Source organism: Bufo gargarizans, chromosome 1, assembly GCF_014858855.1.
Source record: "Bufo gargarizans isolate SCDJY-AF-19 chromosome 1, ASM1485885v1, whole genome shotgun sequence".
In the NCBI taxonomy this organism is placed as follows: Eukaryota; Metazoa; Chordata; class Amphibia; order Anura; family Bufonidae; genus Bufo; species Bufo gargarizans.
The window spans coordinates 521,523,091-521,595,179 of record NC_058080.1 but is presented as its reverse complement, the minus strand read 5'-3'; the positions used below and the strand labels follow the sequence as shown (position 1 = coordinate 521,595,179).

The 72,089-nt window shown below is 42.4% G+C and overlaps 1 protein-coding gene across 1 annotated transcript; it reads right to left on the bottom strand.

Annotated features, from left to right (window-relative positions):
- Positions 1-37,890: 37,890 nt before the first annotated feature.
- CRYBA4 (crystallin beta A4) lies at positions 37,891-56,496 on the bottom strand. Its single transcript, XM_044288930.1, has 5 exons — positions 56,453-56,496; positions 52,310-52,428; positions 47,747-47,888; positions 42,249-42,391; positions 37,891-38,077 (listed from the first exon to the last, which is right to left on the bottom strand). Exons 1-5 carry the CDS (start codon positions 56,489-56,491, stop codon positions 37,930-37,932), a joined length of 591 nt encoding a protein of 196 aa, XP_044144865.1. The 5' UTR covers positions 56,492-56,496; the 3' UTR covers positions 37,891-37,929.
- Positions 56,497-72,089: the final 15,593 nt, after the last annotated feature.

Here is a 72,089-nt window from a genome sequence, read left to right as displayed (position 1 = left end):
TTTCACCTCGTGAAAACTCATATCCGACAGTATATTCTAACACAGAGGCGTTCCCATGGTGATGGGGACGCTTCTAGTTAGAATATACAACGAACTGTGTACATGACTGCCCCCTGCTGCCTGGCAGCACCCGATCTCTTACAGGGGGCCCTGATCCGTACAATTAACCCCTCAGGTGCTGCACCTGAAGGGGTTAATTGTGCGTATCATAGCCCCCTGTAAGAGATCCGGGGCTGCCAGGCAGCAGGGGGCAGACCCCCCTCCCTCCCCAGTTTAAATTTCATTGGTGGCCCAGTGCAACCCCCCCAGCCCCCCCTCCCTCCCTCTATTGCATTAACATTGGTGGCAGTGTGTGCCCCCCCGCCCCCCCTTCCTCCCTCTATTGTTTTAATACATTGGTGGCAGTGTGCCCCCCCCACCCCCCCTTCCTCCCTCTATTGTTTTAATACATTGGTGGCAGTGTGCGCCCCCGCCCCCCCTTCCTCCCTCTGTTGTTTTAATACATTGGTGGCAGTGTGCGCCCCCCCCCTTCCTCCCTCTATTCTTTTAATACATTGGTTGCAGTGTGCTCCGATCGGTAACCATGGCAACGAGGACGCTACTGCAGTCCTGGTTGGCATGGTTACTTAGCAATAGTAGAAGCATCATACTTACCTGCTGGCTGCTGCGATGTCTGTGTCCGGCCGGGAGCTCCTCCTACTGGTAAGTGACAGCAATGCGCCGCACAGACCTGTCACTTACCAGTAGGAGGAGCTCCCGGCCGGATCGGGGGGGAGAGGGGAGGCCACACACTGCCACCGATGTATTAAAACAATAGAGGGAGGAAGCGGGGGGGCGCACACTGCCACCAATGTTAATGCAATAGAGGGAGGGGGGGGCGCACACTGTGCCACCAATGCTATTATTACAATAGAGGGGGGGCGCAAACTGGCCACCAATGCTATTATTACAATAGAGGGAGGGAGGGCGGGGGGGGGGGGCCGCACTGGCCACCAATAATATTCAAACTGGAGGGAGGGAGGGGGGGGGTCTGCCCCCTGCTGCCTGGCCGTCCCTGATCTCTTACAGGGGGCTATGATACGCACAATTAACCCCTTCAGGAGCGGCACCTGAGGGGTTAATTGTGCTGATCACGGCCCCCTGAAAGAGATCGGGTGGTGCCAGGCAGCAGGGGGCAGTCATGTACACAGTTTGTAGTATATTCTAACTAGAAGCGTTCCCATCACCATGGGAACGCCTCTGTGTTAGAATATTCTGTCGGATATGAGTTTTCACGATGTAACTCATATATGGTGATGGGGACGCTTCAAGTTAAAATATACCATCGGATTGGAGGAAACTCCGATCAGATGTTATAAAGGGACTCCAGACTTTACATTGAAAGTCAATGGGGGACGGATCCGTTTGCAATTGCACCATATTGTGTCAACGTCAAACGGATCCGTCCCCATTGACTTGCATTGTAATTCAGGACGGATCCGTTTGGCTCCGCACGGCCAGGCGGACACCAAAACGACTTTTTTTTTCATGTCCGTGGATCCTCCAAAAATCAAGGAAGACCCACGGACGAAAAAACGGTCACGGATCACCGTTTTGTGGACAGTGAAAAAATACTGTCGTGTGCATGAGGCCTAAGAATCAGTATTCAACTGCGAGGTCACAAAACTAGCAGATGGTCAGTAATCCAGGAATTCTAGGAGCCAGTATAAGGGCTCATTCAGACGGTCATCTGTTTAGTTCTGCACCTGTTCTGCATTTTTGCAGAACGGATGCAGACCAATTCATTTCAATTGGGCCGCAAAAGATGTGGGCAGCACACCATGTGCTGTCCGCATCCGTTGTTCTGTTCTGCGGCACCGCAAAAAATATAGAGCATGTCCTATTCTTGTCCGCAATTGCGGACAAGAATAGGCATTTTCTATGAGAGTGACGGCCATGTGCCGTCCGCAAATTGCCGAATGCACACAGGCTGGTATCCATGTTTTGCGGATACGCAATTTGCGGACCGCAAAACTCATATGGCCGTCTGAATGAGCCCTTAAACAGCTTGTGAGGCAGGAAGACCAATCACAGGCACCTGTTGCCAGCAGCTGCCACTGACCAGAGGAAGGCATCCGCCGAAACGCGCGTCGGGGTTACGTGGCTCTCCTGAGGTGTATATCCCCATATTATGGGTATGTAGATATGTAATGCTCTTGTGGATTTTGGGGGATGTGTTTACTGGCTCTGGTGCTTAGCTATACCCACTTGGGTTATCCATAGGTGGATATTGCCGTGCACCTGAGCCATATCTTTATGTATATGGAGTTTTAAGTTGTCACCACAGTTTCCATTGTGATATTGGACCATTGATGCGGTGACTACTTATGCACTTGCACTTTAATTTTCTCTTGGCTGTTGTATGTTCCCATACATCTTTTGGAACTATTACACATCTATATGTTGCGGTGTAGTCTGTAACCATGTATTGATGTGGTGCTTTATCATTTGCACTTGCACTTTAGTATTTTCAAGTTGTTTTTTTTGCCCCCATATACTGAGTAATTGTGGTTACAGAAGTATATATTTAGTGAGGTATTGTACTCTCTTTCTCTGCCTCCGTTCTTGTACTCCATCCCTCCCCTTTATGTCTCACTTGTGCTGATATGCCTCCTCAGATGTAGCCATTTTTTTATCTGTTGTCTCACGTTCCCATCTATATGTTATTTATTCAATAAAGGGTTTATTTTTGATGATATACCCGTTTAATCTCAGTTCATTCTCGTTGTTTGGTGTATCTATGTACACTGAGTGGGTTTTTATTTACTTTTTCCGGGTCTATTTAACATAGTACATCTAATTTCCATTGTGTATGTCTATGTTTTGTGTAACCTACTTGTATAATCATGCTGCCTCTGAGCCTGATTGGTCCGGCGACCCTGCTTCCTGATATGACGACAAGCCCAATTGTCAGCGTGGCTGGTTTCCACGGCAATGGAACAACCCCCTACTACACAGCAACAGAAAGGCTGGGCTCACCACTGGAACACAGACAGGTAAGTAGGTGACATCTACAATATGTGCCACATAACAGTGCATATGCATGATTCCCAACATTTTCAAATTTGCAGGGACTGCCCCTAATTTCCCAAATTCTCCACAGCAGCCTATCCCCTTAACTTTGACCTTCACAGCAGCCCGCTCCTTTAACAGTGAGTTTCACAGCACCCGACTCCCTTGACAGTGACCTCCTCAGGGGTCCGCTCCCTTAATAGTGATCTATACAGCACCCCGCTCCTTAACACTGACCTCCATAGGGGACTGTCCCCTTATCTGTGACCTCCACTGTTCCCTGCCCCCTTAACAGAGACCTCCACAGCACCCGTCCCTTTAACAGTGACTGCCACAGTACCCCTCTCCCTTAACAGTGACCTCACAGTACCCTGTCCCCTTAACAGTGACCTCCACAGTACCCGCCCCTTTAACAGTGACTGCCACAGTACCCCTCTCCCTTAACAGTGACCCCACAGTACCCTGTCCCCTTAACAGTGACCTCCACAGTACCCGCCCCTTTAACAGTGACCTCCACAGCAGCCTACCCCCTTAACAGTAACATCCACAGTGAATGTGTGACCCCCACAAGATTTCTTTCCAGGTAGCAAGGGATGTGTATACCAAGTTTCGTTGAGATCGATGGTTGCGTTTTTGAGTGATCGCGGAACATACTTACATACATATATATACAGTACGTCCTTCTTTATATATATATATATATATATATATATATATATATAATAGTATAATAATATGGATCCTTTTTTATTGATTGGAGACTATCCATTTATCTAATGACAGATCCTCTTGTCCTCCTCTAGGCTTCCTGCCCACACGGACGGTGAATACTGAGTTTAGGCTTGGACGCTTCTCCTTTGTCTTTACTGAACAGAACATTTTTTATTACAGTGAACAATACTTTCCCCATGTTTATGACCAGAGTCCGGTGGGTAATAATGGTTCCTGGAACTGCTAGACAACTGTACTATATCAACTTTATTAATCACATCAAATCGCTCCTAGACACAGCGGTGAGACACTGGGAGAATTTCATTACCCTAATTATTCTACACAACTATTGCCAGTACTTTTATGTTTGAACTGCTCCCTGTAATGGTGATATATTGCAGGGCGGCCATGATAAAAAAAAATGTTGCTGTTCTAGATACACACACTTGTTGAATGCTTGCTTTGGATCAATCTGAGGCAAAAAAAAGAAATGCACTAAAATGACATGGAAACTAAATTGCACCAAATTTATCACATGCCTACATTAGTATTTAAACCAAGAAGAAGAATAAACACCAAAATAGAAATCTGACGAGTAAAGTGACACGGTTAATAAAATGGCGTTAGGACCGTTATATTTATGGATGTGTTATCAGAGAAAAGGCGCCAATATGGGCAATGTAGTAAACTAAAAAATTGCGACTGCAGAGCCGGTGTTATGTCAGAAAACCTTACCTCGTCAGATTCCCTTACCCCACGTGACTTCCCGGGGTGTGCGCCTCCGCGCAAGTGCAGTACCACAGCACGGCGCCTCCACGCAAGCGCAGTACCAGGGCATGGGTGAGGTAAAATTACAGTGAGCGTTGACTCATGGACGCGAGCATGGACACCGCGCGTGCGCTGTCAGGGGTAAGGATTTTACAATCCGTGCGTGCGCAGTCTGAACGTAAGGAGATTTAGCAAGACAAAAGACCGTCAGATCTCTTTACCCCTGAGAGCGCACGCACATGTGCGCGCGTATATGAGTCAACGCTCACTGTCATTTTACCTTACCCATGCCATGGTACTGCGCTTGCGCGGAGGCGCTGTGGCACTGTGCCATGGTACTGCGCTTGCGCGGAGGCGCACACCCCCGGAAATCACGTAGAGTAAGGGAATCTGACAAGGTAAGGTTTTCTGACAGAACACCAGCCACATTCTCGACTTCCTGCTCTTTTTCTAAAAACTGGAATAAAAATGTCACAATTGCTGTCAAAATTTAGCAAATCTGCATTATGTCTTTTTTTATGGTCTGTACGGTATGTGATAAATTTGGTCTCAACTTCCACTACTTTCAGCTCCAGCTCTAAAAGTTAGTTATGGTGCAAATTGCGCTCTAATTGTGCAGTGGAAGCTGCGCAGTGTTTGACAATGGATTGTATTAATGTAAGATTGGATTCTTACTGATACACAGGAAATACATGTACATGACCGTGTGTATTTTGCGGTCCGCGAAAAACGGAAAGAAATACGAATGACGTCCATGTGTATTCCGTATTTTGAGGAACGGAACAGCTTGCCCCTAATAGAACAGTCCTATCCTTGTCCGTAACGCAGACAATAATAGGGCATGTTCTATTTTTTGCGGAAACAGAATGCACATGGAGTGACTTATGTTTTTTGGGTGGACCCATTGAAATAAAAAAACGGACACATAAAGAAAATACGTTTGTGTGCATGAGCCATTAGACAGTGGACGGAGCTGCCTAGTCTGGTGCCGGACCTACCCCCGAACATCTAGTTGGTAGAGATGTGGGGTGTCAGACCCCCGATGATCAGTTAGTAATGGCCTATTATAAAGATAAAGGTAAAGGCTGGACACCCCCTTTAAATGTATGTTAGTGTCAAACAGTTTTTGGCAGAACACATCCCAGGGCCGATTCTGCAACATTATGACCAGGCTGTGATGAGGGGTAGGCAAATAAGGGGGGCTGCTTAACCTTTTCACTACCGAAGGTTTTTTTCGTTTTTGTGTTTTCATTTTTCTTCCCTATCTTGCTTGACCCATAACTTTTTTATATTTCCGTTCACATAGCTGTATGAGGGCTTATTTTTTTGCGGGACAAATTTTACTTTCTAATGTCACGATTAATTATGGCATACAATGTAGTGGGAAGTGGTAAAAAAATTACAAATTGGGTGGAATTGGAAAAAAAATGCAATTCCTCCACCGTTTTATGGGTTTTGTTCCCACAGCGTTTTGTTTGCAGCAAAACTGAACCATATCCTTCACTCTCTGGATACCCCATATGTTTAGGTTTATTTTATGTCTAAATAGTGTAAAAATAAATGTAAAAATGTGTTTACATCCCTATATTCTGACCCCCTTAACGTTTTTATAGTTACGTCTACCGAGTTGTGTGGGGGCTAATGTTTGGGCGGGATAATCCGTACTTTTTATTGATAACATTTTGGAGTGTGTGTGACTTTTTGATCGCAAGTTATAAAAAAAAGAGAAGCAATGAAAAAATGGCAAATTGGCCATTTTGACCCTTTTATCCGTTACACCATTTGCTGTATTGGACAAATATTTTTATATTTGAATAGTATGGGCGTTTTCGTCACGGTGATACCCATGTTTATATTTCTTGTTATTTAGGTATTTAATTTTTTATTATACGGAAAGGTGGGTGATTTTAAACTTTTATGTTTTAAAAAAATTTTATATATTTTTTTACTTAAAAAAATCTTTGTAATGATTTTGAAGTTCATATATGAGCCTATAAGATCTGCTTTTTATTTTTCATTTTGAACCATCATGTATTTTAAAAATGAGTTTATTACTGTGAATTGCTCATTTCTTGTGTTGTCCTGTCATCTGGTGGCCAATATGATAATGGCAGCATGAATGCTGTGAGTCATGTCAGCGAGACTCACAGCATTAAAAGCAACTCCCAACATCCCTGTTGGCCGCAGGGGGTGTCGGTACATGTACGGCGCTGGTAGCAAACGGGTTAAGTCTATGCTCTGTCTTTAACCCCTTAAGGGGCCATTTGCATGGCTTTTTTTGCATGCTGAACTTGGTGTGAATTCCTTGCCAAAGATAGTTGTTAATGGGAGGCCATGCTGCTGTTCATGTGGCCATGGTTTATTGCATGTCCTTGGTTATGATCATCACCAGTGTTGAGCAAATCGAAGTTTAACAAATTGACTTTGATGTGAATTTCAGGGAAAATTCAATTCGCCACAAGTCTGAATTTCCTGGCAATTCTTGGTAACAAATACATTTTCCATCATGTCAGCACGCTCAAGATTTTGGGCGATTTTGGGCGTCTGCTCCAACCTCAGCTTTCAAAAAACACTGTGTAAATGGCCCCCTTAAAAAGCAGCAATTGTTTTTTATCACTGCTTTCTGTAACTTTTAAATTTTACTGTCGCTGTAACCCCATGAGCCCTTGTTTTTGTGGGACAAGTTTTATTTGTTAATATCTTCATGTTAGGCCTCATGCACATGACTGCAGTTTCCATCCGCATCTAATCTGCATTTTGTGCACATCACATATGGACCCATTCATTACTAACGGTCCGCAAAAAATATCCTCATCCGTGTCGCCATTCTGCAAAGAACTTCTCTGTTTTGAGGACAAGAATAGGCAGTTCCAGTGAAGGGAGTAAGAATATTGTGGCTGTCATGGCGGTGTCACGATCTTGTTGCTGTTTGCCGTGACACGTTTGCCGTGCATGCGGTTGCCTGGGGCAAGGTGTCGTTTACTCTGCATGTGTGTGCACTTCCCCTTATATCTTAGTTCCTTCCCTGTCTGGTTCTGAAGGGGTTAACTCCCGGGCTGGGTGTGGCCATCAGGGTCTCAGCAATGTCTCACCTACAGTTGCAAGAAAAAGTATGTGAACCCTTTGGAATGATATGGATTTCTGCACAATTGGTCATAAAATGTGATCTGATCTTCATCTAAGTCACAACAATAGACAATCACAGTCTGCTTAAACTAATAACATACAAAGAATTAAATGTTACCATGTTTTTATTGAACACACCATGTAAACATTCACAGTGCAAGTGGAAAAAGTATGTGAACCCTTGGATTTAATAACTGGTTGAACCTCCTTTGGCAGCAATAACTTCCACCAAACGTTTCCTGTAGTTGCAGATCAGACGTGCACAACGGTCAGGAGTAATTCTTGACCATTCCTCTTTATAGAACTGTTTCAGTTCTGCAATATTCTTGGGATGTCTGGTGTGAATCGCTTTCTTGAGTTCATGGTCACAGTATCTCAATCGGGTTGAGGTCAGGACTCTGACTGGGCCACTCCAGAAGGCGTATTTTCTTCTGTTTAAGCCATTCTGTTGTTGATTTACTTCTATGCTTTGGTTCATTGTCCTGTTGCAACACCCATCTGTTGTTGAGCTTCAGCTGGTGGACAGATGGCCTTAAGTTCTCATGCAAAATGTCTTGATAAACTTGGGAATTCATTTTTCATCCGTCCAGGCCCTGACGCAGCAAAGCAGCCCCAAACCAGCCCCAACGCATGATGCCTCCACCACCATACTTCACAGTTGGGATGAGGTTTTGATGTTGGTGTGCTGTGCCTCTTTTTCTTCACACATGGGTGTTGTGTGTTTCTTTCAAACAACTCTACTTTGGTTTCATCTGTCCACAGAATATTTTTCCAGTACTGCTGTGGAACATCCAGGTGCTCTTGTGCAAACTGTAAACGTGCAGCAATGTTTTTCTTGGACAGCAGTGGCTTCCTCTGTGGTGTCCTACCATGAAATCCATTCTTGTTTAGTGTTTTACGTATCGTATATTTACTAACAGGGATGTTAGCATATGCCAGAGACTTTTATAAGTCTTTAGCTGACACTCTAGGATTCTTCTTCACCTCATTGAGCAGTCTGCGCTGTGCTCTTGCAGTCATCTTTACAGGATGGCCACTCCTTGGGAGAGTAGCAGCAGTGCTGAACTTTCTCCATTTACAGACAATTTGTCTTACCGTGGACTGATGAACATCAAGGCTTTTGGAGATACTTTTATAACCCTTTCCAGCTTTATGCAAGTCAACAATTCTCAATCGTAGGTCTTCTGAGAGCTCTTTTGTGCGAGGCATCATTTACATCAGGCAATGCTTCTTGTGAAAAGCAAACCCAGAACTGGTATGTGTATTTTATAGGGCAGGGCAGCTGTAACCAACACCTCCAATATCATCTCATTGATTGGACTCCAGTTGGCTGACACCTCACTCCAATTAGCTCTTGGAGATGTCATTAGTCTATGGGTTCACATACTTTTTCCACCTGCACTGTGAATGTTTACATGGTTTGTTCAATAAAAACATGGTAACATTTTATTATTTGTGTGTTGTCTATTGTTGTGACTTAGATGAAGATCAGATCACATTTTATGACCAAGTTGTGCAGAAATCCATATCATTCCAAAGGGTTCACATACTTTTTCTTGCAACTGTATGTCTTCCCGGAGTTTCCTTCTCTTCTCTACCCTACTTTATGTGTGGTATCGTTTTTAGGGGTAGGTGTTATGTCTGGTTGTTGTTACATGTCTGGTGGTGTTTGGTGTCCAGCATGTTTGCTAGACATCGTCCTGTCTATCGGTGATTCCTCCGGAAGGGGGTAACAGAGTTCCCCGGAGGGGGAACTACAAGTCTGTATGCAGCTCTACCTGGGGCCGCCATGTATGAAGGTCCAGGACGTTTGCATGAAGGTCCAAGCAGTAACTGGTGTGCTGGATATCTGGGTGTGGTTGTTTGTACTGTGTCCTGTATGGTGTGTGGGCACCTGTACTCATGCTCGGGTTCCAGTCGTTGTGGCTGTGGCAGGTAAGTGTGTTGTTCTGTGTGCTTACCTGCCAATCCAGTAGCTGTATATGGTCTCTACTTTTTCCTGGCATCTAGGCCCGTTGAGACTCCTGTGCTTCCGTGTAATGGAAGAACAGGTTGTCTCAGCCCTTTCCCTATTTTTAAGGGATTATCAGGACGACTCAGGGTCCTAGGTTCCTGGGTATGAGACGTCCTACAATCCAGGTCTGCTCCTATGGATATGAGTTAGGGCGAGGGTTAGGGAAGCAATAGGAGGTGACCTTCTCCCTTATTCCAGCCTCTGGCCTAGTTGCTTGTCAGTCAGCCACACATTGTACGGTGGGGGGTTTCCCCCACTCCCCATCGTGACAGTGGCATGCACAATTCCTGGATCCGTATTTTGCAGATTATAGACCTCTATGATGGTGTTGGTTTGGATGACTAGACCCACAGTCAGGTCAAGATCTACAGGACTGTAATACTGTCGCCAAAGTGTACCCACATTACCAGGACTGCAGGACTGATTACAGTCACTGTACAGAGCTGTGGCCATGACCATGGCAGACACTGATCAAGGCAGTGAAGACTTCCATTCAGTGACAGGCAAAAATCTTGAGGAGTTGACACTGAAGGGGAGATTTATCAAGACTGATGCAAAGGAAAACTGACTTAGTTGCCCATAGCAACCAATCAGATTCCACCTTTCCTGCAAAAGGAGCTCTGCAAGATGAAAGGTGGAATCCGATTGGTTGTTATGGGCAACTAAGTCAGTTTCCTTTTGCATCAGTCTTGATAAATCTCCCCTAAAGTAAATTATAAAAATCGCCTTGCATTTCAATACACAATTAATCAACTTTATTTCCATGAAACAGTAATGTCCCTTTAATTTTCCTATTATAAATCAGTTCTCTAAGATTCTGACAGGGCAGATTGAGGGAAACCTCATTTTTCAAGAGCAGAATACAAAATGAATGCTCAGCTTTAGGAAACCGGCAGACAGTTTTTCTTTTTGTTACTTTCATAAATCTCCCCAATTTATTATGTTTGTCAAGAACGGCTGCACACACATATTCGGCAGAGGGAGATCAGTCATTGATAGCACAGCATCTAACTCAACTCTGCTACATCAGCAACTGTCACTTGTAATTTACACAATATGTGGTCATTCTATTTAAACTGTTACCAAATAAATGCTCTTTCCGTAATGCTGAATGGGCTAATACCTGAAGCCCGTAATTATGGCAGCCATGCCCTCAGTGTCATGTCACTTCACAGACAGCCTCCATGCCGACAGATGTTCCTCACCAGTTGTCTACTGTAACAAAGGTTTACCACAATATATAATTATGCCAGTGTAAAGCCATTTTATGCTGGCCACAGCTTCTTTAAATAGATAATAACTCATCCGTTGGCTTTGGTATTTTTTGTTTTGTTTTTGTTTTTTTGTATTTTTTTTATTGAGCAAAATATTCTTCCGAACCTAAAAAGAAAACCTGTTAGCTCCTATATGGTAGAGTGACAAAGCAGTGACAGACCCACTTTTTTTGGTGATCTATCACTTCTGCGATGCATTCAGTAGTTTTAGAGTACTGACCAGCCAAAGACTGCGCTAAAGCTACAAGAGAAAGGAGTCCAATGCAGCACTCTGTCCCCGCCTCAGGGCAATAATTTCACAGTTTTCTTTGCTATGCACAACAGGAAAGAAAACTGTCAATCGTGGTCTGAAGGGAGGGGAGGGCATGGGCAGCTGGCTGCATTCGACTCATCTCTCTCACAGCGCTAGTGTGCTCTGCAGGCTTCTAAATATAATCACTCTAAAACTACTGGATACCATCACAGGAGTGACAGACCGCTAAAATCTGTGAGTCTGCCAGTATGCTCAGTGAGGGCAGCTTACGGGAGCTATCAGGTTCCCTTTAAAGCATATACTTAAAGGGGCTGTCCACGTTAAGATCAAGTCTTCTCAAATGCCTCAAAGCTGCAACGTGTGGCTGGTTCAGAATGATGTGGGTCTATACTAACAGGGCTCCACTGAGCCCTCCGATGTCTCCAGTTCTATAGCATATGTTTCTATAAGGACTGTTCAGTATAAAAAAAACTCATGTTCAAATACTAATCAGGGAATTCTGAATTAATAGTGGTTCAAGAAAGGGGGGGAGGGTCTGTCTTCCAGGACGAAGAGTAGCTATAAAGACCTGCTTGATTGTCTTACTTGCTATTGGGCTATGTAACAGATTACAGCTGTACACCAGGGGCCCAGCAGCAGCACACTTTCTGATTAGATTATTGTTGAGGACCCTTCTGCCTTAGCAGACATTACCTTTAAACAGTTAACTGCACTATTTAGAAACTTTTGTTGATGTCTTAGATCAAAGGCTGTTATTAATAGGATTCCGAGTGCTGAGATGGCCGTATAGACATCCTATTGAGCCCATCTTCACTTTCAAGGAGAAGCAGCATTCAGCTGAGTGTCATCCTCGTTCTGTCGATCGGTGGGCTCTTAGGACTTGGACCCCCACTGGTCAAAACCTTTGATATGTTGCTGAGATATTAAAAATGTTTAAAAAAAAGTACAGATACTCTAAGTGGTAAATATTGCTACATAATTTAATTTCCAGCAGCCAAAGTTTGGTAATGATGTTTTATTTTGGTGGAAAATTGGTGGAAAATTTGGTATAAAAACATAAAAAGTTCACGCTACAGTGATATTATATCATTAAAGTAGGGAAATTTCAGTAGAAGCATGCAATCGTGATTTCCTCATCTCAAACAATTTATTGAAACAAAAGCCAACACCAGTGGTGGGTATACCCCAGGTCAGTGTGAACCTTTCGCTTAGGCCTCTTTCACACTTGCGTTGTCCGGATCCGGCGTGTACTCCACTTGCAGGAATTACACGCCGGATCCGGAAAAACGCAAGTGTACTGAAAGCATTTGAAGATGGAGCCGTCTTCAAAATGCTTTCAGTGTTACTATGGCAGCCAGGACGCTATTAAAGTCCTGGTTGCCATAGTAGGAGCGGGGAGTGGGGGAGCGGTATACTTACAGTCCGCGCGGCTCCCGTGGCGCTCCAGAATGACGTCAGAGCGCCCCATGCCATGCGATCACGTCATCCATGTGCGTGGGGCGCCCTGACATCACTCTGGAGCGCCCCGGGAGCCGCACGGACGGTAAGTATGCTGCTCCCCGCTACACTTTACCATGGCTGCCAGGACTTTAGCGTCCTGGCAGCCATGGTAACCATTCAGAAAAAGCTAAACGTCGGATCCAGCAATGCGCCGAAACAACGTTTAGCTTAAGGCCGGATCCGGATCAATGCCTTTCAATGGCCATTAATTCCGGATCCGGCCTTGCGGAAAGTCTTCAGGATTTTTGGCCGGAGCAAAAAGCGCAGCATGCTGCAGTATTTTCTCCGGCCAAAAAACGTTCCGTTCCGGAACTGAAGACACCCTGATGCATCCTGAACGGATTTCTCTCCATTCAGAATGCATTAGGATAAAACTGATCAGGATTCTTCCGGCATAGAGCCCCGACGACGGAACTCTATGCCGGAAGAAAAGAACGCAGGTGTGAAAGAGCCCTTACTGAGGCAAGGTGCAAGCATTTTGTGAAAACTACTTATTCCTGGACAACCCTTTTAATTATATACCTAATATGTAAAGCTGAGTGTATGTATGTGTGTATGTCCACTAAAGGAATCCGCACCATCGCATTTACAATAACTAAATTTTGCACAGCCGCCTCCTGTGACTTGGGGAACGTCATAGACACCCTGTGCTTTCCAATTATTTGCCAAAAAATGCACTTAGTAACCTAACCGCCAAACTACAGTAGCCATTGTCTGTTGGCTGTTGTGGTAGTTAGCCTGGATATTCATCAGGTTGCATATAGCAACCAATCACAGCTCAGCTTCTATTTTGCTAGAGGTTATTGAAGGGGGTTGTCCCACGAAAAATATTCTACAGTTTTCAAACCAGCACCTGGATCTGAATACTTTTGTAATTGCATGTAATGAAACATTTTGTATCACTACTGAGTTATTCAGTAAAATGTATCTTTATAGTGCCACTTAATTTTTCCCTGCTCACTAAGTAGTCCTCACATGCTCAGTTTCATCTTTCAACTGCCTCCTGAGCTGTGATAGGGAGAGCTGAGACACGCCCCCTTAGCTGCAGTGGAAAAGACACTCCCCTTAAGCTGTCAGCTTGATAAAAATCTAGCAGAGCAATGAATGGGGAAATCTCTGGATCCATGTGAAGTACAGGGCTGGTTCTAGCTTTGTTAGAAAGAGACTATCATGTACTATATGATGTCCAATTTTTATTTTACATTACATGATTCATGGGATAACCCCTTTAATATGAGCTCTGATTGGATGCTACAGACAACGAAGGACATTCTTAGTATAAGAGAGCTTATGTGTGAGTTAAAATTATTTTGATTGCGACGTTTAGCCAGCGTTGTTGTAGAGGCCGATGTAACTCACATGACCGTAAGTGTATACTAATTCTGTGGGGTTTTATATACTGTAAATTAAAGACAGTAATGTCCCTTAAGAAAAGGAATTTGATTGGATGATTGATGTCAGATGCTAAGGGTTATTATGGAAATCACTGTTAGGGCTTGTTCACACGACCGTATGTCTCTTTCAGTGTTTTGCGGGCTGTATTTCCCAGATCCGTTTTCATTTTTTTTTTTCAGTAGTGTTTCCGGTTCCATTCCGTTTTTCCATATGGCGTATACAGTAATTACATAGAAAAAATTGGGCTGGGCATAACATTTTCAATAGATGGTTCCGCAAAAACGGAACGGATACGGAAGACATACGGAGTACATTCTGTATGTGTTCAGTTTTTTTTTTGCGGACCCATTGACTTAAATGGAGCCACGAAACGTGATTTGCGGGCAATAATAGGACCTGTTCTTTCTATTAAATGAACGGAAATATGGAAATGGAATGCATACTGAGTATATTCAGTTTTTTGTTGCAGAACCATTGAAATGAATGGTTCCGTATATGGAACGCAAAAAACGGCCCGTATACGGAACGCAAAAAACGTTCGTGTGAACGAGCCCTTAAGGAGTCGGAGGAGGTCACTGTCAAAGTGGTGGGGTGCTGTGAAACTCACTGTTAAAGGGGCAGGCTGCTGTGAAGGTCAAAGTTAAGGGGGTGGGCGGCTGTGGAAGTCCCATTTTAAGGTGGCAGGGAACTTTGGGGAGGTTAGTGTTAAGGAGTGGGGGGCTGTAGAGTTCACTGTTAAGGGGGCGGGATGCTGTAGAGGTCACTGTTATGGGAGATACTGTCAATATCTTTTAATGACACACACAAACATTAAATATATATAAATATACCTGTGCGAAGCCGAGTCCTTCTGCTAGTCAATATATAAAAGTGAAAATTTGTTTGACGGTTTGCTGGATGGCACAATGGGGCAATGATGTCACAAGGGGCACTGGATGGCACAATGGGGCAATGGATGTCACAAGGGGGCAATCAATGGCACAAAGGGGCACTGGATGGCAAACAGGGGGCACTGGATGACACAAGAGGGAAACTGGATGGGACAAGGGGGCAATGGTATGGCAGAATGGAGGCACTTTGGATGGCAAATAGGGGGCACTGGATGGCACAAGAGGGCACTGGATGGCACAAGGGGGAAAAAGATGGCAAACAGGGGCACTGGATGGCACAAGGGGGCAATGGATGGCAGAATGGGGGCATTGTGGATGTCACTGTTATGGGGCATTGTGGATGTCACTGTAATGGGGGCATTGTGGATGTCACTGTTATGGGGGCACTGTGGATGTCACTGTTATGGGCGCACTGTGGATGGCACTGTTATGGGGGCGCTGTGGACGTCACAGTTATGGTGGCGCTGTGGACGTCACAGTTATGGTGGCGCTGTGGACGTCACAGTTATGGTGGCGCTGTGGACGTCACAGTTATGGTGGCGCTGTGGACGTCACTGTTATGGGGGCGCTGTGAATGTCACTGTTATGGGGGCTCTGGATGGCACTGTTATGGACGCATTGTGGATGGCGCTGTTATGGACGCATTGTGGATGGCCCTGTTATGGACGCATTATGGATGGCACTGTTATGGATGCGCTGTGGATGGCACTGTTATGGGGGCTGAGTATAAGTGATAGGGCTTGTGCACAGAACCGTTTGCGGATCCACTAAATAAGATAAACAAAAATGACCCAGGGTATCCCCAGGGCGGGTAAGGAACAGTGCCCACCCTTGGTAGCCACAGGGGATACACCTAAAGTATAACTCGGTAAAAGCTCCCGAGTGGAATAGCAGAAACCAATGAAGAGAGAGCTCATATTACCAAAAATATATAAATTTTATTTCAATATGTTAAAATAACAAAAAAGAAAAAGAAAGAAAGTGAATAAATGCATAAGATGCCGTAAAGCAAGATAATGAGAGCGGAGACCAAACAGAGCGCCACCCTGGGAGGAAAAACACACGGATATGAACATAAAGAAATCTAATGTACAATCATGTCTAACATGGGAAAGAAAAATCTTGGGTACAGTGCCCAACCCATGAAATGAGTAGATAGATGGTGAAATAAAATGTCAGGTAGAGCAGGGTCAGCTCCTGCATCCCCACTGGGAACAATTGCGAACGCATAAGGTAGAAATATGTGGCATAAAGGGCAAAGTGCAGGTGGACACAAATGACCACACAACCAGCGGGGGGCAGGGGGGACCAGAGCTCACCTGAATGAACCGTGTGCAAAAAGACCCAGGGTGGCGCTACCCCAACGCGCGTTTCGGCGTGCCTTCGTCAGGGGGTAGCGCCATCACTGTGAACCGGGTTTAAATAGGCTCTCTTAGCCAATGAAAATGAATACTTACTCGTCCCCCAGGTGTACATGTTACGAGGGCGCGCAGTAATCCTGGTGTTCCGCATCCGGCCGCCCCACAGCCGGCGTCCCGCCGGCACGCCTACACCATGTGACAAAGTCACATGATCAGGCGGCTATGACGTAAGGATGCACGGGTGAGAGGCGCCGGAGGCAGTACCCAGGATGACGCGCGCACACATGACAAAGGGGGGAGGAGCATGGAAAGACCAGCGGGTAACACAAAGAATAACCCTTTAGTTTTAGAATCAGTAACCAGGCCATATCAATAGATGTTACTATAAATGTGCCGCATCAGAACATCAGTGCGGCATATGTGACTCTGACCACTAAATAAGGTTACTGTCCGTGTGCGATTCACATTTAATTTTTTTTGCAGACTGCCAGGACCAGAATAGGACATGTTCTATCTTTCGCAGAACTGACATACGGATGTGGAAAGCACATGGACGTGATCAGTGTGTTTTTTACATCCTTAGGTCAGTTCCAGTAAAGACACAACATGTCCTATTCTGGTCTTCAAAATGAGGACCTTAAATCCATAGAACTCAATGAGACTGCAAAAAATGTCGATCGCAAAATGGAAACGGTTGTGTGGATAAAGGTTTAGATACACAGCTCAGGGCTCTTTCACACTTGCGTTCTTGTCTTCCGGCATAGAGTTCCGTCGTCGGGGCTCTATGCTGGAAGAATCCTGATCAGTTTTATCCTAATACATTCTGAATGGAGTGAAATCCGTTCAGGATGCATCAGGATGTCTTCAATTCCGGAACGGAACGTTTTTTGGCCGGAGAAAATACCGCAGCATGCTGCGCTTTTTGCTCTGGCCAAAAATCCTGAAGACTTGCCGCAAGGCCGGATCCGGAATTAATGCCCATTGAAAGGCATTGATCCGGATCCGGCCTTAAGCTAAACGTCGTTTCGGCGCATTGCCGGATGCGACGTTTAGCTTTTTCTCAATGGTTACCATGGCTGCCGGGACGCTAAAGTCCTGGCAGCCATGGTAAAGGGTAGCGGGGAGCGGGGGAGCAGCATACTTACCAGTGGCGTAACTACCAGGGAAGCAGGGGAAGCGACTGCTTCGGGGCCCCGGCTGCCAAGGGGCCCGGCGCCCAGCTTGTGTGACAGTTTATTTTCAACTTAAATAGTTAATTAAAATGATCGATTCTCATCAGGGCCCCTGGATTCACAGCAGGCGCGGCGGCGGGCCCCCCCCCCCCTCCTCCGTAAATATGTTGATCGGATCATGCTCTTTCTTTGTCTTTATTCTTTAATCTTATCTTACTGTCTCCTGTCCTGAAGTCTGCGCAGCGCGCAGGCTGTAGCCCCGCCCACATACATACACTGATGAATGATTCTTCAGAGTGACGCAGGGAGGAGCGGCAGGCCGGCGGCAGCAGTAAGTGACAGTCACAGCCTGACAGGTCAGCGGTCAGGTCACAGAAGGCGGGAGAAAACAGCCAGGAGCAGGAGGACAGGAGCTGCAGGCAGCAGTAGAGAAGAAGATGGCAGAGCGCAGAGGCAGACGAGCACTGAGTGGGTCTGAGAGCAGGTCCAGCAGACCAGCACCAGCGGTCCAGGGCCCAGCCCAGAGCCAGAGTGTGAGTGTGGTAGTGGTAGTAGTACTACTACTACTAGTTAGTAAGTTGTAACTACTTTGTGACTGAGCCGAGGTAATGGAATATGGCTACTGTGGGGGCTGGGCCTGGGGCAATAAAGGGGCATTGCTTGGCATAACTAGTGTGTGGAGTTGTGGACACTAATGGAATGGGCCTTGGGGAATAATAATAACAACATTTTACTGTGTGGGGGCAATAAGGGAGGCTGGGAGCACAACTACTGTGAAGGGGAAATAATAGAGCATAATAACTACTGTTTAGGAAGGGAATACCTACTGAGTGAGTGGGACGTCCGACGTTGTGTGGTGAGTGTAGGCGTCTTACAAGCCGCTGCTGAGGGAGGAGGGAGGGGTTGTGGGGAAGTTGCTCTGGGCATTCATAAATTTGCTCTGGCTGGGGCCCATACATTTCTAGCAACTGTCTGCGCCTCCCTGGCCACTGTCTGAACCCCTGGGCCCTTATCTGTGCCCCCCTGCCTTTGTCTGCGCCCCTGGCCCCTGTGTGCACCTCCCTGGCCCTTATCTGCGCCTCCCTGGCCTGTGGGCTGTACCCCCGGCCCTTGCCTGTGCCCCCCTCCCCCCGGCCCTTGTCTGTGCCGCCCTGACCTGTGCCCCCCTGCTTGCTGTTCTGCCATCTACTACTGCTTATGTTATTGCTCTTATATATGCAGAGGGTGTGCGCTTATATGTGCCATAATAACCACTAGTACATGGCAGAACTGCGGGCAGAAAGGGGAGGCTGCCATGTACTGCAAGCTATAGACATTTTATATAAAGATAAATAAACACAAAAAAAAGTCTTCACTATTAAAATATTAAAAATACTAAAAACATGGTTTTGGTGACCATAACCCCCCCTCCTCCCCAACACTCACACGCACACACCAAGCAAAATAAATTGAATAAGGGCCCATGCACACGACCATACGCCCTCTGAAACATTCGGTCCTTGAGATGCATTGATCGTGTGTACGGGAGCGCACAGCTTCGTAGATTACTAAAACGTATGATTATGGGACAGTAGTCTCGCGCGCAGCCCAACGCGCAATTAACCTATGATGCTGTGCGCTCCTGTGCACACAATCATTGCTGCTCTGGGACATATGGCTCGCAGCTCGCTCATGGACTGTATGTCTCGGAGGGCATACTGTTGTGTGCATGGGCCCTAACAATGATCAAAAAATTGCACACACCCCAAAAATGGTACCAATAAAAACTACAGTTCACCCACAAAAATGCCCTCATAAAGCTCTGTAGACAGAAATATGAAAAACTTATGGATATCAGATAATGGTGATGCAAAGAAAAAAGTATTTTTCTGAAAGGTTTTATTTTAACCCCTTCTACCGCTGAGGCTTTTTTTCCTTTTGCATTTTCGTTTTGAGCTCTCTGCCTTCCCAGAGCCTTAACTTTTTTTTCCCCATTAACATAGTTGTATGAGGGCTTGTTTTTAGCAGGACAAGTTGTACTTTCCAACGCAACCATTTAATATTGCATAAAATGTAGCGGGAAGTGGAAAAAATAAAATTTTACCACAGTTCTATAGTTTTTGTTTTTTCACTTGTGATCTTGATTCTCCAGGTCAGTATGAATCTGGCGGATACCACATATGTATAGTATATTACAAAATATTTTTTTCTACCTTCTAGATTTCATTGCTTGGAGCAGTGCGTCGCCAGAATTTGAAGAAGAGAAGAGCACGTCAGTGAAGACTGCAGTCCAATGAGAAAGATCCCAACAAGGGTGAGTAAGGCTGGCTTTAGAGCTGTGGACCCGAGTGTCTCCTTCTCAGCCTCTACATCTTAGTAAAATTAGAGGAGGAGAAGGATGGACTTCTGTGGCATCCGGCACTGGCCGCCAAGCTATATGGGATTTGGACTTGGAATGTGCAGGGTGTTGGATGAGGGCAGCTCAGACTACTAAGAGAATCTCATTAAAGGCTTTGTCTGTTTTTTTTTCTATTCATGACCTATCCATACAAGCGCTGCCTTCTCCTCATTGCTAACCTGCTTACCAACTGCAGTGAAGAGCAGTGTAATTGCTACTATGGCATCCACATTCACTTCTATGGGACATTACCCTACTACTCACTTGGACAGGAAGGAGCTGTCCCATTGAAGTAAATGCAGTTACGAGGGCAAGCAGGCAAACAATGAGGAGAAGGCAGTGCTTGTATGCGCTGCTTTCTCTTCAAACTGTTGATCAGCGGGGGGGGGGGGCAGTGTTATACAAATTATATAGGAAAAGGATGGCGTGGCAGCCTGGTCTGGTCTAGAATGTGACTTGCCAAAGGAGTGGGGTTTACACAGGAGGGGGGAGGTGCGAAGCGCGCTGGGGGGGCCCTTACAAAAATTTGCTGTGGGGCCCAGTCACTTCTAGTTACGCCCCTGATACTTACCGTCCGTGCGGCTCCCGGGGCGCTCCAGAGTGACGTCACGGCGCCCCAAGTGCATGGATCACGTGATCGCATGGCACGTCATCCATGCGCATGGGGCGCTCTGACGTCACTCTGGAGCGCCCCGGGAGCCGCACGGACTGTAAGTATACCGCTCCCCTGCTCCCCACTACTACTATGGCAACCAGGACTTTAATAGTGTCCTGGCTGCCATAGTAAAACTGAAAGCATTTTGAAGACGGATCCGTCTTCAAATGCTTTCAGTACACTTGCGTTTTTCCGGATCCGGCGTGTAATTCCGGCAAGTGGAGTACACGCCGGATCCGGACAACGCAAGTGTGAAAGAGGCCTCAGCAGGTTTTATGATACAAAATGGAATTAGATACACAGCTCAGCAGGCTGCATCATAGAAGATGGGATTAGATACACATTTCAGCAGACAGTATCACACACAACAGACTGTGTATCAGGCACGCATACATGTTAGGATTAGATACAGTTGTGTTTGGACGTGCTTGCCGATTCCAGCTTTTTATCACACTCTGGAGATGGTGAGGGAAGAGCCCGTGGACAGTCAGTGATGAGTTTAGATACACAGCTCAGCAGGCTGTATCACACGGGATAGAATTAGATACAGATATATTTGGATGTGCTTGCTGCTTCCAGCTGTTTATTACACTCTGGAGATGGTGAGGGAAGAGCAGGTGGACAGTCAGTAATGGGATTTAGACACTGAGTGAGATGTAGAATCATGTCTGTGTGCAGAAAGATGGACACAGAAGATATAATAATAGCTGCAGCCTGTGACTCATCTCTGTGCAGTGCAGCCAGGCTTGGGACGGGTATGCTGACGCCACTTATGCAGTGGGCCAGGATACGGGTGGATAATAGTCTGGATTTGTGATGGCGCCAATTGCAGCGTGCGCAGGGTACTACCCCAGGGCCCTTCCAAGGTTTTATAACGCACGTCCCAGATTAGGAATGCCAAAGTGGTGTAATGGCCTATAATGTCGCTGTAGGGTGGTGATAATTGTGTCAACGGTGTCTCCTCCCTGGGTACGGCTGGACTCCTGGCTCACTTGCAATAAATTTGAGTGTAGTGATAGTAGGAGTAATAGAGGCATTTTGCAGCAGAAATGATGTCCAGAGGTGAAGTTCAAACGTTTCTTTACTGAAGATAACTTGTATCCAAGCAGTATACAGCTTTGGTCTCTGGTCCCAGCAGGTTTTGGCAATCATTGGCAGGAATAAATGCTTCTGCTTGATATGTGGGGAGCTTGCAGGATAAGTTGTCTGCTTAGTAGCTCTGTAACTGTGGCAGGAATTAATCTTCTGCACTTTTCTGTACCTTCTGCTTTGTGAGGACAGACTAGCTGAGGAGGAATGGCTTCTCCTAGGTCTCTGGACTTTACTCACAGATTGTTTTTCAGGGCATGCTTTCTTCCTGGAACTATGGAGTTTCTTTTCTGCTTCTTTTCATCCAGCTGTGGCTGCGGGTGGTCAGTCTGGGGGTTTGATCAATGTCTCAGTGGAGACAAGATCCTTGCTGTCTTCACTATGCAGGGGATCTCCTACACACACCCTACCGCTAGCAGGGGGTGGGCTATACTGACTCTAACTTCCTTCTCCACCCATGCTGCAGGATGTGGGAACAGTCTGCACCTCCACAGAGGGGGAGCTAAGCTGGAATAATCCTTTGCAGCCTAGATACACTAAACTATGACTAGTTCCTTGCCAATGGAGTTGCTGCCACCTGCTGGTAAACCTGGAAAATTACAGGAAACATTGTATTTAACATAGGTTTTACATGCACATTAGTGAAGACATGAGCAAAATCGTACCAGATGACAATATACAGGCTCTTATAAGATAGTAGCAGGGTAGAGGCGTGTAGTAACAGAACTCTGGGTTTAAATAAGTTTTTCAGAAACAGCACACCGATGTAGTTTGTAATTCAACCTTTATTTACCAGTGGTACATTCTCAAGTTATTTTATGACATTTATTGCTATCTGCAACGTTTCGGGCCCATTTGGTGCCCTTTGTCAAGCTGGATGGCCATCCATAGTGAGTAACTTACTGTCCACTGTCGGTACCAGAACCAAAACCCGTTCTCCCTGGTTAAAGATCCAAACCCGAGCCTGCAGATTATACACCTGACTTTGAGCTTGCTGAGCTGCCTCCATATGTTCCTTTACCAGCAGCAACACGGTTTCCATATGTTCCTGCATCTGGGTAACGTATTCAATAACGCTTTTATATGGTGTGGGTTGTTGTTCCCATGCCTCCTTGGCTATATCCAATAGACCACGTGGATGTCTGCCATATAGAATTCAAAAGGGCGAGAACCCAGTAGAGGCCTTAGGCACTTCTCGCACTGCAAACATAAGATAGGGCAGAAGGAGGTCACAGTCCTTCCCATCCTTAGACACTACTCATTTTAACATGGTTTTTAACGTTTTATTAAACCTTTCTACTAGGCCGTCAGTTTGCGGGTGATAGACGGATGTCCGTATCTGCTTGATGTTCAGCAACTTATAGAGTTCTGCATGACCCTGGAGATAAAAGGGGTCCCCTGGTCAGTCAGAGCCTCTTTAGGTAGCCCCACTCTGGAGAACATCTCCATTAACTCCTTTGCTATGAGTTTGGCTGATGTATGTTGCAGTGGCACCGCCTCCGGGTACTGAGTGTCATAGTCTAGAACTACCAAGATATGTTGGTGCCCTCTAGCAGACTTCGGTACTGGGCCTACAAGATCCACAGTGATTCTTTCAAATGGAGTCTCAATAATCGGGAGACGCACTAAGGGACTATGGAACAGGTGCTGGGGGATAGTTGTTTGGCAGGTCGGGCAAGACTTACAAAAGTCATCCACCTCTCTAAACACACTGGGCCAGTAAAACCGTTGTAGTATCCGGTCCTGTGTCTTCTGCAGTCCCAGATGACCCCCCAGAACATGTTGGTGGGCTAACTCTAACACAAGTTTTCGATAAGCCCGGGGTACCACCAACTGTCCAATGGGTTCACCCCGCAGCTGGTTTACCCGATATAGCATATTCTTGTTGACCACAAAACGGGGAAACATCGACTCGGCCCCAGGTTGCTGGGGTACCCCATCAACTATTGCCACATTCTCCCAAGCCTGGGATAGGGTTGGGTCTCGGCTTTGGGCTGTACCGAAATTCTCCCCGGAGACGTTGAGGTCTGCCAACTCAGGTCCCGGTGGCAATTTTCCCTGTCTCCCACCATTACCCTACGCAGGGTTGTCTCCCCCTCTTCCACCGAGGTGGCAGTCACCCCTACTGCTGGCCATTTGGCCTCAGGTTCCCAGGGTTCTGGCCGTCCTCCTGAACAAGGCCAATCTCCTGTGCTCACTCCTGACTCAGGGGTACCAGTCACTCTCACAACCGGCCATAGGGCAGGAAACCCGGAAAGTCTCTCCCTATTATGAGTTCGTAGTGCAAGTTTGCGTCTCTCAGGCAAGAGGGGACAGTTAGGGGGGCGTGGTTACCTTAGCTTAAATCAAGGAGGCCGCTGCCCCCTTGACTTCAAGTTGGCTGGCACTATAGCGCTGATGGAGAATAAATCTGCGTTTTTTTAACTTATGCAGCATCGGACAACAGGATGAAGCATATGATTATTAACAGGCTATTTCCCTTTAACCGCCTCCGGACCGCCTAACGCAGGATTGCGGTCCGAAGGCGTACGGTTTATTCCTCCGGTTTACTCCTCCTTCATGCGCCGGCGCGTCATCTCGCACACAGGAGCGCACATTCACAGGAACGGCAGGTAAACGAGTGCATCTACAGCCTGCCAGCGGCGATCATTCGCTGGCAGGCTGTAGATGCGATTTTTTTAACCCTTGAAAGGCATATCAGAGGCTGTTTTGTTAACAGCGTCTGATATACCTGCTACCTGGTCCTCTGGTAGTCCCTTTTGCTTGGATCGACCACAGGCAGCTCTGTAAAGTAGCACCAAACACCACTACACTACACCCCCGTCACTTATTAACCCCTTATTAACCCCTGATCACCCCCCTGTCATTGATCACCCCCCTGTAAGGCTCCATTCAGACGTCCTTATGTGTTTTGCGGATCCGCAAAACACGGACACCGCGGATCTGCAAAACACGGACACCGGCAATGTGCTTTCCGCATTTTGCGGATCCCCACATTGCCAGAACTATATAGAAAATGCCTTTTCTTGTCCGCAATTGCGAACAAGAATAGCACATGTTCTATAGGCTCTACAAAAAACGCAGTGTTCGCCCGATCAGGCTTGATCTTGTGTGCACACTTGCGTTCAGTCCGCCCCACCGCAGTGACAGAAAAACACAGTAAAATCGCTGCGGCACTATAAAAAGATCACTTTTGAGGGGCATGGCGAGTTCATAGAAGAATTTATTTATTTTTTGGCACAAATTAGCAGAATTTTTTTCTTTTTTTTTCTTAGGCTACTTTCACACTAGCGTTCGGAGCGGGTCCGTCTGATGTTTCATCAGACGGATCCGCTCCTATAATGCAGACGTTTGCATCCGTTCAGAACGTATCCGTCTGCATTATAACTTAGAAAAATTTCTAAGTGTGAAAGTAGCCTGAGCGGATCCGTTCAGACTTTACATTGAAAGTCAATGGGGGACGGATCCGCTTGAAGATTGAGCCATATGGTGTCATCTTCAAGCGGATCCGTCCCCATTGACTTCCATTATAAGTCAGGACGGATCCGCTCGCCTCCGCACGGCCAGGCGGACACCCGAACGCTGCTTGCAGCGTTCAGGTGTCCGCTCACTGAGCGGAGCGGAGGCTGAGCGCTGGCAGACGGATGCATTCTCAGTGGATCCGCCTCCACTGAGAATGCATTAGGGCCAGACGGCTGCGTTCAGGGGCGCTTGTGAGCCCCTTCAAACGAAGCTCACGAGCGGACACCTGAACGCAGGTGTGAAAGGAGCCTTACAAAGTCTTATATTCCACTAACTTTTGACAAAAAATAAAATCTCACATGAACTCACCATACCCCTCACGGAATCCAAATGCGTAAAAATTTTTAGACATTTATATTCCAGACTTCTCACGCTTTAGGGCCCCTAAAATGCCAGGGCAGTATAAATAACCCCCATGTGACCTCATTTTGGAAAGAAGACCCCAAAAAATATATTCTAGGAACTCGCCATGCCCCTCACAGAATACCTTGGGGTGTCTTCTTTCCAAAATGGGGTCACCTGTGGGGTATTTATACTGCCCTGGCATTTTAGGGGCCCTAAAGCGTGAGAATCCAAATGCCTAAAAATGCCCTCCTAAAAGATACCCTTTGGAATTTTTGGAATTTGGGCCCCTTTGCGCACCTAAGCTGCAAAAAAGTGTCACACATGTGGTATCGCCGTACTCAGGAGAAGTAGGGCAATGTGTTTTGGGGTGTATTTTTACATATACCCAAACTTTGTGTGAGAAATATCTCTGTCAAATGACAACTTTGTATAAAAAAAATGGGAAAAGTTGTCTTTTAGAGAGATATTTCTCTCACCCAGCATGGGTATATGTATAAAGACACCCCAAAACACATTGCCCTACTTCTTCTGATTACGGCGATACCACATGTGTGACACTTTTTTGCAGCCAAGATGCCCAATTTCCAATGAGTACTTACGGGATTTCACAGGGCATTTTTACGAATTTGGATTCAAAACTACTTCTCACGCTTTAGGGCCCCTAAAATGCCAGGGCAGTATAAATACCCCACATGTGACCCCATTTTGGAAAGAAGACACCCCAAGGTATTCCGTGAGGGGTATGGTTAGTTCATGTAAAATTTTATTTTTTGTCACAAGTTAGTGGAATATGAGTCTTTGTAAAAAAAAAAAATAATAATAATAATTTTCCGCTAACTTGTGACAAAAAATAAAAACTTCTATGAACTCACTATGCCCATCAGCGAATACCTTAGGGTGTCTACTTTCCGAAATTGGGTCATTCGTGGGGTGTTTCTACTGTGTGGGCATTGTAGAATCTCAGGAAACATGACAGGTGCTCAGAAAGTCAGAGCTGCTTCAAAATGCGGAAATTCACATTTTTGCACCATAGTTTGTAAACGCTATAACTTTTACCCAAACCAATAAATATACACTTATTGCTTTTTTTTTATCAAAGACATGTAGAACAATACATTTAGAGAAAAATTTATATAGAAATGTAGTTTTAATTGAAAAATGTTACAACCGAAAGTGAAAAATTTTGTTTTTTTGCAAAAATTTCGGTAAATTTCGATTAATATAAAAAAAAGTAAAAATGTCAGCAGCAATGAAATACCACCAAATGAAAGCTCTATAAGTGAGAAGAAAAGGAGGTAAAATTCATTTGGGTGGTAAGTTGTATGACCGAGCAATAAACCGTGAAAGGTATGCATGATATACACTAATTGAAAAAAAATATTAATGTAATCATGAGATATGCAAGTGATTACAATACTACAATGAAGGGATACATTTATTGAGGGAAAACTACAGTTGAAACTCGAAAAATTACAATATCGTGCAAAGTTCATTTATTTCAGTAATGCAACTTAAAATGTGAAACTAACATATGAGACTCATTACATGCAAAGCGAGATATTCCAAGCCTTTATTTGTTATAATTTGGATGATTATGGCTTACAGCTTATGAAACCCCAAAGTCACAATTTTGAGGTCCCCTTTGCTCAGGGGGTATGGATAAATTAGCTGACTAGAGTGTGACACTTTGAGCCTAGAATATTGATCCTTTTCACAAAATTCAAATTTTAAGCTGCATTAATGCAATTCCTTTTAATTTGCATTACTGAAATAAATGAACTTATGCACGATATTCTAATTTTTCGAGTTTCACCTGTATAAGATGGTAAGAAGGCTCTAATGCCCTGTTGAGCCGCCTCTAACCTGGATACCAAATGAGATACGGTGGGCATGAGACATACAGGTTTCGTATCATTTACCCACAGATGTTGGGCTGGGTCTGTACGACCTCCAAACATGTAGGTTGCCAAAGCTGACGTCCCAGCTGAAACCATCAGAGATGAGTGAATTTTCACCAAATTTTTCTGGGGAAAAATTTGGTTCAATACGAATATATTTGCGGCAAATTACGTTAAAAAACTGCTATTTCCTGGCTTCTGAGAGCCTTTATAGTGGTGTAGAACACTGTGCCTTGCAGTAACACGCATAGGGAGTCTGCTTTGGTAGTGAAATAATACTGTGAGTCCGTATGACATGCAGATGACAGGCCTCGCTCTTAGAATCACTGCATACTTCACTTATTTGGGCAGTCACAGGGCCAAAACTGACCAAATAACTCAAGTATGAACTCAGCTTTACAGGTCGATGTTAGCGTCATGAAGAAGCATCCACCTTTTACACCGTCATCTGCTGATTCCACATATTCATACCCTAGGCACATTTTGACTTAAAGTTACTTTTATTCAACCAGCAAGTATTTTTTTGATGGGAAATTACATGGGTGTCTCCCAAAAGATAATAAGACGATGTACAAGCGGCATTACTGTGCAAAAAAACATTTCTCAGCTTTTATTTACATTTAAGCAAAAAGTGTCCAGTCCAAAATTATTCATACCCTTCTCAATAATCAATAGAAAAGCCTTTATTGGCTATTACAGCAATCAAACGCTTCCTATAATTGCAGACCAGCTTTTTGCATGTCTCCACAGGTACAGTTGCAATAAAAAGTATGTGAACCCTTTGGAATGATATGGATTTCTGCATAAATTGGTCATAAAATGTGATCTGATCTTCATCTAAGTCACAACAATAGACAATCACAGTCTGCTTAAACTAATAACACACAAATAGTTAAATGTTACCATGTTTTTATTGAACACACCATGTAAACATTCATAGGGCAGGTGGAAGAAATATGTGAACCCTTGGATTTAATAACTGGTGGAACCTCCTTTGGCAGCAATAACTTCCACCAAACGTTTCCTGTAGTTGCAGATCAGACTTGCACAACGGTCAGGAGTAATTCTTGACCATTCCCCTTTACAGAACTGTTTCAGTTCAGCAATATTCTTGGGATGTCTGGTGTGAATCGCTTTCTTTAGGTCATGCCACAGCATCTCAATCGGGTTGAGGTCAGGACTCTGACTGGGCCACTCCAGAAGTCGTATTTTCTTCTGTTTAAGCCATTTTGTTGTTGATTTATGTTGAGGAAGGGTTGAGACGTATGCATATATATCCATGCATGCCTGCAAACACGTGCGGGCATGTATGGTATATATGTGCATACATTAACCACAGCATCATGGGACGATGTGCGCAGATGTGCCCAGCATCTGCGCACGTCTGCCCATGGTGATGCCCAGGGGCTCATGGTGGCCCCTGTGGGAAATATGTGCCTCCTTTAGACCGTGCCCCTTATAATATATATGGCTGTGGCCCCCTATAACATATATATATATATATATATCTATCTATAATATATGTGTATATATGTTGTCAGGAGGACATATATGTGTATCTGCCATGGCTCTCCCCCAGGTGTGTGTGTGTATATATATATAACTGCCCATTTATGTCCCCAGGTTTATGATGAGTATATATATGTATATAGATGCGCCCCAAGTATCTATATACATATATATATATATATACTTAAGTTTCCCAGGCGTCTGCAGGGGGGTGGATATGTCTCCAGGTGGCTGGTGACTTTTCAAAGGCTAAGGGTTATCAGCCTATTTACTATGCGGCCCCAACCTTGTGTTTGTGACATGGCTGGGCGTGTGGTGCTGTGAGCCTCAGGGGGCCAGCCAGTTGTCTGCTGCAATCTGAGTGCATGCATTCCGTCACACGCACACGATGATGTCACACCCCTGGAAAGGGGGGGGGGGTGAGAGGGACTTATATATCAGTCCAAGACAAAGGAACAGGCCTCTCCTTGCAACCAGACTGGATTGAGAGACACATGAGGACTGCTGCCTGAAGGAAGAGAGGCCCATTTGGCCCTGGAGATGGCTGAGTATACGCTGGCATGGCATTGTACCTCCCTTGCAGTGCCAACCATATTCACCCCCTTATTTCCCTACCACTATCCCACCAACGATTTAACCCTTTGTATCCCAGACCCCATGCTGCCCCTTGTTACCCCTGATTAACCCTACTGTTTAACCTCTTCCCTGCCATCCCAGCTCTCCTGCTGGTCTCATACCCCTGAGTGTTTAACCCCTTCCCTGCCAGGACCCTGGAGGCCCTGATTCTGTGCCCCTGATGTCCCTAATCCATTAACCCCTTCCCTGCCAGAACCCCAACTCTCCTGCTGGTATTAACCTCAGCACTCACTGGCAAATAACCCTTGCAGTGCTGAATCTATACCCTCTTGTAACCCCATAGGGACAGTGAGTAGATAGACGGGTGGGATAATATTACTTGTATGTGTGAATTGTCTAGTTAGTTTATGGGTGGAATTGGGAACGTGTAGATATGTGTAGTGCTGTGTATTGGTAGTGTATTGCGTGCTTAGTGTGTTAAATAAATACCGTTATATTTGTACCCTTTGTGTAGCGTGTACTTGTTAGCGGTAGCGAGTTAGTAAGGCGCATGCAGCTAGCATTAGTGATTAGTGTAAAGCATAGCGAAAGTATTGTGTTGTTATTATATAAAGGTATAAATAGGCGGAGTCATCACTAGACGGCTCCTCCTATTTAGGAATATTAATTATCGATATTCGCATAATATTGGTGATTAATATTCCCCCTTTACAATTTACTTCTATGCTTTGGGTCGTTGTTCTGTTCCAACACCCATCTTCTGTTGACCTTCAGCTGGTGGACAGATGGCCTTAAGTTCTCCTGCAAAATATCTTGATAAACTTGGGAATTCATTTTTTCCTTTGATGATAGCAATCCGTCCAAGCCCTGACGCAGCAAAGCAGCCCCAAATCATGATGCCCCCACCACCATACTTCACAGTTGGGATGAGATTTTGATGTTGGTGTGCTGTGCCTCTTTTTCTCTACACATAGTGTTGTGTGTTTCTTCCAAACAACTCAACTTTGGTTTCATTTGTCCACAGAATAGTTTGCCAGTACTGCTGTGGAACATCCAGGTGCTCTTGTGCAAACTGTAAACATGCAGCAATGTTTTTATTTTTTGGACAGCAGTGGCTTCCTCTGTGGTATCCTCCCATGAAAGCCATTCTTGTTCAGTGTTTTACGTATCGTAGATTCGCTAACAGGGATGTTAGCACATGCCAGAGACTTCTGTAAGTCTTTAGCTGACACTCTAGGATTCTTCTTCACCTCATAGAGCAGTCTGCACTGTGCTCTTGCAGTCATATTTACAGGATGGCCACTCCTAGGGAGAGTAGCAGCAGTGCTGAACTTTCTCCAATTATAGACAATTTGTCTTACCGTGGACTGATGAACAGCAAGGCTTTTGGACATAGTTTTATAACCCTTTCCAGCTTTATGCAAGTCAACAATTCTTAATCGTAGGTCTTCTGAGAGCTCTTTTGTGCGAGGCATCATTCACATAAGGCAATGCTTCTTGTGAAAGGCAAACCCAGAACTGGTGTGTGTTTTTTATAGGGCTGGGCAGCTGTAACCAACACCTCCAATATCATCTCATTGATTGCACTCCAGTTGGCTGACACCTCACTCCAATTAGCTCTTGGAGATGTCATTAGTCTAGGGGTTCACATACTTTTTCACCTACACTGTGAATGATTACATGGTGTATTCAATAAAAATAGGGTAACATTTAATTATTTGTGTGTTATTAGTTTAAGCAGACTGTGATTGTCTATTGTTGTGACTTAGATGAAGATCAGATCACATTTTATGACCAATTTGTGCAGAAATCCATATTATTCCAAAGGGTTCACATACTTTTTCTTGCAACTGTATTTCTGCCCATTCATCTTTAGCAATGAGCTCCAAATCTTTCAGGTTGGAGGGTCTTCTTGCCATCACCCTGATCACCCTCCACAGATTCCCAATTGGATTCAAGTCTAGACTCTGGCTGGGCCACTCCAAAAAGTTAATGTTGGTGTCTGCTAACCATTTCTTCACCACTTTTGCTGTGTGTTTTGGGTCATTGTCATGCTGAAATGTCCACTGGTGCCCAACTGTGATTAGGTTCCCTGGTCCATTGGCTGAAAACCACCCCCAAAGCATTAGGTTCCCACCACCATGTTTGACAGTGGGGATGGTGTTCTTTGGGTTAAAGGCTTCTCCTTTTTTAATGAAGGAAACATCATTGTGACCAAACAATTCAATTTTTGTTTCATCTGACCATAACACAGAAGACCAGAAGTCTTCTTCTTTGTCCAGATGAGCCTTTGCAAAGGCCAAGCGAGCTTTTGTGTGCCTTATCTGGAGAAGTGGAACCCAGCAGTGTGCAGTGTCCGTTGGATTGTCTGCCTTGAGACATTGCCATCAGCAGAGCCCAGATTTACCAGGATGGCTTTAATGCTGATCCTTGGATTCTTTTTTACCTTTCTAACTATCCTCCTGACCAGCACAGGTGTCACTTTTGGCTTCCAACCACGTCATCTGAGACTTTCCACAGTGCAGAACATCTTGTATTTAAAGCCGAGAATTTTTTTTTCCCCCACAATAATGCCTCTTGTACATCGTCTTATTATCTTTTGGGAGACACCCATGTCAGTTCCCATCCAAAAATTACTTGCTGGTTGAATAAAAGTAACTTTAAGTCAAAATTTGCCAGGGGTATGAATAATTATGGGCAGCACTGTAGATATAAACAGAACCTGTTCTATTAAACGCTTATACAAGTAGAGCCCCCCTGACAGAGTGGAGAGGGTGTCAGCAGTAAGTTTGTGTTGACGTCACTGATTATTTTGCCCTTCCTCTGATCTGTCAGAACAATAACCCCCCCCCCCCAAAAAAAACGGATCCTGTCTGAGTATTTGCCTTCACTCGGTCAGCATTTGGTCAGTAATCCATCAGTATTGCTAATGCCAAAAAAACAGGAGTGGATCCAAAACAGAGACGACACGTGAACTGAATATTTGCATGTCTTCTGTATTTTGTCCCCACTCCTGCTTTTGGCTACCAAATCACAAGCCAATTCTGACGGGACCACACAGGCCTTACAGCTGCTACACAGACAGGATCCGTTGTCTCATTTTTCCTTCCTTCTTGGGGAAGGAAAAGGCTCAAAGTGTCACACCCTAGTCAGTTAATTAATCCATAACCCCTGAGCAAATGGGACCTCAAAATTGTGACTTTGGGATTTCATAAGCTGTAAGCCATAATCATCCAAATTATAACAGATAAAGGCTTGGAATATCTCGCTTTGCATGTAATGAGTCTCATGTGTTAGTTTCACCTCTTATGTTGCATTACTGAAATAAATGAACTTTGCACGATATTCAAATTTTTCGAGTTTCACATGTGTGTGTGTGTGTATATATATATATATATATATATATATATATATATATATATTATATATAATTTTTATTTATTTATTTGCTGATTTCTCCAGTAACTGGGGCTGGCATATTAACCCTGCAAGGGGTATACAGCCTCCAGAGAAGCTGTACAAGGCTTTTCAGACTTGATCTCTGTCTTTTAAGAACCAGCATCTTGTGCAGATACCTGGCCCCCAGGGATCACATGATCGCTAGGAACAGAGATGCTTTTTACTGATCTGTATATACAGCACTCATTGAGCACTGGGTATACAGCGTTGGAGAAGGCAGAAACAGTTGAAAAAAAAATACCTATGCCTTCCCTATGGGCAGCCTGGTTGTCACAGAGGACTCCCTGCTCCCAATAATGTTCAGGAAATGTCCTTGCAGAGTGCAGACCGGCAGGACATTTAGTCACAAGGTGGTCGGGAAGCAGTTAAAAAATATTTTGAAAACAAATCTTGCATTGCAAAATACAAATATTAAAATATGCATTTCTAAAGCTAGTGTTACATGGTGACGTGTTGAGTGACTTGAAATGGCACAAGATTTCGTGTCATATCAGATTTTCTTTGCGACTGTCGCTTCGCAGTAGAAGCATGTCAGATTGCCACCCTTGAAATACATTACATGAAATGTTGTGTAGCTGTACCCTTTTTTGTCGTGCGAGATATGCCGCTGTGTAGCCCTAACCTACGGGTACAATCACAAGTAGCAGATGTGATGCAGAAATTTCTCCAACTTATGCCATTCAGTCACAGAAATTTCTGCAACAAATCTAGATGTGAATATACCCTTAATAATTGTAAATGAGCTGCTCCTTTTCAAATTTTGCATCGTTTAATCACATATTACATGTATATATTATGGGAGAGCGGTATAGCATTATACAAATTTCTCTGTGTATTAAACATCCATAAATAGCATTAATCATGTATCTCAGTATATTCAATGCATAGCATTATCTGAGAATCCCAGTATGTTAAAGGGGTTCTCTGGGCTTTTAAAATCCCTTCTGATTTGTGGAAGAAAGATCATTTCAGCAGTACTTCTTTAAGTCGCTATTGATGGGCAAGCACTATATTGGGGTATATTTTATCAAAAGGACCTAGGCACAGTGTTATGCCGTTTAAGGGGACATAAACATTACCAGTACGATCTGTGATAACTTATTTTCGCATTAGGATAATGCATTCTGTTCTAAGGTCCAATACCCCAACTTCAATAGCGGTGTTACCATAAAGATTGGAAGATAGCCCTTTGTGTATATATTCACCAGTTACATTTTTGATTGTTTGTCTTTATTATTTTTTTATATATTTTTATTTATTTATTATTACCGTATTTATCTTTTATGCCTGGTGTTTTCAAGCTATATTTGCCTGTGCTTTGGTGTTTTCAAGCAACACTATATTCGCCAATATTTGTCGCTATTTATTTAACAACCAGCGATACTTTCATTGTATGTTCAGACATTTTAGATAAACACAGAATCCATAGATATCCAGATTTCATTACCATATTTGATTACCACATCATTATTTCTATTTTTTATTTAGTTTTTTTGGGGGATCTACATAAAATTTGAATTTGAATATGTTGAAAGGTTGTGCAGTACTTGATACTCAGTGACCTTTAAGGAACCGTTTTAATAAAGAAGTTAAATATATAACCAACTTACACCCATTTGTTCCGTGCAGCCTCAGATGTGAGTGTGCCTTTATACAAATACTTAGCTACTTGCACTTACTGAACTGGGTGTGCCGATGATAGTGCACATCTGTCCATAATGCCAAACTAGTGAGCCACTGTACCTCTACTTTTAATTTTAAAAAGTATTTTACTTGTACTTGTATTGTACTTTGTGCTATTAAAAAATTTCGGGAAAAAGGTGAAAAAACAGACAATTTGCCCCAATTTTTAACTTTTTATGAATATAAAAAATAAAACAAAAATACTGCTAAAGTAAAAAAATATATAAAAACAAAGCCCAAAGTGTCAATGAAATAATAAAATAAAAATACTGATATGACTGAATGGAAACAATTATGGCTTTTGAAGATGCATGCAGTAAAAAATCTGAAAACATGCCTGGTTGGGGGGGTAAATTTGTAGGTAATGATGATACCTGCACACAAAAAAGCTATTTCTCTTTGGAGCAGAGCTGAATCGTTCCTTAGTTTACTTTGGACACAGAGAAAATGATGTCAGAACAAGTGTGCCAAATGACAAACTTTTCAGTATGTGACAGTGTCATTTTCCAGACCACCAGTAAGCCTTGATATGCTTTACCTCTAAATCCAGCAGAATTCTATATAACGCAGTTGGAGGGAACAGTATATTGGCAGAAGCTGGGACCCAATGAGGGTTAACATGTGACAATAAATTTCTAAAAAGAACGTACCACATTTTGTAAAATATATTCCACCGACATACTGTTATTAGACACTCCATGAATAGTTGGTTGTAGATTGCATTATACATAGTCATTCACATTATGTGTTGTTTGACATCCTAGTGGTTTATGTTTGCTAACCTAATGAAAAGGCTGTGTTTGTCGTACAGGAGGAACAGTTTGTTTCTTCAATGGTAGATAGCACGCTCATTCCTACCTGCCTCCTATGTGTTATTTATTGCACAATAATCTTTCCTCCTACCCTTTCCACTCCTTTCTCAAAGTGGTTTGCTGAGCCAGAAGCATTGGAGCATCAATCAACGGAAGGCTGAGAATTACAGGTTAAGAACTGTTAAAAGGGCATCTCAAAGTCAATTGGGCCAGCTGCCACTTCAAGCGGGGACATATTGAACTTTGCCTCAACGATCCATAGGCCTTGTTTTTAATTTTAGTGGTTTTGCAAAGGGCAGGTAACTTGGAATAGAAATGAGCTGAAGACCTTGCAGTGACATTCCTGTCTAAGCGTAGTGAATATAATAAAACTCTTTGAAGATAAACCTGTTATCCTGGACGTCATGCGCTTGTCAAATGGATTATTTTGTGATCAGAAGTTTTAGTGCAATAACATAAACATGATGTTTGTTATTTGAATTTATGGAGACCTCCAGGAGCAGCTAGGAGGAAGAAGCTGTAAGGAGCCACTTAGGAGTTATTTGATGTCAACGTCACTCTTGATATTCCTGGTTGTACAGTGAACCATGAAGACTTCTTAGTGCTCCCAGTTAGATTTGCTGAAAGCAAACTAAGGCAATAGAAGTTACGTAACCGAAAAAAAAGAGGCTAACTTAGCTAAGGGATATACAGAAAATAATACTATATCCATTGCTATTCTTCAATCAATATGTTACAAGAATGAAGGCATACCACAGCAACTGCTGATGTTCTATATATTAAGCTGCCATGCACACAAGACAACCAGATCACTAACTAACATTTATTATAAGCCCCCCCCCCCCTCCTCCCACTATGAATATTTAGGTTTTAGTTTTATTTTAGAATTAGGGAGACCAGACCTATTTTCTATATTGAGGGTGTGGGGTTTTGACTTTAGAGCACTAGAGGAATAACTTGACCAGATACTTAAATCCCAACAATATAATTATGCCCCGGGACATATGTTCATAGGATGCTTGGGCTACACCAAAATATCACAAGTAATTATTTTAGTAATGCTTCCATCATAACGTGACACCTGGGCCACCAACACACCAGGACCCATGGTTCAATGGCAATCTCTGCCCCCTTTATCGCTATACCACTACACTGCATAGATTGTAACTTATTTACAGTGTCAAATTATTGTAGCAATATTGACATGACAGTAGAACTTTTTCTTTTTTCAGCTTGAAGTCACATAGTGGCCATCAGCCTTAAAAACTCAATGTAACGGACAGTGGGTGTGGACCCACTGTGCCAACTAACCAGTATGACTTTGGGCTAAACCTAAGGTAATTGTCCCTGGTATTCCTTCCCTGGTATTCACCCTTTAATCCCTGTACAATTATATGGACTTCACTGCAGGGAACCAACCAAGTCACTACCTCCTAAAGTAGTCCTGGTGTAGTTGACATCTGACCCAGCGGGGTCAGAGACACTGTTGGGAAGCACCAAGGGATCAGGCAAAAAGGTGTAGTCTGAACCCAGTCCAAGGTCAGGACAGGCTGAGTATGTGCATATTCCAGACAGCAATTCTAAGGTCGGTGCAGGATCAGTATGTATGAGATCTAGGTAGCAGTTCCAAGATCAGGCAGGCAGCAAGGAGCAAAATCGGTAGACAGGCAAGGTAAGGTACACTGGTAGTCAGACAACAGAACATACCTTTGATGGTTAATAGAGACTAAAAAACCTCAAAGCTCAGGCAAGAAAGTGGATCCATAGCTCAGCTAAATAGGGAGACTGATCAGCAACTTATTCAGAAGCTGGACAGGTGGCAAAAGGAAAGAATTAACTCTCACAGCGCTATAAGAAAGTTCACTGAGCACTAATCCCAATACAGACAGGGAGAGAGGAGTGATGCCGACACCTGCCCGGGATAGAAGAACAGCTTTGCTCGAGTTGCACTCAAACTGATTGGTATTACTATTGTTTCTACCCATTGACTGCTAAACCTCCATTTAAATTCAAATTTTATGTATATTGTCCAAATTGGGGAAATGATTATCTGCAATGTTGGTGTCCTTAGTTGTTGTAGTCATATTTATTAAAACCCCCCTGAGATACTGAGATGATACAGATTCTCGTCCATGGTGCCAAGCAGCTTGATTCCACTCAGGTTGGCTATTTTCATCTCCAGCCAAATTACACTTTCAGACCATCACAAGAAGAACACGGCTGGCATTAGAATTAGTTTTATTATTGCTGCTATGCTAATTAGCACACTACTCTACGCCAAGTGCTCCTTCCAATGCACTTCAGATATTCATTATACCCCCCTTGTCAGATGTGCTGTTTACTTTGAATGTTCCCAGAATTGTTCCTTCATTATTGTACTCTACAAGAAGTCCCAGTGAAAAGCAGTATGTCCAGTGATAAACAAAATTCTTTATTCGCTTTAAACCTCATTTCTCAGGATAAAATGTGTGATTGCATGTAAAAGGTGTTTACTGCTGGATTCTGCGGATGGATTGGATCTGGAAAGTCTGTGCATGGGATCCCCACTCCCTCCAGTGCTTGTACTCTCCTGAGTGACGGTCACATTCCAGGATGTACTGGAAGCCACGATAACCGGGATACTGGTAGCACACCCAGCTGTTTACATACAAGAAAAAAAAAAAGAAGAATATCATCCAGTTATTTCTATCTACAGATAAGTGTGGCACAATGGCATTTAGTTGCTGGGAATACCTGGATTTGACATCACTTCATTTATTTGCACCATGGAGTAGTGCAACGGAGGCTGAACACTTAGAACTGTTAAATATTAAATATCTTATTGTCTGCAAAAAATAGCATCTCAAATACTTGATGGAATATTCTGGTTTAAAAAAAATAATTCAAAAACCATATTAGGGGAGTGTGAGTTAATAGCAGAGCAAGGGCCAATTTGGGACCCCAAACTATTAGCCACAAAAAACATCTCGCACTGACTTGGCATATCCTTCATTACACGGACAGCCCTTTTAGTTCAGTGGGCACTGGTTAATTCTTAATTTCCTCTGTGGTGATGCTGCAGGGAAAGTGACCATTTGCTTCCAGGATCATCTGCAGATTACATATGATCATTGGGGGTTACAACACAGGACAACCTGTGAATTGCTTATTTTGGGAGTACCCTTATAGTATTAATGCATTAACCAAAGTAGAACATCGCTTTAAAGCCAGCTACTGTACCAAGTTTAGAGGCTATTTGGCTAGAGTGTAGAGCAGGAGCAATTCAGAAAATATTTTGGTTTGTAAATTGCATATATCATGGTACATGAATGCTTGTAGACAAACTCTTCACTGATTTGTATTATGCACAGTTTCCAAATTATGTACGATTTCCAAACATTACTATTTGCTGAATTGCTCCTGCCCAACATGAAGTGATTCAACAAAGAGACAGGAAGCCATGGAAATGTTAAAGGGATTGTCCCATTAAGACAACGTATCCCCTACCCGTATGCTAAGTATGGTCCGACTGTGGGGCCCCCACTGATGACAAGAACAGAGGCCTGTACTTCTTTGATTGAATGAAGGGGCGATTGCCCATGTGCGCTGCTGCTCTATTATGGGGCAGTTGGAGATGACCAATCTCTTGTACTCGGCCCCATAGAGTTAAATGAAGAGGCGGACAAATGTGTGTCTGCCACTCCATTTAAACAAGGAACACTCTGCCCCGTTATCGTGGTCAGACCCCCACTAATCAGGCACTTTTCACTATCCTATAGATAAGGGCTAAGTTGTCTTACTAGGACAACCACTTCTCTGCAGCTATCTCCAGACTATAGACTGTTTATCTGGCTGTAGGCAAGCACAGAGAATTGTCAAGAAGTTTTCCAGTATTATGTAAAAATAGCTTAAAGGGTTTGACCAGCAGGATTCATTTCTTATATGGAGCAAAATTGGTTAAAACAATAAATAAATAAAAATGAAGCATTACTCACCTCACCAATCCTGCTGCTGTCGAAATTTACCAGGTCTCTGCTGGTCTCTACTTCCTGGTCCGCCTCAGACAGTCATTGGCTGAGCAGGCATCTCCACAGTCATATCATGCATGTCAATTTGGAAACAGGATATAGAGACCAGCTTAAACCTGGTAAGAGTCGGACGGCAATGGTGGAGGATACGAGGTGAGTAATGCATCTTTTTTTAACTCCCTCTGCCCCATATATAAAACTGGACAACATCTTTACTAACTGTATGAAAACCTTGGTAACAGTGACCACAATATAATTATATTCCAACTAAACTTTAAAAAACTAACTCAGGTCAGTAGGGCAAAAACACTTAATTTCAAAAAGGCAAATTTCCCAGGGTTGAGTGCTGCACTTCAGGACATAGACTGGGAGCAACTGTCACATAATGACACTAATGCTTAATGGGAGTTCTTTAAATCTACTTTGGATAAGTATATTGTTAAATACATTCCTAGAGGTAACAAGTACAAGTGAATAAAATTAAACCCCACATGGCTTACAAATAGTGTAAAAAGAGCAATAAATGACAAAAAGAGGGCTCTTAAGAAATACACATCGGAGGAGTCAGCTGTAGCCTTTAAAAAGTATAAAGAACTAAATAAATTATGTTGGGGGTAATAAAATCTGCTAAAATACAAAATGAAATACAGGTGGCCAAAGAAAGTAAGACCAGCCCCAAAACATTCTTCAAATACATAAATGCAAAAAAAAACACGGTCAGAACATGTAGGGCCACTAAATGATGGTAACGGGGGTGTTGGTCACTGGGGATCAAAAAAGGCAGAGCTCCTAAATTGTTTTTTTAGCTCTGTGTATACAAAATAAGACACAGCATCTCATAAGGGTATTGCCACTGGTGCAAATACCTCAATTAATATACTTATCTGGCTGACTGTAGATATGGTCCTTAATATGCTAAAAATTTTAAAGTGAACAAGGCCCCAGGTCCAGATGGGTTACATCCTAGAGTTCTGAAGGAGCTCAGTTCAGTTATTGCTTTGCCTCTGTTCATAATATTTACTGATTTTTTTTTATGACAGGCATTGTTCCAAGAGACTGGCACAAGGTGAATGTGGTACCCATTTTCAAAAAGGTGCTAGGTCTTCACCAGGAAATCATGAACCTGTAAGCTGAACATCCATCGTGGAAAAAATGTTTGAGGGCCTTCTACGGTACTACATTCAGGATTATGTAACTGTCAATAATATAGTAAGTGATAGCCAACATGGTTTTACTAAGAACAGAAGCTGTCAAACTAACCTGATTTGTTTTTATGAGGAGGTGAGTAGAAGCCTGGACAGAGGGGACGGCTGTGGATATTGTGTTTTTTGACTTTGCAAAGGCATTTGATACTGTCACACACGGACGACTAATGGGTAAATTGAGGTCTATTGGTTTAGAAAATATAATTTGTAATTGGATTGAAAAATGGCTTCAAGATAGTTTCCAAAGAGTTGTGGTCAATGATTCCTACTCTGAATGGTCCCAGGTTATAAGTGGTGTACCCCTAGGGTCTGTGCTGGGTCCGCTATTATTTAACTTATTAATTAATGGCACAGAGGCTGGAATTAATAGTGCTGTTTCTATTTTTGCAGATGACACCAAACTTTGTAATACAGTCCAGCCTATGGAAGATGCTAATAAGTTACAATCTGACTTGGACAAACTTACTGTTTGGGCCTCCACTGGGCAAATGAGGTTCAATCTAGATAAATGTAAAATTATGCACTTGGGGGCTAATAATCTGCATGCAGCATATGTCCAAGGGGGAGTAAAACTGGGAGAGTCACTTATTGAGAAGGATCTGGGTGTATTAGTAGGTCATAGACTAAATAACAGCATACAATGCCAGTCAGCTGCCTCTAAGGCCAACAGAATTGTGTCTTGTATCAAAAGAGGTATAGACTTGCGGGATAGGGATGTAATATTGCCACTATACAAAGTGTCCTCAACTGGAATACGCAGTTCAGTTCTGGGCATCAGTCCATAAAAAGGATGCCCTGGAGTTAGAAAAAGTACAGAGGAGAGCAACTAAACTCATAAAGGGCCTGGAAGATCTTAGCTATGAGCAAAGATTAAATGAACTGAATTTGTTTAGCCTTGAAAAAAGACATCTAAGGGGGAACATGATTAACCTGTACAAATGTATAAACGGACCATACAAAATATATCAAGGGAAGCTATTCTGTGTTTAACCCCCTCAAAAAACAAGGGGCCACTCCCTACGCCTGGAGAAAAAAAGATTCCGTCATAAGAAGCGACAAGCATTCTTTACAGTAAGATCTGTGAATCTCTGGAATAGCCTGCCACAGGAGCTGGTCACAGCAAATACAGTAGATGGCTTCAAAAAAGGTTCAGATTACTTTTTAATTCAAAATAACATTGAGGCGTATGACAATGTATAGAACTTTTGTTCTAAACACCCTTTCCTTTTGGCCCAACCCCTTTTTAAAAGGAAGGTGGACATTGATCCAGGAATCAATATAGCAGGGTTACAGGTTGGACTTGATGGACTTTTGTCTTTTTCCAACCTCAACAACTATGTAATTATGTATACACAAGTATATATTCTTACTGTATCTATTTTTTTCAATAGAAATACAGAAATATATAGAAAAGCAAAGGAAAGCAGCACTGTGTAAGTCCAATAGGAAAACTTATGGTGTGCCAGTGTTTAAATTCCTCTTCCTGGAATGTAGCTTACATCATTTTATGAAAATGGCTCCAGGTAAGGGGTTGAAATCTGGGAGTGCTACCATTTCTTTGGAAGATTAGATAGATAGATAGATAGATAATCTTACGCTCCAGATTGGACACGGAACGAGCCAACTTCATTGTTACACCAGCCCATAGCCTGAAGAGAGGGGTAATCATCACTCAGCTCTCCTTTCCTTCCAAGGAAGTTTTCTTTCTCATAGATGGTCATTTTACAATCACGGTGATTCTATAGAAAAAAATAAAAAATACCAACACAAATGTAATAATTTAGTTGAAAATTATTTAAGCAGGTAATTACTTACTTTTGGACACCTGACAAATCATATTTTTGATGATTAGATTTCTCATATGTAATTAGAGTCTGCAAGCCAGTCCAGTCTTTATTTACATACAGGCATTCATGTTCCATTATATGCTAACAATGTGTGCGGAAAAAACAGTTCCTATCCCTTTTTCTTTATTCATTTATGAGACCCCCTCTGAGCCCAGTAACAGAAAATGTTATTCACTAAATTGTTTAATCCCTTATTGACTGACAAAATGCTTTTTGCAACATCATTAGGGTGCCTTTTGCAATGCAGCTGCCTCTATCATCGTATGATCGCCAGGAGACTGGTAATGTGACTGACATTCTGGATGTGTCAAATATTATAGCATCGGTTTCTCCTGTAACTGGTATGGCAGTTCCAGTTATAAGGGAAATGTTTGGTGTGGAAAAGAAAAAATCAATACAATTCTTTTTTTGCATTGTTTGAGAAATAAAGTAAAAAATCTTAAAATTATACTGCACTGACACTATACTACTACACTGCACTCGACAGTACTATATGGACAATATCCCACATCTTAAGTCATATCCAAAATCTTACCCCAACAATGAGACCGTATGATGTTTGATGTTATACTTTACATGAAAATAAACTGTGGACAAAGGCAAATAAAAAATGTAGCTTCTATTTTCAAAATACTTGAAAAAAATATATTTTACTATAAAGGGTTAATATTTGTATACAAAATAATACAATGTTTTTCTACAAGCAAGTGCAATAATAATAATACAGTAGTAATGATATATTAGCAAATTGCTATTTCAAGAGAATTTTTACTTTAGAATTTTTGTAAAAATATTGTGGAGAATAATTACATTTTTAGTAACCTCTGAAAGGTTATCTGTTTAAATGAAAGAGAAATATTGAAGGCTTTGGGTGCCCTCATTCATTTCATGCAAGTTTTCGCACTGGCCTCTAGGCCTAATAATATTTTAGCCTTTCTGTTCTGTAACGGTAACTTTTTAATAGTCATCTCATTGTCATTAGAGGCAGGATTACAATGGAAAATAACACCTTTGTAGAGATAACCTAGGATCCACTATTCACAATAGGTGATATCACAGCTTATCTACTCCCTCCCTCTGAACAGGTCACAGAGCATGCCTAAGAAAACCTTCTCATTGAAGTCAATTAGGTCAGCTCCTTTCCATTGTGTCTATGGCTCATATCACTGCTCTCAAAAAGCAGGAGGTCTTGACATATTTTAGGCCAGTGCCAGGATTTTTTAAAATATAAATAGGGAGGTAGAAAATAAAAAATAAAAAAACACTAAAAATCTTTTTAAAAAAAAAACTTTTACAATTCACATAAAAACTTGATTTTACTTTATGATGACACTTTCCCTTTAAGACATATTAACATTATGTTCCTCGAAATGTTTGCATTTCGAGGAACATAAGCTGGGAACACTAACATACTTTAATTAAAATGCATCATAATAATTGTTATCTACTGTTTTTCCCTGAAACACATAATGAGCTGCTGGACTAGCTACGTTATAATATATCTGGATAACAGATATATACCATGACCTGGATAAATGAGAACCTTCACAGATACGTTATAATAGCCAGCTCTTCAATATACACCCTCAATGTTAAAGAATAACTGTCATAATTTTATTTATTTGCTAGTTTATCAGAGCTAGGCATGTATACCTGAGTTAGTCTGTCAATGATTGCCAAAAGATCTGTAATTACCTTATAATAACAGCTTTCATTAATGTCTCCTGTCCCTTTCCACTACTCCCTTAAAAGACCATTGCTAGGGCTCATCTGTCTCCCAGCAATGGGACGGTCCTTCACACTACATGCCTGCATTAGGCTTCAGAGTGAGGAGGCGTGTCTTTCAGTAATCCAATCTGATTGGCTGGCAGGAAGCTGCTGGCTACAGCAAGTGTGTATGTGAAGTGAGGGAAAGCAGTTTTGGCCTCAGAGGACTGGCAGAGGAGCCATCTTGAGAAGATCCTCATATTGTATGATTCAAGACAGCCGTAACTAAGAGGAAAACTCAAGGAAAACAGTGGTAAGTGAAGAAACTAAAGATTGCTTTATGCATAATGCTGCTGCAGCAGTAACATATGCTAAAATTGATTATTATTATTTTTTTTTTATGAAAACATGACAGTTATCCTTTAATGTTTAGGGTGTATTTTATTCTTTTTTTATACAAAAAACAGGAGTAGATCACTTTTGAATTGGCTTGTCAGAAACTATTGGCCAATTGTAATTTTGTCCGCATGCTCCCTCAATCAATTAAATAACAGTCTAAGGCCTATATACAAACAACTTGCAGACAAGAAAAGGCATTTTTACTGATCGGGGTGAGAAGTTTGCATTATGCACACGATTGCTATCCGTATTTTGCTGATCCGCAGTTTATGGACTGCAAAATGGATATGGTTATGTGCATGAGGCCTAAAAGTGAATGTCGAGATTTTTTATATCAGAATGATAAAAAAAAAAAAAGAAATGATGCTGAAGCAGTCAGAGATGGACTAGCGTTCCAGAGGATCCGCTGATGGGCCCAAGTTCAGGAACAATAAAGAACCCATGAATAAACAGGGCCCCTAAGGTCTAGCAGAAGACAATTTCATTTGGAGTTGAACTTTGAATAAGATCATATGTGTAGCCTGTGCAGCCCGGTAGGAAAAGGGGCCGATCACCATCTTAAACAGGCAATGCAATACATCCTAACGTCTACTTCATTGCATGTGAAGAACTGTTAACTATTGTCATAGCTGTTACTGGTAGATTAAAATCAGCAAGAGAAGTTGGTATATCATTAAACAATTGGTAAAATAATTGTTAAAAGAAAATCTGTAAATTAAATATGAATTCCTAATTCCAACAAAGTAGCTGTTACATAAAAAGGGCCCCACATACTTTTCTTGCACAGGGGCCCTTTGCAGTCTTTGAAGGTTGCCCATCAGGAGTATTTTCTCTGGTGGGCTGAAAGAACCTAACACCACTCTTGTTCCAGCATTTCCTGGTACCTCATTGGTCTCTACTACCTGGTTCCTCTTGGCATAAAAGAAGTAGCTACTAAGCCAATCACTGGAAGCAGAGGTGACCTGTCTTGGCCAGTCATTGGCTGAACACCCATTCCCAGTGTGTTGAGAGGTACCAGAAAGAAGAGACCAGTGAGAAGCATTGAAATAGGAGTGGCAAATTGGAATTGGTAAGCAAAACATCACTTTTCTTTCACAGTAGCCAATACCCACCTTTGCTGTACTACAGGCCCAAGTTACAAAACTTGGGTTATAGCAGTGGGTGTGGAACCACTGTGTCAACCAACAGCAAGCACACCTTCACAGGAACATAGCAAGCTATGGATACTATAGCTGAGGCAGCCTCTCACAGGGGAAGGTGCCTTAAAGGGGTTATCCAATATCATAAACAGCCCCCCCATGTCCCGGCCCCCTCAGAGGGAATATACTTACCCTGGTCCCTGCACTGACGCTGCTTCTCCCTGTACACGGATGAAAACATCCAGTGTCGTGGGGATACAGCCAGTGGCAGACAGGGAAGAGCCTCCCTAGCATCGCGGGTGCCGCTAGAGGGGCTCGTCCCCACCTGCCACTCCGCGACACTGCATTTTTTCATCCGTGTACAGGGAGAAGCAGCAGTGGCAGTGCAGGGACTAGGAGCAGCGCAAGGAGCGGGGAGCAGGGTAAATACAGTATCTTCCCTTTGAGGGGCCCGGCACATGGGGGGGGGGGGGCTGTTGTATGATATTGGATAACCCCTTTAAATACCCCAGTCATTGGCTGGTCAAAATTAGGGTATGCACGCTCTGGTTCTTTAAAGGGTTTCTGTCATCAGAAAAATCGTTATGTATCTGTTTGACATTAGCGATGTGCTAATGTCAGCAGAACATAACTAAAATTCTGCGCCTGCGCCGTCCCGTTTAGTATTCGCCGCAGGCGCAGTGAGTGAAGCCGGCAGCAGGAGAGCGTCGTTTACTCACTGCGCCTGCGCCGAATACTGAACGGGACGGGGCAGGCGCGGGACTTTACGGGCACAGAGGAAAACTAGGACGTCACTCAACTGGACATGGGCGTGCCAAAGGGTGAAAAGACGGAGCCTCTAGGTGCTGCAGCAACGCCCCACTAGCACCTAGAGGCTTATTAGCATATTATAAAAGTCTTTATTTTGAGAGAACGGCGGCAGCCAGATACATAACGATTTTTTCTGATGACAGAAACCCTTTAAAGGCTGAGTACACACAACCTATGAGCAGAGGACAAGAGGACTTGCTGGCAACCAGGCCTGTGTGGAGGGAGATAGCAAACCTCGTAGCTGGTCCCACCGGATGGCCCGGAGTGGCAGCCTGTATTGCAGCAAGGGGAGATGCCACCCACTATTAATGTGGCTTTGACTCATCATATACCCTGCTGCAGAACCCAAAATAAAGGGTGCACCACTTTGGTTCATTGACCAAGCACTACTAGCAGTTTATCTTTTGTCAGTCTCTGGTCAATCACATTGTTTTCCAGATAGTAGTAAGGACTACAACAAAATTCATATACAACTAGGTGAAATACATTTTCAGCTGAAATCCGAGGCTGACCCGCAGCCTTAGATCCATCCATGGATTGATTATATTCAATAAGGCTAATCTGCGTGCAGGCACCGACCACATTTTTCGTGGTTTTCATGCCAGGTACTTTCATGATGTGATTTTTATATTCACGCAGAAAATTCAGCCATATGAATGGTAGTGCGGATTCCCTCTAAAGAATAATAGGATGTGCCTTCACTACAGAATTCAGAGCGGAATATGTTCTGAAATGAGTGGATAATCTGCTGTATTAACATGCCCGAGCACTATAAGTCCAGTGATCCATAAAATCAATAAAATATGAGCTATACTTTACTTGTTAATGTTAATACTATAGCTACATAGTTGCCAACTGTCCTGAATTTGGCAAGACTGTCCCTGATCTTTAGTCCTGGCAAATTCGTGCTGTCCCTGGCCGAAAATGGGTGAGACTAGCATAAACCCGGCCAATAGGTGGGTGTTCCCAGGTGGGGTCTAGGCGTTCTCTGTGGTGGGGCTTATATGCCCTGATTTTACCAACTGAAACGTTGGTAACTATAGCAATAAATCCTAGATCAACATTTTTGCTCATGTCCTTTAAATGTAATGTTATTCATAGCCCATTATAATTGGGCATCTTAAACAGCAATCATGTAAGTGAAAAAAGTTATCACACGTTCCCTGTGGACTGCTATATAACGTATACTTACAGCACAGGCAATTGGTCGGAAGGAGGTCATCCTCTCAACGTGGTAAGCGTTGCTGCCACTCCAGGCCTCCCAGCGAGGGTACTCTCCTCTCTCCAGGACAAACTGCTGACCTTGGAATCCTAAGTGCTCGTATCCAACCCAGCTGTGGGAATATAACAAACACTTTCCTTTTACTGCAAGTTTAAGGAAATTGAATGCCAATAGCAAGGACATGACATCCAACAAACACCTCATAATACTAAAATAACGTATATTCATTTATACCATTTTATCAGGAATGTTAATGTGGAATTTGAAATGCAATAGTCGATGGATGTTCTTTTATTAAATTTTTTTAGCAGAAATTTATCAAATGTCAAAAACAATAAATTATGGAAAACTACAGTGAAAATGGTTTTCCTATCAGGAAACCTCTCTCGGCCCTATTATAGAGGTGTATTTCCTGCTCGTCAGCCATTATTTGGACAGCTTATTCCTTAGCTGAAGTGCCTCCCTTATTAAAGCCTCATGCACACAACCATATGTGTTTTGGGGTCCGTCAACCGCAGATCTGCAAAATACTGATACCAGCCCTGTATATGCCACATTTTTGTCGGTCCTAATAGTAGAAATGGCTATTCTTCTCTGCAAATATGACGAGAATAAGACTTGTTCTATAATTTGTGCGATGGACACGCAGCATTTTATGCAGTACCATAGAAATGAATAGGGTCAGCGTTCGAACCGCAAGAAATGAGGATTGGACGCAGGCCAAAACGATGGTTGTTTGCATGATGCCTAAAGGGGCTGTCTGTGATGAAGAAAACTCTTTAAGATATCTTAAAGGCATTGTCTGAGTTAAAACATTTTTTAAAAGATAATAAAATAATAAAAAGGCATGCTTAGCACTCCAAACCCCCTCTGATTCAACGCTGTTGCTCCAATGCCCCCCCTCTCCCCTACGGCATACATGGTGTCATGTTTTTGGCTGCAAACACTGCATGGGTATTAAGGGGTTGTCACTCAAAAGGTATTTAGGGAAGGTATTAAAACAATAAAATACTATACTTACTATTACAAACCCCATGTGCTGCTCAGTTCTTCCTGGCTGCACTTTGTTTTCATGACTGCATAGTGCCGTGCCCATATAACACATGTGACTGCTGCAGCCAATCACTGGCTTCAGCGGTATATAGCAGTGATTCACCTGCGGGATATGGGCATGGCACTATGCAGTCATGAAAACAAAGTGCAGCCAGGAGGATCTGAGCAGCAGTACTATAGTAAGTATAGTATTTTATTGTTTTAATACCTTCCCTGAATACCTTTAACAACCCCTTTACCCAGACAACCCCTTTAATACCCATGCAGTGTGTGGTAAACTGTAGGATGCTGAGATCCTGATTATTCACTAGCAATGTGATAAGCAGGGACTCGATCACAAAACCACCCAGCTGACCATCAGAAAAAATAGAAGTTAAACTGCAGTTCTGGGGCCAATATAGTAGGCATACTTAGCGCCAAGCGGTTTCATCCTTTATGGACACCATACAAATGCTCATCGTGCATTTTGGCAGAAAGTCACTCGTGTTAAACATGAGTGGAATTAGTTCCAATCTAGGATGCCTGGAATCACAGTTTGAATAGTTATTAGGAATGTGCTTAGTGTGACAGTGATAAATGTAGAACGGGTAAAGTACTGTTCTTTACAATTCTTTAGACTTCACTTCACTTGGGATTAGTTTTTTTACATGAAGTATTGCAGAGTAGAGGTGGTAAGGATCATTCATCCCCATGTAAGAGAACAAGCTGGTAATGATCATAAATTAATGTTCATGTCTCCCCCGATTATTGCCCAGTGATACCGGCCCGTGATACGGACCTTTACTAATCCTGTCTCATTATTAGACAGCGGGAAGAAACTAGACAGTCTAAAATGCAACAGATTTATCCAAGTGGTGGATGGATTATAAATTTAGTGCATCTCTAGACTGTCTAGCCTTAATGTATACCACCTATTAGTTTGCTTATGTTGCACCAGAATTTAACATTAACATAGAAAATATTTTGAAAACAATTTAAGGTGTTATACCATGATTAATCTAAAAAAAAAAAATCTGACATCATATAGTACAAGAGCGATTTCTAACAAACCTAGAACCAGCCCTGTACCTCACATGGATCCAGAGATCTCCCCATTTATTGCTCTAAATGCTCTATTAAAATTAGATTGGCAGGTCAGGGAGCATTTCCTTTCTGCTACAGCTTTTTCCCTATCACTGCACAGGGGGCATGTGCTTTCGGCTGCAGCTCTCTCCCTGTAACTGTCACAGCTTTTAACCGTAGATCTAGCTGGTGGCAGGTGAAAGATGGAACTGAGCAGGTGCAACCTCCTCAGTGAGGTGGGGCAGAGAAATGAGGAAAAGAAAAAAACAGCAGGTGGCGCTGTACAGATACATTTTTTTAAATAACTCGGTGGCTATTCTAAATTTTTAATTACATTGAATTACAAAAATATTCAGATCTAGGTTCTGGTTTGAAAAATGTAGAATATTTTTTGTGGGACAACCCCTTTAATAAATATGGTACTTGTTGTTGTTTTTTTTTTTTTTTTAGGGGGGGGGGGGGGGAATAAACTTGTAAATCTCCCTCCTGAAATACTTCTCTGCAGGGAATATTAGTGAATACAAATGCAATGCAGAAAATATATGCATCTAAAGCATGCTTTCAATTATACAATGGAAACATTCTTCCAGCCTAATGATCTGTATAGACTGCCTTCCCTACCTTTATCACAGATGTATTTGTATATGGATAAATGCTATGTCTAGGTTTGATTTCAATATGTAGAGAACTATTTGATTAGCTATTTAGCAAAGTATTTTTAGACCGGACTTTATTAATTAATTCTTCTTTGTAATGCAGTCATTATCACATAGCTTTACTGTTCTAGAGATATTGCAAGAATCAAACATGCCTGACAAATGTGACATCATCCCAAACTGATTGTTACTGGATTTTGGTCTTACACTTTAGTGTATGTTCACAGCGAGATCTGCGGGTGGAAAATCTGCAGCGTAGTACAGTAGCAATGAAGTGCATAAGATATCAACAGATCTCATCCACGCGATGTGGGAAAAATCTGTGCGGAAAAACTGGCATGCAGCGCAGATTTTTAGTCTTGCAACATGCCAATTCTTTCTGTGGATTTTCACCCCTGATTTCACCCTTTGGAATGTATAGAGTGAAATCTGTAACATGATCTGTAACAAACCCGCAGCAAAATCTGTGTCATTTGCTTCCCATCAGAAATGGACCTACCTTTATGGCTGCCCGATGGCAGGTACATGACGCCTCTACTTTACCACCGCAAGCCTCAGTTTAATGCTGATGAATACAAATCCACCAGAAAAAAATGAATTTTGGCTTGTTCCATCAAACTCAGTAAGTATAAAGGTATTTGCCCTACAGAATCTATACCACAGTGCTTACCTTAAAGGCTATGTACACTTTTGGGGGCAATTTTTTTTATTGCATTGTACATTTTTTTTTTTGCAATTGGTCTTTATTAAAAATATGAAATCATTTTTGGGGAACAGAGCTGAGATGCCCTAGTAGCAGTCTGTAGATTGCCTGTCTTTTCCGTCATCTGGGGAGCAGACAGTCTCCTTATTTCTACTCTCTGACATTATAAACACTCAATCAAAGCTCAACCCTTATCTTACTGATAAGAATGTGGCTTAAATAAGTGTTTATGACCTCTTAGTAGTTTAGAGATAAGGGTAATTAGATGACCAGCACAGAGTGAAAGTGAAAGTACCAGTCACACACTCATAAATACAGCTAAGGCCTTGATCACATGTCAGTTTTTCTGATCAGTTATTTCCATCAGTTTTTGTGAGCCAAAACCAGGTGTGGGATAAAAACACAGAACAGTTGCAGATCCTGATTTTGGCTCACAAAAACTGATGGAAATAGCTGATCAAATAACTGACGTGTGAACAAGGCCTAACCCTTTGTGACAGAATGGCTCAATATTTTTAATAAAGGCCAATAGAAAATATGATTTTTAGTCAAAAAATCATAAAATGCAATCATGAACAAAAATTGCCTCCAAAGGTGTACATAGCCTTTAAAGAGCATTTCTACCTTCAGTTATCTTCATGTCATAGAGATATGTCAGGGGATAGCATTAGAGGGGCCCTAAGGGCTGATGGATTACCAACACCCAGACATGAACAGGCTGCAGTACTTGATAATGCCTCCTAACAACCTCCAAATCTGGTCAGAGCTTCCCATAAATTTGAGTCTCCTACACAGATATTATTCAGAGGTTCCACTAATTTCCAAAGCATGAAGGCTGCTATTGAATTATGTGATGCTCAGAATATAACATGATTGATTCTGGAACCCCAACCCCCAAATGTATTAGCTATACCAGTAGAAGTAGACTCATGTACTATTTTACTGTCGAGACAGGAACTCGGTGGTTCTTCAATCAAAAAATGTTAACATGTTAGGCTTCAGTATCTACAGAAACAGGGTGAGGTCATGACTACGTCCCCCATCATTGCTGATACTTACGCCCCACTCTCTATTTTAAATGAGCGGACAGTTTCAAATCCATATTCCATGATATTGTAACACTCAGATGTAAACTCATGTCTGCGACCCTGGAAAGATTCTTCATCCCAGACAATAATCTAAAAGTAAAGGAAAGTGAAACAGGCGATAAAGCAAGGACATAGATACAAGTGTTAATACGGCCAGAAAAATGAGACTGAGAAAGGTACAAAGATTTCCCAATAGATTCACTGAATGGCAGTAGAGAAAACATATCTGTCCAGGAGATGACACAATTCACCACTGGACAGTATCCATGTTCAATTATGCTTCATGTCTTCCTCGATCTGGAGGGTAATTTGGGCTATCAACTCACTTCTAGGGAATGGAGGACATTTCTCGAGCAGAACATTATGCTTTTAGAGATATAAATCTGATGCCAACCTCTGGAAATAGATGTCGGCTTAAAATGATGGTTTACGACTGGCTAGTTATCACATTCTTGGTGAGTATGAATTATGGATTATGTTTTTTGACCCACGTATAATATTTATGAAAGTTTGTGGTCAAAAACTACACTGGGGACAATTGTGCTCTCAATAATGACGAAGCTTACGCAAAACGCACGTAGAGGGACCTAGATACCTTTTCGGCGTGCATCTTACAGTGCATACTAAGCAAGTGGTTTTAGTGCTATGGTGCAATGAACTAAGTTATTTTATTTAGATATTAATCACTGGATTTGAACTTGCCTATCTGTCTGAGAATTATATTATAATACTATGTATCTTTGATGAATGAGGGTATGATAGCATAGTTATTAGTAGGTTACTGCCTTGTTCAGCTTATATCCATGCATTGCAAATGGCAGTTAGTTACAACATAGGCCTTTTATGAATTAGCCTAGAACTTGCACTCTGTTAGACATCCGGTTGTAGGATATTATATTTATCCCCACTATATAAATGTGTATTTGGGTATTTTAAAAGTATTCATTTAATTATTTTTAATGGGAACTATAAAGGCTATGAATTTTTGTTTGATGTTTTGTGCTCTCAATAATGATAGAAATATATGTTAAAAAACATACTGTACTTGATATGCACCATAGGTGTCTATGTACATACTTTTTAGAATGTATCTTGCGCTGATGACCCTCAACTAAAGCTTGTGTAATTCCAGAAGTACATTCTCACCAAGTTTCCCAGTATGCGTGTGCGGAGTGCAAAGTGCAACCCCCCAGATTTCCGACATGTTTTTGTATTGGGTGGAAAAAATATTTAATAAAAAAACAGTTTTGCTCCACCTCGACAACTTTAACCGACTTCTATGTCGGAAAAAAATAGAACAGGTTCTTCAGAAATTTGGCAGCTATTCTGAACACCATATTTCTCAATGTATTCATAGCAGACAACTGACATAAATACATTGACAGATCTGATTCTGTTCACACAGTATATTATAAAACTGGCTGCCAGCAGCCAACACTAGGGGGAGCCAGTGCACGTTTTTATACAGCTGCCATTGCATGCAATGGAAGCTGTAAATAATCTCTTTGTAATGAGCTCCCCCTAGTGATGACTGCAAGAAACTGTAGTATCTCTGTGTCGGAACAGAAGAAGCAGGTTAGTACAGGGCTCCACCTCTTCCCAGGCCGCATAGCAGTCACGTGGTCGGTCTTCATGGTGTATATGCCACTGTCCACATTTACAATGCTGTCTGCTAATTAAGTCAGTCCGCACTCTGTTAGCAGACACATCTATAACAGCTGAAGTCCTATAATGTGACTCCTTTAATGGAACTGCTGTACTGCATTCTGCGATAGTTAGACTACTTTCACACTAGTGTTTTTTGCGGATCCGTCATGGATCTGCAAAAACGGTTCAGTTACAATAATACAACCGCATGCATCTATCATGAACGGATCCGGTTGTATTATGTCTTATATAACCAAGACAGATCCGTCATGAACTCCATTGAAAGTCAATGGGGGACGGATCCGTTTTCTATTGTGTCAGACCATTGACCGTTTGGCTCAGTTACTTCAAGTGGACAGCAAAGAGCTGCAGGCAGCGTTTCGCCTCCAGAGCGGAATGGTGACTGAACAGAGACAAACTGATGCATTCTGAGCGGATCCTTTTCCATTCAGAATGCATTAGGGCAAAACTGATCCATTTGGACCGCTTGTGAGAGCCCATGATGGATCTCACAAATGGAAAGCCAAAACGCAAGTGTCAAAGTAGCCTTAGTTTTCTCTTTACATCATACTACGCCATTTATACACTGCAACTCCAGAGCAAGCTCTATCCAAAGAGTTAGGGCTCTTTCAAACAGGCAAGATTTCCACACAGGTGCAATGCTTGAGGTGAACGCATTACATTCGCACAGAATCCGGACACATTCATTTCTATGGGGCTGTGCATACTAGTGGTGATTTTCACGCATCACTTGTGCATTGCGTGAAAATCGCAGCAAGCTCTATTTTGTGCATTTTTCACGCAGCGCAGGCCCCATGGAAGTGAATGGGGCTGCGTGATAATCACAAGCATCCGCAAGCAAGTGCAGATGCAGTGCGATTTCACGCATGGTTGCTAGGAGATGATCAGGATGGGGACCCGATCTGTATTATTTTCCCTTAATAACATGGTTATAAGGGAAAATAATAGCATTCTTAATACAGAATGCTTAGTAAAATAGGGCTGGAGGGGTTAAAAAAATTTAGAAAAATCATTTAACTCAACTTAATCCACTTGTTTGCGCAGCCCAGCTTCTCCTTTGCTGTGCAGGAGGAAAAGGACCTGTGGTGACGTCACTGCGCTCATCACATGGTCCGTCACATGATCCATGTGATGGACCATGTGATGAGAGCAGCGATGTCATCAAAGGTCCTTTACCCAGGTCCTGAAGAAAGAAGAGAAGCCGGGCTGCACAAACAAGTGGATTAAGGTGAGTTAAATTATTTTGTTTTGTTTTTTTAACCCCTCCAGCTCTAATTTACTAAGCACTCTGTATTAAGAATGCTATTATTTTCCCTTATAACCATGTTATAAGGGAAAATAATACAATCTACACAACACCTAACCCAAACCTGAACATCAGTGAAGAAGTTCGGGTCTGGGTACCACATTCAGTTTTTTATAACGCGCGTGCAAACCGCATTGCACCCGCGCAATAAAAACAGAACAACGGAACGCAATCGCAGTCAAAACTGACTGAAATAGTGTACCTACTCGCGCGGGTTTACCGCAATGCACCCGGGACTCCTCCTGAGCCAAAACGTGACGCCCGTGTGAACCCAGCCTAAAGGAGACCATACACTTGGCAGCTGTTAGCCAAGCGTCCATACACATGCATGCTTGTCCAAGTGTGAATGTGTTCTCAATGGGGAGCAGGTAATAGCTGCTGCCAGACATTTCTGGTTTCAGCTTATCTCCCATGAGAACAAAGGATCACTCATGTTGAAATGCAGCATGCTGAATGCTTCTTTCCCCCAACATTTGCCACTGGAAAAGAGTTGGGACGCCTCCATACACATGCTGAAACTTCATCTGATATACAGTATATGAGTGTTCAATTCAGAAGCCTGCGGGATTGTGCCTGTAGCTGGGGATGAAAGTGGCCCATAAATGTAGGCTGGAGGGATCAGTAAAAATAAGTAATTACACACTATACTATATCTATACATGAAGTGTAAAGTGGTATTTAAAAGAGCACTTGGCCAGTACTGACACTAACTCCTCTCCCAACTCAGATCTTACAATGTGCATAATCTATTGTATATACTATGCGCTAAGTATTTTATGTACTATACCTATATACTGCCTGTGTCATGATAGTTTATTGCATTGTGCACTGTGGATATCACAGGGCCTGGGGGAGGGGGTCCGCTGTCACTGTACATCTATCCAATTGTTATAAATTAATATGGGGGATTTAGTAGCCAAATTATGATATACTAAGGTGCTAAGACTTGTAAAAGCAAAAGGACGATGCACAGTGTACACATCCCCTCCCCACCCAATAGTGGATATACTGCAACATACATGCATGCTGTCTGTAAATTCTATTTCCAGGGTACTCCTTTAAATTCAACCTTTGCTAATACAACGTGGTTAGGGCAGATTGCTTTGGGCACATTCAATGCAGGGAAAAAAACAACTTTACCTTCCAATGTCCAGCAAATTTAGTACAGTGCTGAGTCATATTGGCTGTGTCCTGTAGAAGGAAATAGACAACATTCAGAGAGTTTGATCATTTGTAAAATCCAATTTCATCTAATAAATGGTCCATAGCGTGGAATGGTGACAGATGGCGCTATACTATGATATCACCCACTGATTGTATCCCTTTAATAACGATGTTCTCTCTGGGTTCTAAATCAATTAAATGAATTAATGAGCGAGATGCTTTTGTTTGCCTTGTGTCTTCTGAGAGTGCTCAGTTAATGTTGCTTGTATTGGAAAGTGTTCAGAGGGTATCCCGGATGACTGCACTTAAAAGCGTACTTGCTATGCCAGCCACTGCATTAAATAATCAATCTGGCATCACTGTTCCTGCACGTGGAACTGGGCAAATAAAACTGGGGACAGTTATTCTCTACATAAGAATTTTGCATACATGGGTGTGTGGGGATAGATAGATGGATATTATATATTAGATAGATAGATAGATAGATAGATATTATATATTAGATAGATAGATAGATATTATATATTAGATAGATAGATAGATATTATATATTAGATAGATAGTAACCACTGCTTGAGAGAGGACTGAAACGTCGCATGATACCGGGTGAATAAACGCACATTCACGGTAGTGCCGCAGAGTTTCTTTATTTTTTGTATTTTGGGGCTTGAGGGATCGCCCTTTAGCTGCTGGCACTCCAGCATTTGCTTGTTTTACAGCAGTGCTCCCTGATTAATTTATTCTTAGATAGATAGATAGATAGATAGATTGCACAGGTAGAAGGGTGTGGGCAGCACAGCTGTCTGGACGGTACGGTCGGAGTGCCAGCGGCTGGGGAGGCGATATTAGATAGATAGATAGATAGATAGATAGATATATATAAAAAACAACACCGGGCAGCACAGCAGTTTCAGTGAATAGATGTGGAGTGCCAGCGGCTCTGGGGGCGATCCACCTCCAAATAATCAACAAACGTAAAAAATTCCACGGCACATCCAGGGCGTAAAATCAAAGTAGTTTCTTTTTATTCACCAGACAGCGTCGTGTCGGTCCACTTGCTGGGACCTTTCTCAAGCATTAACCAGGTCCCAGCAAGTGGACCGACACGACGCTGTCTGGTGAATAAAAAGAAACTACTTTGATTTTACGTCCTGGATGTGTCGTGGCATTTTTTACGTTTGTAGATAGATAGATAGATAATAGACAGATATTATATATTAGATAGATAATTAGATAAATAGATAATTGACATAGATTAGATAGATTTTGATCCGTTTGTATTATCTGTAACATAGCCAAAACGGATCCGTCTTGAACACCATTGAAAGTCAATAGAGGACGGATCCGTTTTCTTTTGAGCCAGATTGTATCATAGAAAACGGATCCGTCCCCATTGACTTACATTGTGTGTCAGGACTGATCAGTTTTCTATTGTACAATATTGTGTAAGTGAAAATGGATCCGTTCCCATTGACTTACAGTGTGTGTCAGGATGTTTGGCTCCGTTTTACTCTGACGCAAGCAGCGTTTTGGTGTCGACCGAACGGAGGCAAACTGATGCATTCTGAGCGGATCCTTTTCCATTCAGAATGCATTAGGGCAAAACTGATCCGTCTTAGACCGCTTGTGAGAGCCCTGAACGGATCTTACAAACGGAAAGCCAAAACGCCAGTGTGAAAGTAGCCTTAGTGAGATAGATGAGATAGATAGATAGATAGATATTAGGCTCTGGTGCTCCTGTCTCCAATGGACTTGCCTGCAGGGACGTAGTCTTGTGTGTTGCTGTAGCCAGTCACTAGCTTCAGCAGTGCCGTGTCCCCAAGCAGCATGTGACCCAGCAGTAATGTGCTGCTAAGGGACACACCACCTCTAGGGCCAGTTATTTGGCTCAGTGGTGCACGTGACTCCGTCAGTGCAGGAAGTTTAGCTATGGGGACCGGAAGTCCGGTGAAGAATGGGTGCACTGGAAGCTGATGGAGCGGAGGCTGAGCAAGAAAGCATAGCTCTCTTTAAAGGTCCTGCTGGGTAGGGGGACATAAAAAACGTAGAGGAGCAAGGGGTCTCCACTTGAGTTCCCCCTCTATTAGCAAGATGGTTTAGCAATGAACAGACTGGCAGAAATAATCTCCAACTGAAGATGAGTGTGGAACAGGTTCTTGCTATTTGCAATTATTAGGAACAAATGTCTGTATGAACTCTCATTGCTGATAATTGCTGGCGTTTGTCGGGTGATCTGTGATGTGGCACACAAAATCATCATTTTTCACTAGCCTTGCCCTGTGTAAACGCTTCATATCAGACCAATTTCCTGTGTATTGGCCCATGCAAACAGGTCCATAGAACGCATGTCCTCTGTGTGCATTGAAGGGAGCCCAGGCTGTGAAGAGATTAAAAGTAGGGCCTTTTTTGTACAGGGACTTCTAAGATTATGGCAATGCTTCCCGCAGCTCATGTAACTAAACAAATAAGAGACCTGTGCATATTGCGGGGATTTATTTTATGGCAAGGATCACAGCGCACAGAATACACAAGAGCTGATTGCATTAGGAAATGAAACGGCAATGTACCATAGATAAGCCATTACTCTTTCTTATTAAATCCTTATTTATTTTATCTTGTGTTCTGTCACGAATAGAAATATAGTAGTAATGGTAAAATAAAATGGCCCATTTATTTATTTAATATGTATTTATTTATTTTATGTAAATATGTATAATATATTTCTAAAATATGAATTAACATGTTTCTTCCACAGTGGATTTTTTAAGCCTCTACTATTAGTTTTTCCTTTACATCTGCTTTCATCTGTTTCAAGTGTTACTACTCTTTCGGGAAACGAATGCCTTCCCTTATTACTTGTGAATCATGTCCAAGAGGAGAAGAGGACAGAAACCCATTGCCATAGGCGCCTAGTAAACAATCACATAACCAGAATATGCATATCATACAAAATGTACAACATCGGCGACCTTGTACGTTAGATTGGTGTTTTCTCGCTATAATCACTATTAGGGTACGGCCTCATGGTCAGGTTTCCTGATGCAGCTTTAGAAGCCAAAATCAGAAGTGGATCATGAGAGGAGAGAAAGAATAAAGGGCAGATACGACTTCTCATTAACTCCTGGTTTTGGCTAACATAAACGTTGTGCCGTGTGCCCGTACCCTTACCCAATCATTTATCACAGTCTATCCCTCATTAGATTTCAGATGACCCAGCTCTTTGAAATGTTACACAAATCCTTGACATATAAGTGCCGCATGTATCCTGACTCAAGCTATAAAATCATGGAGAAACTCATATTTTAAGCAGTTGACAGATCAGTTGCTGTAAGTGCATTCTGTCATCTGTACTCGGGCACATTTTGCTATCCCTCATGTCAAAATGTTTGTCTGGGCTCTGTAATTTGACTGGCTTGAGAACGTGATTGATATACCAATGCATCTGCCCTAAAGAACTGATTTAGAATGGATACAAATGCAAATATCGCCTGGTGCCAGTTTTATCTATTTTATGATATGTAACCAAACTGGTTTTCTCATTATTACTGCTATTGATATTTATTTTATTTATTGCATGCACTTATATAGCACTACTATATTCCGCATCGCTTTACAGACATTAGCTTCAGGCTGTCCCTATTGGGGCTCACAATCTAAGTTCCCTACCAGTATGTCTTTGGAGTGTGGGAGGAAACCAAAGTACCCAGAGGAAACCCACGCAAACACGGGGAGAACATACAAACTCCATGCAGGTGTTGCCCTTGGTCGGATTCGAACCTAGGACCCCAGCGCTGCAAGGCACCAGTGCTACCCATTGTGCTGCCCAATAAATATTCCAGGCTTGCCAATCAAAAGGGTAAATGTATGGATCATAGAGGGGCAAACAAGGATGAATCTGTTTTACCAAATTCTCTATCCATAATAATTATGATGTATTGTCCCGCACATAAGGAACGTCAGAATAGAGGGATGTCCGGGCATATACCTCTTTTTCTTGGATATGCTGTGTGGTTAAGAGAAGGATATTCGTGCGTTCTGAGAATTACATGCGAATGTAATATACACTAAAGTATTGCTCGGACAGGTTGAAAAGGGGATGGTAGATAAGACGGATTAGTGGGTAACTGCGGCGCTGGGTACGGGGGAAGGCACAGGAGGGGTGGTTTATTGTTTATGTTTTTGATGTTATCGTTGGAACCTGGTCATTGGTATCTCAAATCCCCTGGTACGTCTATAAACTGTATGTAGTATATAATGCTATGTATACCATGATATAACTGTGCCATTGTATGATACACTGAATGTTTGGTTTATTTTTAAATTCAATAAAGAAATATCTGAACTAAAAAATTGTAATTATTATATATTTTTTTTATGTAAGTATTATTGTTCCCAAAATGATGCAATCAATGCAGTAATGCACAATGTATTCCAATGGTATATCTTAGAATTGATTATTGCTGTAGACGCCAGCTGGCTTGAATGGCACAGACCAATGTACAGTATTCTCCATGGTCCATTTCCAAGTCTGCTCAGTTGGTCTCACCATCCTCCAAGCTCATTATTACCCACCATGCTCGTAACGCAATGGCTCTTTATGGAGCATTTACCTAATTATGTTCTGCTAAATATTTTAGGCCAAAGCAAATTTGCATAAAAACTTAAATCACTGTGCATTACTTTTTAATTAGACTAAATCACACTGGAGGAGAAGCTGAGCTACTACAGCGCAATGAGCAATAAATAGCGTGATCCAGCTAACAGTACGGCTGCTGACTACGAGAACTTACCTTCCGAGATGGAGCAGCTTAGAGTCCAGCGGCAGCATGATGAGGGCTATATCTGCTGGGGTTTATATAGCCTGCTCAAAGAGCCACAGACAGTCAGAGACAGCTTTACTGAAATTCCTCAGTCAGCACATGCAGGGAGGCCTAATTCAGGAGTTTTGTGGCCCGAACAATGACTATAATCTATAGAGGAGATGGCAATGTATAGAAATGCTAGCACATCAGGATTTAAGGTAACAGGACCTATATATGTGCTACAACATAACAGGATATAACCCCAATGTATGTAATATAAATAATGCAGTGAATAAAATATATGAATAGAACGCACAGTACAGGCGCTGCACAGCCGGGACCATATTAATATTAATAGTCTTAAACTGGGAACTTCTTCCTTCTTAATAGGGCATAAGTGTCTGACTGCTGGGGCCCCCACTCTAGTGATCGAGCTATCAGCCCATGCTCCCCCATCTGAATGGAGTGACAGACACATGTGTGCTCCGGACATATCTGAGTACATGTGCTTGTATCTCTGGGAGGTTCATAGAATTAAATGGAACAGTGGACACCATGTATGCCTGCCACCTCATTAAAACAGGGGAACACAGCATCTTTTCTAGTGATCGGCGGGGGTCCCAGTGGTGAGATCTCCGCCAATCAGATGCTTATCCACTATCCTGTGGATAAGGGATAAGTTGTCATGAGACAACCCCATTAAAATAACATAACCCTTTTCAGTATTTCTTTGTTCTTTGTAATACGGGTTCCAGTCAACACCCATTTATTTCTCTGTGCTTCTTTTTAACGTATATGAATTTCAAAACAAAAGCAAAATTCCTGCATCCAGACCGTAGTCAAAATCCCAAGCATTTATTTCTTACTTTTAAATTCCATATGGCACAAAGCGTTTTTCGACATAGTGTCTTAATCATGACCATATTACATGTGCACACCTCACTTCCTTAAAAACCTTCCTCCACCCACCTTTCAGCAGGAAGCTATTTAATGGTGATGGACCATGTGATGAGCACAGTGAAGTCACCAAAGGTCCTTTTCCTCCCAGGTCCTCAAAGATGAAGACAGAAGACAAGCCGGGTTGCGCGAACAAGTGGATGAGTTGAGTTTAATTATTTATTTTTATTTTTTAACCCCTCCATCCCTAATTTACTTTGCATTCTGTATTATCATGTTATAAGGGAAAATAATAAAGATCGGGTCCCCATCCCGATCGTCTCCTAGCAACCATGCGTGAAAATCGCACTTGCGCTTGCTTGCAATTTTACGCAGCCCCATTCACTTCTATGGGGCCCGTGTTGCGTGAAAAACACACAATATAGAACATGCTGCGATTTTCACGCAAAGCACAAGTGATGCGTGAAAATCACCACTCATGTGCACATCCCTATTGGAGTGGATGGGTCCGGATTCAGTGCGGGTGCAATGCGTTCACCTCACGCATTGCACCCGCACGGAATTCTCGCCCGTGTGAAAGGGGCCTAACAGTTTGTAAAAACTGTTTTGAGTGATTTGAGTGTAGTTTCTAAAATGGGGTCATTAATGGGTGGTTTTTATTATGTAAGGCTCTCAAAGTGACTTCAGAACTGAATTGGTCCTTGAAAAAGTCAGTTTTGCAAATTTTATAGAAAATTAGAAAAATTGCTTCTTAAATTCTAAGCCTACTAACGTCCTAAAAAATAAACTGTAATTTTCAAAATTATGCCAACATAAAGTAGATATATAGGGAATCTTAAGTAAAAACTATCTAATGAGATATTACTATCTGCCGTTAATTCTGCAGCAGCTGAGGTGTGTATTATGAGGTTCTGTAGCAGTTCAGGTGTGTATTATAAGTAGGGATGAGCGAATCGACTTCAGATGAAACATCCGAAGTTGATTTGCATAAAACTTTGTTCTAATACTGTATGAAGCAGGAGCTCCGTGCAGTATTAGAATGTATTGGCTCCGATCATCCGAAGTTATTGCTTCGTGAAGTAGTACCTTGGAACCGAACCTGAGTTCGGGAAATGTTTTTTTTACAGTACAAATTAATTTATGAAGTTATTGCAACTTCAGCTTATCGGAGCCAGTACATTATCTGTACAGTATTAGAACGAAGTTTTATGCGAATCGACTTTGGATGTTTCACCCGAAGTCGATTCGCTCTTTCCTAATTATAAGGTCTGCAGCAGATAAGGTGTGTAATATGATGTTCTGCAACAGCTGAGGTGTGCATAATGAAGTTCTGGAGCAGCTGAGGTTTCTATCATGAGGTTCTGCAGCAGCTGAAGTGTGTATTATGATGTTCTAACCAGCAAACAAGAAGGGAAAGTCATCCAGCTCACTGCTCCACTATGGAACCTCTGGTTCCCAGGAAGCTGAGATGGTGCACAGAGAAAGCCACTGTGGAAATGGTGAAATACTTGTATGACAGATTTAGCACAATGTCTTGGTAAAACCTGATTCTTTATTGTTCACTCTTTCAAAAAGATCTGTAAGGTGCTTTTTCACAAGCTACACGTTTCAGAGGAACACATGTTGTCTCTCATCATGCCATTGCCTTCATCATGCCATGTTAGAAATGTGTAGTTTGTGAACAAGCATCGTATGGATATTTTTAAAGAGTCACCAATAAAAAAAATCTGGTTTTTATCAAGACTTATAAAACCAAAAAAGAAAGCCTCAATGTACAGCTGTAAGTCAGGGCAAGGGATAAGAACCCTATATAAACCTATAGTGTTGTTAAACAAACAACAAAATAATACCCAAAATATTCCAAAAATATATTTTATTTAATTGTAGTAAGCATATCATGATTTATAAAATATTCAAGATAACAAAAAGATATGAAGAATCAGCAGGAAACCGGATGTCGCAATCCACTGGCCAGTGCCGCTGCTACCCACTAAAAGATGGAAAACATGTCAAGTGTGCCAATGATATATATCAGGGTGATTCACCACATAGTAGCCCAGATAATGTGTAATGCATATGGTCATCACCCTGGTACATAACCACTAGGCAGAGCTCAACTCAAAGTGCAGTTGAAGAAAAATAATAAAACAAACGCTAGAGTCTAACAATGGAGGGAAAGGTAGAACCCTCACAAAATGAAAAAAACACAAAACCTTATAGTAAAGGATGTAGAGGAGCTCATATGTGGACTTCAGATAGAGAACAAAAACATACCATGAGACATGATGGATGGTGAAAGGCAGCAGGCACAGGACAGGCTAGGAACCTCGACGCGCGTTTCGCCTCAGCTTCGTCAGGAGCAGCGGCACTGGCCAGTGGATTGCGACATCCAGTTTCCTGCTGATTCTACATATCTTTTTGTTATCTTGAATATTTTATAAATCATGATATGCTTACTACAATTAAATAAAATATTTTTTTGAAATATTTTGGGCATTCTTTTGTTGTTTGTTTAACAACACTATTGGTTCACATATTTTATCAAGACTTGCTTTATAATCATAAAGTTCTGCAGCAGCTGAGGTGTGTATTAACAGGTATTGCAGCAAATGAGGGTTGAATAACGAGGTTCTGCTGCAGCTGTCTGCCCAAATGTGTAGAGAAAAATGAGGAGAGAACCTAGGACTGAATCCTGAGGAACTCCAAAAGCAATAGAGAGAGGTGGGGGAAGTAGAGCCAGCAAAACACATTGAAAGAGCGGTCAGAGAGGTATGGGAAAAAAAGGGATGACTTTCTTGGACCAGTTTTGTCTTGCACATTCTATCGTTAACCCCTTAAGGACCTATGACGTACATACAGGAGCTGCACCCGCCCAATCCGCGGCAGGGGTTCGGCAGTCACTGATAGCCGGACCCCTGCTGCATGCGCCAGCATCGGTGAAATCATCGATGCCAGCGCATTAACCCTTCATGTGCCGCGGTCAGCGCTGACCGCGTCACGTGCGATGTCGTGCGGGGATCTGCACTGCCGTTGGGTCCCGTGCTGCTGTGATGGGGACCCGATGGCATGGAAGGCAGCCCAACGCCTTCCTTAGGCATCGGGGCTGCCTTCCGGTGGAGAACCTGTGAGATCCAGCCCCCTGGATCTCACAGGCAGGAAGCTGTATGAGTAATACACAATGTATTAGGCCTCATGCACACTGCCGTGTTTCACGGCCGTATGCGGGCCGTGGAACCGCGGCCTGGATCCCTCCTGAGAGCAGGAGCGCACGGCGTCACTGGTTGCTATGACGCCGTGCGCTCCCTGCTGCCGGCACAGTACAGTAATACACTGGTATAGATCATACCAGTGTATCACTGTATTGCGGCGGCAGCAGGGAGCGCACAGCGTCATAGCAACCAGTGACGCCGTGCGCTCCTGCTCTCAGGAGGGATCCAGGCCGCGGTTCCACGGCCCGCATACGGCCGTGAAACACGGCAGTGTGCATGAGGCCTTACTCGTACAGCCAATGCATTCCAATACAGAAGTATTAGAATGCATTGTAAAGGGGATCAGACCCCCAAAAGTTGAAGTCCCAAAGTGGGACAAAAAATAAAGTGAAAAAAAAGTTTAAGTTTCAAGTAAAGTTAGGTATAAAAATAGGGAACAAAAGAAAAGTAGAAATTAGGTATCGCCGCGTCCGTATTGACCGGCTCTATAAACATATCACATGACCTAACCCCTCAGATGAAAACCGTAAAAAACAAACAAAAAAAACTGTGCTAAATAAACCATTTTTTTTGTCACCTTACATCACTAAAAGTATAACACCAAGCGATCAAAAAGGCGTATGCCTGCCAAAATAGTACCAATGTAACCGTCACTTCCTCCCGCAAAAAATGAGCCCCTACCTAAGACAATCGTCCAAAACATAAAAAAACTATGGCTCAGAATATGGAGACACTAAAACATCGTTTTTTTTGTTTGTTTTTTTTAAATGCTGTTATTGTGTAAAACTTAAGTAAATAAAAAAGTATACATATTAGGTATCGCCGCGACCGTAAGGAGATGCTCTATAAAAATAACATGACCTAACCCCTCAGGTGAAAACCGTAAACATTTTTTTAAATAAAAACGGTGTAAAAAAAGCCATTTTTTGTCTCCTTACATCACGAAAAGTGTAACAAGCGATCAAAAAGTCATATGCACCCCAAAATAGTGCTAATCAAACCGTCATCTCATCCCCAAAAAATCATACCCTACCTAAGATAATCGCCTATAAACTGAAAAAACTATGGCTCTCAGACTATGGAGACACTAGAACATGATTTTTTTGTTTCAAAAATGAAATCATTGTGTAAAACTTATCACATGATCTAGCCCCTCAGAGGAACACCGTAAAAAAAAAAAAAAAGGTGTAAAAAAAAAAAGCTATCTCATCCCCCAAAAAATTTGCCCCTACACAAGACAGTCGCCCACAAAATAAATAAAACTGCGGCTTTCAGAATGTTGAGACACTAAAAAAATTTTTTTTTCCAAAATGCTTTGTTATGTAAAACTGAAACAAACAACAACAAAAAAGTAGTCCTATTTGGTATTCTCTCGTCTGTGACAACCTGCTCTATAAAAATACCACATGATCTAACCTGTCAGGTGAATGTTGTAAATAACAAAAAATAAGAATGGTGCCAAAACAGTTATTTCTTAATACCTTGCCTTACAAAAAGTGCAATATAGAGCAATCAAAATCATATGTACCCTAAAATACTACCAACAAAACTGCCATCTTATCCCATAGTTTCCAAAATGGGGTCACTTTTTTGGAGTTTCTACTCTAGGGGTGCATCAGGGTGGCTTCAAATGGGACATGGTGTCAAAAAAACTGTCCAGCTAAATCTGCCTTCCAAAAACTGTATGGCATTCCTTTCATTCTGTGCCCTATCTCTATTTTCCATTAATTATTGTGGAACACCTAAAGGGTTAACAAAGTTTGGAAAAATACGTTTTGAATACCTTGAGGGGTGCAGTTTGTAAAATGGGGTCATTTATGGGTGGTTTCTATTATGTAAACCTCACAAAGTGACTTCAGACCTGAACTGGTCCTGAAAAAGTGGGTTTTAGAAATTTTCTGAAAAATGTCAAGATTTGTTTCTAAACTTCTAAGCCTTCTAACGTCCCCAAAAAATAAAATGGCATTCACAAAATGATCCAAACATGAAGTAGACATATGGGGAATGTAAAGTAATAACTATTTTTGGAGGCATTACTATCTATTATAAAAGTAAAGAAATTGAAACTTGGAAATTTGCTAATTTTTCAAAATTTTTGGTAAATTTAGAATTTTTTATAAATAAAAATAAATGTTTTTGACTCAATTTTACCACTGTCATGAAGTACAATAAGTGACGAGAAAACATTCTCAGAATGGCCTGGATAAGTAAAAGCGTTTTAAAGTTATCACCACATAAAGTGACACATGTCAGATTTGCAAAAAATGGCCTGGTCCTTAAAGGGACACTGACAGGCCCAATAACCATAATTAGCTGTACATATCCATGCACAGGTCTTCTAATGTGCATTTAAAACATATACAGCTTCTCTTGTGCCCAGAGAAGCTGAAACCCCGCCCCTTGGGCAGAAAGAACAGGGATTACTTCAGGTTATAAAACACGAGTTTGCAGTATTCATAATGTGGACAGGGGGGATACTTATATGTTTTAAATGCACATTAGAAGACCTGTGCATGGATATGTACAGCTAATTATGGTTATTGGGCCTGTCAGTGTCCCTTTAAGGTGAAAAATGGCAGGGTCCTGAAGGGGTTAAGGTGGTATCCACTTGACAGGGAAATGCAGCTGTGTGAAAACAGCAGTCATGTGACTGTTTCAGAACCAATTAACGTCTATGGGGCTATTCACAAGAATGTTTTTTAACCTCTTCAGGACACATGATGTCCTGGTACTTAAGGACACATGTTGTCCTGGTACTTAAGGACACATGTTGTCCTGGTACTTAAGGACACATGACCTACCGGTACGTCATGTGTATTTCCGATCACCGGCGCTCGGCGGGCGGTGATCGGAACCCGATGCCTGCTCAAATCAGGCACCTTGGCTAAATGCGCGGCGGGGTCCCGTGACCCCCCCGTGTCGGCTATAGCCGCAAACCTGCGGTTTGCGGCTTTAGCTTAGGTTTGCATTGGGTCCCCATGTGGCTGTAGGGGGGACCCGATGGCATGGAAGGCAACACGATGCCTAAGGAAGGCACGCAATGCCTAAGGAAGGCATCGCGCTGCCTTCCGGTGACGAGCCTGTGAGATCCAGCCCCCTGGATCTCACAGGCCGGAAGCTGTATGAGTAATACTCACTGTATTACTCATACAGCCAATGCATTCCAATACAGAAGTATTGGAATGCATTGTAAAGGATTAGACCCCCAAAAGTGGAAGTCCCAAAGTGGGACAAAAAATAAAGTGAAAAAAAGTTGAAAAAATAAAGTTTTCCCCCAAAAAATTACGTTTCAAGTAAAACTAAATAAAAACGTCATTTTCCCCAAATAAAGTTAAAAAAAATGGGTAAAAAATAGGGGGGAAAAAAGTATACATATTAGGTATCGCCGCGTCCATATCGACCGGCTCCATAAACATATCACATGACCTAACCCCTCAGATGAACACCGTAAAAAATAAAAAATAAAAACTGTGCTAAATAAACAATTTTTTTGTCACTTTACATCACAAAAAGTACAACAGCAAGCGATCAAAAAGGCGTTTTCCCACCAAAATCACCAAAATAGTACCAATCTAACCGTCACCTTATCCCGCAAAAAATAAGCCCCTACTTGAGACAATCGCCCAAAAAAATAAATATATGGCTCAGAATATGGAGACACGAAAACATCATTTTTTGTTTTAAAAAAGCTGTTGTGTAAAATGTACATAATTAAAAAAAAAGTATACATATTAAGTATCGCTGCGTCCGTATCGACCGGCTCTATAAAATGACCTAACCCCTCAGATGAACACCATAAAAAATAAAAACTGTGCTAAATAAACCATTTTTTGTCACCTTACATCACAAAAAGTGTAATAGCAAGTGATTAAAAAGTCATATGCACCCGAAAATAGTGTCAATCAAACCGTCATCTCCTCCTGCAAAAAATAAGACCCTACCTAAGAAAATCGCCCAAAAACTGAAAAAACAATGGCTCTCAGAATATGGAAACACTAAAACATGATTTTTTTTTTGTTTCAAAAATGATATTAATGTGTAAAACATAAATAAAAAAAGTATACATATTAGGTATCGCCGCGTCCGTATCAACCGGCTCTATAAAAATATCACATGACCTAACCCCTCAGATAAACACCGTAAAAAAATTTGAATAAAAGCTGTTCTAAATAAACCATTTTTTGTCACCTTACATCACAAAAAGTGTAATAGCAAGCGATCAAAAAGTCATACGCAACCCAAAATAGTGCCAATAAAACCTTCATCTCATCCCGCAAAAATCATACCCTACCCAAGGTAATCGCCCAAAAACGGAAAAAATTATGTCTCTCAGACTATGGAAACACTAAAACATGAATTTTTTGTTTAAAAAAAGAAATCATTGTGTAAGACTTATATAAATAATAAAAGTATACATATTAGCTATCGTCGCATCCGTGACAACCTGGTCTATAAAAATATCACATGATCTAACCTGTCAGATGAATGTTGTAAATAACAAAAAATAAAAATGTCGCCAAAACAGCTATTTCTTGTTACCTTGCCTCACAAAAAGTATAATATAGAGCAACCAAAAATCATATGTACCCTAAAATAGTACCAACAATACTGCCACCCTATCCCATAGTTTCTAAAATGGGGTCACTCTTTTGGAGTTTCTACTCTAGGGGTGCATCAGGGGGGCTTCAAATGGGACATGGTGTAAAAAAAAAACAGTCCAGCAAAATCTGCCTTCCAAAAACCGTATGGCATTCCTTTCCTTCTGAGCCCTGCCGTGTGCCCGTACAGCAGTTTACGACCACATATGGGGTGTTTTTGTAAACTACTGAATCAGGGCCATAAATATTGAGTTTTGTTTGGCTGTTAACCCTTGCTTTGTTACTGGGAAAATTTGATTAAAATGGAAAATTTGCCAAAACATTGAAATACTGAAATTTCATCTCCATTTGCCAATAACTCTTGTGGAACACCTAAAGGGTTAACAACGTTTGTAAAATCTGTTTTGAATACCTTGAGGGGTGTAGTTTCTTAGATTGGGTCACTTTTATGGAGTTTCTACTCTAGGGTTGCATCAGGGGGGCTTCAAATGGAACATGGTGTCAAAAAAAACAGTCCAGCAAAATCTGCCTTCCAAAAACCGTATGGCATTCCTTTCCTTCTGCGCCCTGCCGTGTGCCCGTACAGTAGTTTACGACCACATATGGGGTGTTTCTGTAAACTACAGAATCAGGGCCATAAATATTGCATTTTGTTTGGCTGTTAACCCTTGCTTTGTAAAAGTAAAAAAAAAAATATTAAAATGAAAAATCTGCCAAAAAAGTGAAATTCTGAAATTGTATCTCTATTTTCCATTAATTCTTGTGGAACACCTAAAGGGTTAACAAAGTTTGTAAAATCAGTTTTGAATACCTTGAGGGGTGTAGTTTATAGAATGGGGTCATTTTTGGGTGGTTAAAAACGGCACCCCGGGCATAAAAGGGGTTAAAACCGTTTAGGTGATCTTCCCCTTCCAGAGCTAAAGGCACATCTACTTACAGAACACCAAACTCCCGAACGGCATACAAGGGAATGCTCCAAACTCCGAACGGAACCTCACGAATAGCTGCTAGCAGACGAATAGGAAACGCATCCAAGCGTCTTACGCTCCTAGCAATCAGTCTCTAACAGCATACAGTGAATCCCCCCAAGAACGAGACAAGGCTCTATGTTGAGAGTCAAGCAGTGGACAGCCAGAGCTGTGGGTTTATTGTTCTTATATACACATTAGTACCACCACCGGGTTTTGTAAAAACAACCAATAAACACGTACAATACACTCGGACACTCCCACACAAAATCCTCCCCTCTGCCTGTGATACAATTACCTTACACAATGGGTTAATGTAATTATCACAGGCAGGAGAATACACAGTTTTACACAATGTCTTCTGTCCTGGAGACAATTGGGAAGTAATCCAATTTATCTCCAAGGGCAGAGGCAAAACTTCATTAGCCACATGGTAGCAAAAGACAATAAAAGACATAAGAATATTTAACTGTGCAGCTATTGCTTAAAACATACACATTTAACATATCCCCCTGATAGCTTGGATCTGAGCGCATTCAATTATTAGGTGAATGTCACTCAGACTACACGAATACAGTTCAATTGCCATGGAGCCAAATTCTTTCACATAGTCTTTGCAGGGGAAAATCAAGCGTTTCAACATGGGGCCATAGTCTAAAGGAAGCAGGCGGGCAACCAGGCTTCTCCAATACAATGTGGCGAGATTGGTCTCGTCACATCTCTCCCCATTTCCAAACAGACTAACAGGGTATCTGACTTCCTGCCAGTCAGTGCCCTTGTTAGTCCAGCAGCCCACCCACAATAAATGGTTACTACACCTTAGCAAGGGAGAAACCTGTCCATGTCCATGTGCCTCACTACGGCTGTGTGGGGGACTGGTAGACTGCCTTGGTGGGTTGCTGAGTGGGCAGAGACCAGCGGTACTCTGTCCTGGTGCCAGCGCTACCACGGAAGAAGCCTGGTTGGAAACTAGTTGTTGGAGGGGGAGACCGACTGTCTCCCCTTTAGATAAACAGCTCTGCTGTTGTAGGGAGAGACCGACTGTCTCCCCTTTAGATAGACCACCATGCTGCTGTGGGGGGAGACCGACTGTATCCCCTTTGGCTAAACAGCCCTGTTGCTGGGGGACAGGACCGACT

Bases quoted from the DNA above. Each gene is read 5' to 3' on its own strand.
- CRYBA4 (XM_044288930.1), bottom strand. From the start codon at position 56,491: ATGACTCAGCACTGTACTAAATTTGCTGGACATTGGAAG. The intron at 52,429-56,452 runs GTAAAGTTGTTT...CTTTACTTTTAG, and splicing joins AATTTGCTGGACATTGGAAG to ATTATTGTCTGGGATGAAGA. The intron at 47,889-52,309 runs GTAAGTATCAGC...ATATTCCCACAG, and splicing joins TTTAAAATAGAGAGTGGGGC to CTGGGTTGGATACGAGCACT.